Genomic DNA, 52,619 nt, shown 5'->3' with positions numbered 1-52,619 from the left:
CAACTGTACCTCCAGGTTTTTTTGAGACTTAAAAAGAAAACAAACAAAAAAACAAAACAATGACATTTATTCACTTGTTTAAAAAAAAGAAGGAAATAATGACAAAAAACAACATAAAAAAAAACAACAGAAGTTTTATAATAACCCAATCCAACCTTACCAGCTCTATTTGATACTCTGGGGTTGATTTGAAGAAAACACGAAGCTGCAAAAATACACTGACAGGACTCTTGAACATGGTGTAAAATCCTAGTCTTCTGTGTAGAATGTAGAACTCTAGTCGTTGAAATGTCACTGTGTACGACGAGATAACTGTGTATCTGTAAACATGTACAATAGAGTCACGCATAAATGCATCGTTTTCTGTCTCGCTCTCTAGAACACTTACCAGTCCGCACCTGCATTGTGAGAGACGGTGTGAGACGTTTAGAGTGTCACGGCTTCCCTTAAAAACTGACCTCTAAATGATTTTCTCTCTTTATTATTATTATTATTATTATTTTATTTTTTTTGTGCTGTACGTTTTAGAATTACCTCTCAGAATCCAAGGCTGACTTTAGTTACTAAAATTGATGTAGGGCAAAAGTATTAAATAAAATAAATGAATGATATAGTGAACGTTAGTGTTTGTCTTTGGAGTTCTTCTGTCCAGAGCTGATTTTATTTTGACTTTTTAGAGGGCAGACTTTTTTGTCGGATCATTGTTCCATCCCCAGTCAACGCAGACCAGCAGTAACTTGTGAAATCAAACATTCTAAGGTCTATAAAAACTCACACAATGCCTGAGGCCGTTTCAGCAGGTCCTCCCTCACCTCACAGCCAGTACAGTACCTCACACTGATGACCTTGACCTTGACCTTACCCACACAAATGCAGTACGGTGCCTCTACTCGACCGCGAGAAAAACGGCTTTTCACAGTAGCACTGGGGGGGGAAATAAAATTGTCGTTTGTCAGACACGGTTTGTTTTGACTGTCAGGAGGTGTGTTGTTGTTTTTCAGAGCAGTTTTGAAGTTGAGGCTCCTTTCTTTCATTCACCTCTGTCTCTCTTTGTGTTTTTGGCTCCGTAGAAGTGCAGGTTTTCCCTCTCGCTGGCTTTTGTTTCGCTGTGGTGGTGCTGTGACGCAAAAGCATCCCGACCTTTGAGTCGTAAACTTTTCTTTCTGAATAAATAAATAACACTTCCAAGGACAGTTGTTTGTAGGTTTTGTGGGGGTGTTGCTAGGCATTAATTTTAATTACCAGAAAAAAACCCACAATCACATCACTGTGCATGTTACAGTGTTGTTAGTCATATCACACTGTGGTTGGATAGTCTAGGCTTTTATTTTGTTTTCTGTTGATCTGGTTTTCTCGTCACATACACTGATTAAATAATGCATTATGTCTGGGGCAGTAGATGGGATTCTTTGCTTTAATATTCATTCCTGTTTGATCACTACCGATAATAGCTGTTAAATGTGGTTGAAGATTTTTTTTTCCTAGCTCTTGGTTTTTAACATGTTCTGGAATCAGAATGGCAAAAAAAAAATAAAAAAAAATAGATAATTTCAAGTAGAATACGACTGTTTGACAAGCGAATATCCAGGTTTTTTTTTAAAGGTTGATTTAACATGTTCTGCCTTTGGGACTGAACAGCAAAGAGGGCATTTAACAACCATCCAAAAAAAAACTATTACTATCTGAGGAGAGATCAAGTACAAGTCTGGTCAGATGTGTGCAGAACCAGAGCAGTGCGTTTTGTCCCTTCTTCTTGTTGAGAAATGAGACACAGAAAACACAAAAACACTGCTTTTTTTTTTTTACACTTCATAACCTAGATCTAGATCTAGATTCTTAACTGCATTTCACCATTTGGGAGATTGTTTTTGTTTCCTCAGTATGTCAAAAACCCTCAAGTCCTACATTTCCCACGGGCCAAAGGCCCCAAACACCTCAAGGTAATTGGTGACTGTGCGCTGGACGGACATTCGATCCTTATTTAATACATCTGGTGGATCCGTGCCTCTCTGGTAACAGCCATACTGTTGTTTTGAGTTGTGAGTGAACTGTATTGCTGAGCAACCTGGATCTGAGCAATAAAGACAATTTGAAAGAAAGCCTTTTTTTCTTCCCCGTTTTATTATTTCACTTTTTCACCCCTGAAATAACAGTGGCACATCATTTGCGATGCAAATATGATAACATGTCACAGCTACTGTGAACTGTATGTGCAATAAAACAAAAAATAAAAAACCTTGTGCCACAAGATTCAAAATAACACTTAGTGGTGTAGCAGGAGTGAAAAGACACAAGGAGGCAGCAGCAATTTTAAAGCCTCACGATGCGTGAAGCTACTGCACTGTCACTTAAAAATATAAATGTGGCTGTAGACACATGAAATTACAAAAATATATAAATATATATATAATTACATTTATTTCCCCCCCGGTCAAAATTACTTACAAAACTTTTTAAAAATGCCTAATTTACTTCATTGTTGTATTCAATTTGCTGCAATATCATCAGTATTTCAGATTAGAATAAAAAGGATTTACACAAACCCGACAAACCAATCAACTGATCCATGCAACCACTAAAAACATGGGTTTTACATTTGAACCTTTTCTACAGTGTATTCCATGTGTCTTTTGCTGGAGGTAGAAGTTTGAATCTATATCTGCACGACAGGCACTTTGGACACAAGCTGGCCTTACACGTACTCTAAACTACAGTGACCGATTCAAGCAAAATGTCCATAATAACCTTCCTTTTCTCCACATGAACATTATTGTACGTAATACTGTGTACGTTGTGCCTACAGAAGTTGTGGTGTAGATTCGGAACACAACTAGTTCCCAATCTGCTCATTGATTTAATAGCTACAATCCATTTCCCATATGCAGGCTTCTCCGAGGAAATAAACCAATCAAGATGAAAGGTGTGTTCTCTGAAGAGCTACTTCTTCTAAATATGTTCACCTTTGAGGGCAGAGCGCAAACCAGAACAAATCACTGGACTTTTTTATCTGCAATGAGCCCGTTCTGTGACTGCACGTCCAGCTTGAGATGTCTCTGACTGTAGCGGCGGATGAGGGCGCCGGGCAGCAGAGCCACGCAGGCGATGGCCAGCAGCTGCAGCAGCCGCTGCCAGGAGAACAAGTCGTCCAGCGAGGACACCTCAGACAGCATGACACCCGTCTGCACGCAGATGAAGTTGTACGGCAAAAGACCTGTGGAAGGAGGTTAAAAGCAAACTGCAGTGAGGCAGCACTGAGAGGAGCAATGTGGTCCAAACATTCATTCAAATTACAAGAAATTCTGGTGATTTCTGTTGTTAACATTGTTATTTTGATGTTATTCTGCTTCTGCAAGAATACCAAGCAAGCGTAAACTTCTGTACTCTAGAAACAGAGAGTCCTGTGGAGCTGATAGGCTTAATCAGCATTGTGTGAAGTTACTTTACAATGGTTTGAATGTAGCAGGCGTTTTGTGTACGTTTGGCCACTACAATTTGAAGCAAAGCAATATTTTTATTTATTTGGCGTTTGATATACTATATGTCGTGTGCTTACCGATGAAGACTGAGAAGAAGAAGAAGGTGATGGGGATGTTTACAATCGGGGCAGACATGTTCAGAAACCAGTTCGGCGTCATGGGAAAGAATCTCAGGAAGAGCAGAAAGAAGAACAGGCAGTCCTTGTTCTCTTCAACCTGACAAAAGACATTGGATAAATCATCTGTTTTGGTACAAGACACATCCTTGAGGGAGGTGATAAAAACCTGTGGTATAGCAATGGCAGGTTTGCACTTTGACATTTTTGCCTGGTTTATACTTTTTTATATACATTTTTTTCCCCATCCATTTCTGTCACAACACACATTAACAAGTGAATGAGTGTTAAAACAATTATATTACCAAAATTATATTACCAAATATAAATTTATACCAGATCAATTTAAATTTTCCAATGGGTATATAAATCATTTCCATGTGGGTGTTGTTTGCAGACCATATTACCTTATAAGAATTTAGATAAATATACAACCAATTTGGTAAAAAAGGGCCCCTGTTGCTGGTTGATTCAGACCCAACGGCAAGATTGAATAAACATAAGCTCTTTGAATGGTTTAAGTTTCAAATTAAGTTTCCATCAGTTGTTTACACAGTGTTGTTAATGTACCTTCTTCTGCAGCATGGAAACTTTATCAGGGAAGAAGTTCTCAATGTAGTGTTTTCCAAAGGCCTGCGACAGGAGGTAGCACATTGTTGAGCCCACAGTAGTTAGCACACAGGCTAGCACCAGTCCTTCATAAGGTCCAAATATAGCTCCTGCTAGAATATTCTGCACAAGGACAAGGAGAGATGAAAAACGGTTACTACACATCATCTGCAATTCTAATTATAGGTCCTAACACGCTGTGATCAGACACTAGGCGAGAAGCATGTTTATCTCATAGTCTGTTAGTTTTTCTGTGCTGCACTCTCAACGGTCAAAAGTCTCTATTATGGCTGCCACACACGCGCAAATCTGATGCTGAGCTATCCAGAGCCTCGTTCTGGTCTCAGACACAGAGGACTTGGGATTTTAAATCAAGACCACAACTTTGTAAGAATCATAATTGTGATTGATGGAAAACTTCCATCTTAAATACAACCAATAGTGGCTCAGAAGGTCATGAAGACACTTAAGCCCAAGCTGCTCCTGACAGCTGTGCCGGCAGAGTCTGTCACTTTAAAGTCGTTTCAGATAAAAGCATCTGCCAAATGACTAAAATGTCACCAAGTTGTGATAAAGTTTGCTTTTCTAAACCACAATTAGTTCACGTAAAGGAAAATGCGCAGCAAACACTACACGCCTTTGTACCAATCCCTCACCTGGGGGCGAGAGAGCTAGAGACGTAAGAGTGGAGAGTGGAAATTGTTTAATGCATCGCCTGTCAACTAGGCTGATTTGCCTGGGTATAACAAGATAAGACGTTACTTTATTAATGCTAATTTTGAGTGCAAATACACGCGACACTACCTTGTGCAATCCTACTGCCCTGTGTGCTTTTAGTGTTCAACTGGATAAACCCTTGCAACCAAAGCTTTTCCACCTACATACTTAGGTTTTCAGACGCATTATTGGCCTATCACAGATGTACATTACATGTAGTCTGATATCGGCTGATTGTAAAATGAAATAAATTTGAACAAACTGGAATATTTTTGTCATCCTGAATCCGCACAAACAAACAAACAAAAAAACATCATCTGAGATTATACAGAACATGTTTTACATTACCAGGAATGAGGATCCAGGAATGGCAAAAGACTGCTTGTACAGATAAGCACTACAGAAGAGGAGCAGGACATATCCGGTGTGCTCCGTCTTATAAAACTGCAGGAGCTCGGCGAGTTCCCTCAGCTCCTCCAAGTCTGAGGGGAACTTCAACCTGTGGGAACATGAACCCTGAAGTTAGTATCATCATCCATGTTTACACACAAATATATGAATATGTATATTTATTTATATACGTGTGTGTGTATACACATATATGGTATCGTTATCGGCCCAAGCACTCTGATATATCGGCATATCAGATATCGAACAAAAGTCCATTATAATGCATTTCTAATAGAAAGGCTAAATGGGCACATGCTAAAATTAGCTAGCAACACGGCAACGTTGCATTGGTGAATGAATGCTACATTTTATTCTGCCGCTATATATATACACCTATGTCTCTTTAAGCTAACGGCTAACGCCGGTTACCTGCTGGCTTCCTCGGTGCTATCTGGGGACTCTGCCGTGTCCACATGCTCTCTGTCGGCAGAGGGAGGCTGAGGCCGCCGGGGTGCAGCGGGCAGGTACAGGGACAGTGTGTACAGATACAGACTCGCTGCAACTACAACGGTGATAAGTCCGAGGAGTGAGCGCATGTTTGCGGTTACGTGAGCCAGAACACTGTCGGCTTCATGAACTCCTCTGACAGCGACATAGGCGGAAATAAACAACAGCCATCCGACAAGATCAAAGGTCGCGGTGACGTCACATCCCGTAGATGAATAGATAGAGCTAGGTATGAAAGTTCGTCATTTTATTCAACAAGACGTTAACTGTACACCTTCTTCTTGTCATACTGGTCTTCATATAGTGGAGACATTTGCTGGGGAAAGGTTTGGATTTACCACGTATTAAGTTATGTGTCACTAACATAGTTAAATGTTTATTGTACAAAACAAAGTGAAGCAACACTAAGCTAGCCTGCTCCTCACCTGTGGAACAAACTTCCTGATTACCTGAGGTCTGCTTTAAGTCATTATTCACTGCAGCGTTTTATTAAATTCTCAACTAATCATTTTAGTTATCAGTTCATTCTTGTCATTTACATGCACTTTTATGGGCAAATCACATTTTTTATCTCGTACGATTTCAATGTCTCTGTGATTTTCTCAGTGCTTTGTAAAAAGCACTTTGAGTTCCCTGTGTATAGTACAATACAAATAAACTTGCCTAAAATTGACAAATTATATTCCTGTAACCACAGTTTTACTCTACTCTGGAAATTGTTTTGTTGTTGTTTTTTAACTGAATATGTAAATGACCATAGTAAACAATTCTATTTGATAAACCTGCTGATCATTTTATCAAAATTCTTCATTCACAAATAAAAATGTTCCCACACTAAACCAAATTTCCCTGGCCTTTCAGGTTTAATCAAGCATAATGTTCTACAATTTCTGATTGTCCCAATAAATAAAAAAAGCTGCACACACTACTGTAAGCATTACATTTTTTCCCCTGTAATATTCTGTTCTTTCTGTATTAACTCTTTTACTCTAATAACCTACGTTCAAGTCATATTCTTTGACAGTCTGGAGTGAATTTTGGCTTTGGCCTTCAAGGACTAAAGGATTTCAAGGATTAAAATAGTCTTTTAGAGAACCATCAACATAGTTATCCAAAGCAAGATAAGTCCACAAACAATATCCCGCTGAGAAAGAATGTTCAAATAGAATAAATAATACTATTTATTTATAAAGTACTTTAAAAACATCAACAGCTGAAACAAAGTGTTGTACATTAGGACTAAAATATGTGTGTGTTTTAAACATGTACACGACGTTTCTTCAGTTGACGGGTGTGTGTTCGGCTCCAGGCCAGTGGGGGGCGGTAATGCTCAAATTTTTTAATTATTGGAAAGTGGCTAAGCTAAGAAGAAGAGGCGAGAAAGTGTGTTTGGTTGTTGTGGAGGGAGGCGTAATGAGGGCAAAAGTTATCAAACGCCACAAAACTTCAATAGTCACAAATACGCGTGCGTAATTCCGTGCGCGTTGCCCTTTACTCGCGTTATTCAAACGCCACCAGGCGGCAGTCTCGTTGATAGTTGTTATACGCTCGTTGACTCCGTCAGTACCAGTCAAGATCCAAAGTTCACTGTGAAGACAGCTTGAATAAGTGCGTCGAGTTGCAGTGTTTCATCGACACAATGGCTCAATTTACTCGTGTATCAAGTTCCGTTGGCTTAATTACTCTCCAAAACCCTCCTGTCAACGCGCTCAGGTGAGTTTAAGTATATATATGAAAATAAAGTGTTTGTGTTACTTCTTCGTGTGTGTCCCATAGACCACAACTTTAACTTTCGCTGAGTATTTGTTGTGCTACGTTGTACCCCTGTGCATTTCAGTTAAATATAAATATACAATAAATCAGGCTATGTCTGTTCACGATGTTGTCTCTTCCACATTGTCATTGGTAAATTCTGCATGATTCATTTTGTTGATAACAATCTTTGCAGTACAGATAAGATAAGTCGAGCTGAATAATACACACATGTACTGTATTTGTTGAAGTTGCTTAGTAGCACAGGCTGTAGATGACATTATAGGGGTAACTAGGGCTGCAACTAACAATTATTTTTTATAATCGATTCATCTGTAGATACTTTCTCGATTAAACGTGTATTTGCTTGGTCCATAAAAGTCACATTGAAAAATATTGATCAGCGTTTCTCCAACCTTTTGGTCCACAATGATTTGAATGATTTACTTGCCATATGGTCAAATAAACCTGAAAATACTAATCAGAAAGCTATTGAAAAAACAAAATGATGAATGAATTATCAAAATAGTTGAGTAACCCCAAATTGACCTGATTTATGTTGTACTATATCAAGGTCATCGTATGTCAAAATGCAATACAATATATTTTTTAAGGTTTTTAAAATCCTGCCTGCAAATAACTGCAGGAGAAACTTTTATTCCTTAATCCCTTAAGTCAATATTTCTATAAAAACCTTTGTAATAATTGAATGTATGTCTAAACTTTGAGATTGTTAACCCTCTTTTGTAAACAGCGCAGCGACGAGACAGGGCCTCGTTGACATGATGAAGAAAGCCATCGATGACCCTGAGGTGAAGTCGGTGGTTGTATGTGGCCAAAATGGAGTGTTCTGTGGGGGTATGGATGTATTTTTTTTCTGTTTCACATGCTTTCACAACTCTGTTGTTTAGATTTTTGACTAAAACTGTTTACAGTAATTCCTTAGCAATTAGATCACTACAATCTTTTGAAAAGGTTCTGCTCTAAAACAATAAATAACATTTTGTTGTAGTTTGGTTCAACAAACATGAAATGATTGCAAGTCACTGCATACTCATCATTTTAAATAATCTATACCAAACCGTATTAATTAAAATAGAAAAATAACTAAATTAAACAGGGAATCAACCTTAGTTTTGCATCGTACGCTTACTTGATTATATCTTCAGTTGATTAGTTTCCTAATTCCTCATTTTGCAGATATATTGATTTCTGCTACATGGTTAAAAGTCACATCTTCAAATGCTTAATATTTACATAGAAAAAAAAATATTATATAGTCATGTTTTTGTTTGTATAGTCATATGGGTTGTTTTAAATTAAATGTACGTAACTGTGCATAACAGGAGCTGACATCAAAGAGTTTAGGACAAAGATTTCTGGGCCTCCGCTCATACCGACGTTCCACGCCATCGAGGCTGCAAACAAACCTGTGGTGGCAGCCATAGAGGGGAGTGCTTTCGGTGGAGGCCTTGAGTTGGCACTGGGCTGTCATTATCGAATCGCACATTCTAAAGTTAGTTCACTCTTAATATCTCTCTCTCTATCTGTTGGGTTGTATCAGTTTCGGGCATGCAGTGTTAGAATTACTATTACTCCAGAAGTGTCAAGATGACGAGTCACTGAATTGTTATCATTTCCAAAAGGTAAATCTAATTCAATCGTTTCATCAGTTATGAGGAAACCAGTCATTCCACTCATCATTCATACTTGTTTTTGTGTGTCCTTTCAGGCCAAACTGGGGCTTCCAGAGGTGACTCTGGGTCTGCTGCCAGCTGCCGGGGGATCCCAGCGTCTGCCAAGGCTCATCGGAGTCCCAGCTGCCCTAGAGCTTATCACCACAGGTATCTGATTTAGGTTAACCTTTTAGGTTAGGCAGTATTTATATTGGCATTATTCAATAAAAAGAAACCACCATACACAATGGTAGATTTTTCTTGCACTGTTTTTCACCCATTTTCTTTGTGTGTATATATATCATGCATGATGTGTACAGTGTGAAAATCCAAATGATTTTGCTCTTGCAAGACTGACTTTGATAATCAATTACCAACATTGCATTGTCGGAGCCGTCGATGTATAGCTGCTGTGTGACCAGCAGATGTCAGTGTGTGTCCACGTCTCCCATTATCACTGCCAGTAAAACCCATTTTCCGTCACTCATTGTCCACCGCTTTATTCACCCTATGAGGCCCGCAGCCAGTCTGACATAGGGCGGCCCTGGACAGGTCGCCTGTCAATCACAGGTCCACCGTACCAAGACTACCCAGAACAACCATTGGGCAACATAGAGTGTTCAATTATGTTTTTGGACTGTGTGAGGAAATGGGAGAACTAAGAGAAAACCCACGTACATGAGCAGAACATGCAAACTCCATGTAGAAAGGCCCTTGTTTGGACCGGGTCAAAAAATGTTCATGATATTTTTACTGTCATTTCACCTTCATTTAATAAAGGCCAGAGTCAAAATAAGGATTTTATGTCCTACTTACAAGGCTGCTCTAATATTATTGCTTATCTATTAATTTCAAATGTCACTTGCCACCCATACACACCATTAATGTGTTTCATGTTTTCCACAGGACGCCATATCACTGCTGCGGAGGCATTGCAGCTCGGACTGGTAGATCATGTTATTCAGAGCAGCACTGTGGATGAAGCCGTTAAATTTGCCCAGAGTGTTGAAGGTGAGATGGAAAAATCTTCAGGGCAAAGGTACTCGCTGGTATAAAATCTAGCCAGTCTTCACTCAAGGTCCTCCTGGAACATTTATTTTGGGCATCAAGAAGCACACTGGAGGTTGTGGTAGTCAAAGGCAGCAGAGAAACACCACAGAAGTCATAAATGTTTCATGGCTCTGTCAGATGTGCTCTGATGTCTTCACTGCTTTTGCTGTATTATTCAAAAGGGTGAAAAGGGACAAACTTTCCTAGAATATTAATAATTTTCCATCCCCAGCTATTAGGAGAATCTCCTCATCGCTCTTGAATCAGACATATTTACTCACTGTGATCCACTTAATGGATTGGTAAAGTGTGCCAGGTCCTTTTAGTTCACTCAGAGTGATTTCACAGTCTGTGCAGAGGATCAGCCATTCAGATTTTCAACATGGTGATAATACTGACTGAACACATTAGTTGGCTCATCTTATAAAACGAATATGAACTAAAATTACATTTACATACTGATTTGTATTGTGCTAATAGTGGGGGGAAATGACCAGTTTAAAAGCAGACAGTTTTGTTAGCATCAGTTGTATTAGCTATAAATAGTATTTCTAAATCCTTTGGCCATATGTTTAATTGCTTCATTGCCTGGAGTTAGATGAGAAGAATGATTCCACTTTCATGGTCCCCTGTGCTTCCATTCATAATGCAAAGCTAAGCCAACATTTTTAGCTTCATAGTTCAATTTTCTCATGTATGTCTTTGGCAAGAAAAGCAACGTTTTGGAAGGTTTTATCGTCTTTGCTGTTGTGCATCGGTACACAAACCTTCCCTGTGGTTTTACATCTTCACATTGCACATGAGTACATAAGAGCAGGACTTGCTGTGTTTTGTTCAGCGTTGGAACAGCAGCACTATGGTTGTACAAGAGGCTTTGATGCTGAATGAAATGAATACGATTCTCCATTTCCAAGACATTAAAGCGATCCTGAAGCTTGTTAAGTTTGTGCCTTTTAGCAAATCTAAGCACAATGTCAACAGCCAGTGGAACTTTCACTTCACAATTCTAGTCTTTTGCATTTTCAAAATTCTCCTTTCCAACACTGCCAAGATGACTGAGTGGGCGAGAACACGAGCGTTGTTGGTAAGGCTGAGGCTTAGACTGAGTCAGCCTGCAGCACACAGAGGAGGGAGATTTGTGGAAATGGAACCGATCTCTGCAAAGATTTTGAGGGAAACCCTACCCTTGAATTGATTAGCAGGGTTTACAAGAAATATGTATTTACATTTTTACAAGCGCAGCTGCTGATTGAACACAGGGCATAATAAGTTCAGTCTTGTCACATGCATACAAGACCCCAGAGTGCTGTAGTGTTGGCACTGGTTCACACTGGATGACTCGCAGCTGTAGTTTTAATTTTGGCTCCCATGTTAACAAATGAGTGTTCACTAGGGCTGAACAATTAATCGAAATTTTATTGAAATCGCAATACAGCAATTTTCAAATCGCAGGATGCGATTTAAGGCACAATGTTTTTTAACGCCAAAATGTTTGTCAAATATATAACAGAGCTCCACAAATACCATACAATTATCATTTTAAATATGTTTTTCGAATTAAAATGAGAATGATGACGTCAAAATTGCCATTCCTTCTGATATAGCGAACCATACCACCATCCTAATTGCTGTCAAAATAATCACAATTAGATATTTAATCAAAACTGTTCAGCCCTAGTGTTCACACTGCACATGTGAGACACGCATCTCTTCTTGAGCTCAGGCATCTCACCGACTGTTTATATGCGACACTATTGATAATGATATTGACATTCTACCAGCTTGATTATAAAAACGGACACCTCTCACTGTAAATGTAGTGTCTAGGCTGAATCTGAATACATTAAAAACATACATTTTATCTTTTTAATCACAGATTCTCATCAGCCCATCTGAATAAACAAAAAACGTGACATTTTATGAGATTAAGTTTGAATCATATTGGCTGCGTGAGGAGATGCAGCACGAGCAGCCAGAACACACGCACCGAGCTACTGTAGATGTGAGCGATCATCCACTGTAAACCAGGCCTAGGTTACACTGATGTGAAAATGATCCATGTGGTTTTAAAGACCCACACAAACACATGTTGCACACATGCATACATTCAAGTCTTCCAAGTGACAAGATTAACTTTTTTTTTTTTTTTTACCCTGGCAATTGCAACATCTGCCCACCACATCTGCCAGGACGACTAGGCTTCCTACTCACTGCACAACAAATCCACAGCTCAACCATTTGCAGATTAACTCCTCCAATAATACTCTGCTAAAGTACACTGGATTCACATTGTACCAGCATACATCATCTCACTGACATTACACTATGGAAAGGGTATACATTTATCCGCCCTGATATGACCCTCCACATCTGTTCCTCATCTCTGATGTACTGATGCACTAGTATTAGTAGTAGTGGGAACCGTTTGTTATCAGTCAGAATGGGAAACTTCAAGCCAGGTGCAGCTGCTGTCTCTTTAAGCTTTGCCATGGTGACCCAGTTTCTGTCTCAGACCTACAGCAGAGTTTAATTCAGCGGAGCTGTGAAGGACTCTGACGGCCGTGTCGTGTAATCATGTCAGAGGAGACGGGAATGAGAATTAAGATGCTTTTAGCATTATTTAAGTGTCTCTCAATCTCTCCTTGTTTGCAGGCATAAATCACCACCGACACAAAGTAATGCGTGTTAAGTTTTTAGTGTTGTACCATTTCTCACAGATCAGATCAGAAAATGTTTATTTATTTCCCATTTGAAAAAACAATTTTGCCTAAAACCAAATCTTTACCTTTCATTTTAGGCCAGTCTTTGAAATTGAGTTTCTGGTTTGGCTCACTGGTTTTCAGTGTTTTTTAGTTGAGAGAATGAGTCTGTCTAAATCAGAGATTACACCAGACTTGAATGTGGTGCCAATATAAAACTTAAATGTAATAATGTTGCTTTACAATTTGGAACTGGTAGCAAATGTCATAAAACTACAAATGTGTCCATCTCTTTTTTTTCCCCCTGTGTTCAAGGATTCGTTTATTTGTCATTATACAGTACAGGTACCATACAACGAGATTTAATTTGAAACTGTGAGAGGGTGAGAAAAAAAAACTCTCACACCATGCCTATGTGTTGTTTTTCTTTAGGAAAATCACTGGATTCTCGTCGTATAAGCAACTATCCATGTCCACACCTGCCTGATTTGGACGCTGTGTTTGAGGGGGTGATGCAGAAGGTGCGACAAAAAGCCCATGGAGCCATAGCACCAATAGCTTGTGTCCAGGCAGTCCGGGCAGCAGCCACCCTGCCCTACTCAGAGGGCATGGAGAAGGAGAGCGAGCTGATGGCCACTCTCTTCATGTCAAGCCAGGCCCGTGCCCTGCAGTATGCTTTCTTTGCTCAGAGAGCTGTCAGCAGGTGGAGCATGCCCAGTGGAGCCCGCTGGGACACAAGCATGCCTAAACCTGTGCATAAAGCTGCAGTCATTGGTAAGAGCTCTGGGCTTTTAATTCCTTGTTGTCTGAGCTTTTCAATAAGCACAAGTACAATAACTTGTCAAGCTACCTAGATCTATCATCTTTCACGTTGCCTATGGAAACTAAGCCCTTATTTAGAGTTCAAATTAATGAATTCTTGGACGCATGACAAGGTAGACATGTGAAGCTCAGCAGCTTGTGCATTAGTGATTAAAAATATCAAGAAGTGCCCACAAAATGTCTCATAAGTGAATGCTAATGCTAAAAAAAAACCAGGTCATCAGCAGTTTCACAGGATAAACTCTTCTTGCCCGCTCCTGTCCCTGTGCTGATACCATATACACACAAACACTCACTCTGGTCTGATGGTATTGCTTTACAGAGCCCATTTTTAGATGAAGGTCACAGTATAAAAGTAACGTGACATTGTTTCTGTTCACAAAGACTAAAACGGAGGCATACTCCAAAAATCCCCAAAATAGACACACTCTAACTCTGAAGTCAAGCATTGTTGATTTTTTTTTTTGTAGTTACCATGTTAATTTGTCCTCTAAGGTCTTGGCACCATGGGGAGAGGCATAACCGTGGCCTTGGTCCAGGCGGGTTTGTCTGTGGTTGCTGTGGAGACCCAGGAGAAGCAGTTAAATGAGGCAAAGCACGTGGTGTCAGGCATTTTGGAGCGAGCGGCTCAGAGACGGGGCGTGGCCCCTACACCTGCTAAGATCACTTACAGCCGTGACATCCAGGCTGCAGCAGATGTTGACCTGGTCATTGAGGCAGTGTTTGAAGACAAGGCTCTGAAGGAGAAAGTCTTCCAACAGCTGTCTGCTGTTTGTAAACCAGGCACCTTCCTGTGCACTAACACCTCTTCACTAGACGTGGACCACCTGGCCTCTCTAACCCACAACCCAGAGCTGGTGGTTGGAATGCACTTCTTTGCCCCAGCCCATGTCATGAAGCTCTTGGAGGTGGTGTACGGATCCAAGACCTCACCTGAAGCCTTGGCCACTGTCATGCAACTCGGAAAGAAAATGGGCAAAGTCAGTGTGGCAGTTGGAAACTGCTGGGGCTTTGTGGGGAACCGCATGCTGAAGCCATACATGGACCAATCCTCTTTCCTGTTAGAAGAGGGAGCTACACCCGAGTTGGTTGATCAAGCACTGGTGGAGTTCGGGTTTCCCATGGGTGCATTCAGGATGTCTGACCTCTCAGGGCTCGATGTGAGCTGGAAGATCAGGAAGGAGGCATCAGAACAGGCAGCTAGAGTACAAAAAGGCCACCGGTACAGCCCACTGGGAGATCTGCTCTGTGAGCAGGGGCGGTTTGGTCAGAAGACTGGTCAGGGATGGTACCAGTACGACAAACCTGGCGGCAGGGTTGCAAGACCTGATCCTTGGGTTCACAAGTTTCTTGAAGAGTACCGGCTCCGCCATGGCCTGGTGGCACGTCGCATAGACCACACGGAGGTGCTTGAGCGCTGCCTTTATTCCCTGATCAATGAGGGGTTCCGCATCCTCGAGGAGGGAATCGCTGCAGGGCCTGAAGACATAGATATGATCTATGTGTTTGGCTACGGCTGGCCGAGGCACCGCGGAGGCCCCATGTTTTACGCCAGCATGGTGGGCCTGGCCAAGGTCTTGGAGAGGCTGGAGCATTACCACACAGTCCACCCTGACGTGCCCTTCGTGCAGCCCTGCAACCTCCTGAGGAAGCTGGTGACCAGTGGCAGCCCACCTGTCCACAAGTGGAAGGATGTCATCAAGAAAATCCACAGCCAGCTTTAAATGTCTAAACACCACAGCTTTAAAATTGTGGTTTGCATGGATAGTGATTATCATACACTATGAAAAGCCCAAATTAACAACAACTACGGTGTGTTTTTCCAACATAAATGTATCACTGATTGAGGCTGAACATTTTATAATAATAACATAATATAATATTTGGTCATGGTTCAGCTCAATATTCACTGTGAAAGACAATTCAAATGTGATCGCAACAGTACTAGATGAATGGCCAATGATTGTGATAGATCATCAGAGTGTTTTTTAAGTATTAAAACAAGTTCTTTTTGAAAGAAATCTTTCAAACTAAATAATTTTGATTTGTGGACAAAACAAGACATTTGAGAACATGTTAATTTGGTTGTGTTTGGAGAAACAAACCTTGACATTTCAAGGACCAAACAACAAATCAGTTGTGTGAAAAAAAATCAATTAGATTAATCATTTGACTCATTGGCTGCCAGCCAGTTTCAGCCCCAGACTGCCAAGCTTTCTACAGCATGAAGACTGATTTTCCAAGACCCAAAAACAGTGTTCTATGACTATGTAAACACAGAAACTACCAAAAGAAAGAGCAGATTCTCTTTTTTCATCAGACGTTATTGGCAGTGAACGGTTGTATTTGGAATTGACGTCTAAATTGTGTTTTTGATTTGAAAGCAATTCATTCATTAATTAGTTCAGCCCTACCGCTGATGGATTTTTGATACGGTATATTATGGGTAGTGTGGGTGATTATATGAGGTACTAATTTTCCAAATACCTCTAAGCTGTATTATCTAATGTACACATGTCATGTATCTAACTTCATCAAGATCTTGTGTTTGGGAGGGTTTTATTTTTGGCCGTTGCTGTTCTTCCAAGTTTCTCCACTTGCAATATATTGATGATATTGCTTCTAGTATTTTGTCTGCCACTTTTCACACTCATCTATTAATATATATATATATGTATATGTATATATATATATGTACATATGTATGTATATGTGTATGTATATATGTATATGCTCTCACACTTAATTGTCAGAAGAATTGAGCACACATGGAGTGAAAATGTATGACATATGGACCCATTGAAGCGATAATTCATTGATACGGATATGTGATTTGTTGTTTCGGTCTACAGGTGAAATTACATTCACAAGACATGCAAAATTGATGATCGTACAGATTTATCAATCATAAATGATGTTTTAATTCTATTACAGTTTGTGTGCAATATCTAAATCTGTCAAACTCGATGAGAAATGTAATGTTATTGTGTGACGCTAGTGCACAATGAAAAATAGTGTTGTGGTATTTTGCTTGTTAAATTTATTAAGGCTCTACCTCCAGATACAATAACTTGTGGAGGAGAGAGAGAGAGAGGGAGAGGTGAGGATGTTCTTCCTGTGGTGTCTGTTTTCTGCTGACTCAGCAGCTGCAGACACACAGGAGAGCTGAGACGCACGACTTTCAGCTGCCTTTTATAAAAATCAATGTTTCATTCCATGATGCTTCACGGGGAGCAGATGTCCGAGCTGCCACCTAGCGGCGAACAGCTGCAGCGGTGAACAGCTGGATTATGCTCCAGTACGGTGTATGCATAAATATAGCTTGCATCTATTACTGTTTGTTGTTTCACAACAATTGTGTGAATGTATTACCCACCAAGTACGATTTACGGATATATTTGACTGTAATTTATTACTTAAATTAATGTTTTTGCATACTAAATTAAAAAAAAAGGTGCATAAGGGAATATCTTTAGACTCCTCTGGTAATGTGTTTATTTCAGATGGTTCATGGTGAAGTTTTTAGGATGAAAGTATGTGTGCGCGCGCACAGCAGCTGGACTCCTCCCGGTATGTGTGATGAAGTTCAGTTGCGCGCCGCTGTTCCGTACGCGCGTCACCAGCGCGCAGAGGAGCTTCCCCCGACGCGAGCGAGCGAGCGGATGATGGAGAGATGTGTGGATCACGATCACGGGAGTCTGTGAATCTGAACAGCCGAATATGACACTACACTCCGCTTGTTTACGCTCCTCTTTGTGGCAGGAACGCTAAACCAACTGCTCTGGATCCGCGGATCCAGCTCCGTCTTTCGCGCCCCCGTCTTCCTCGCTGGATAAGCTTCGTGCACCGTAAAACCTCGCCTCTGTCCCTCGCGATTATGTTGTAGTTCCACTCGGGGAGAAGGGTTTGTGCGTTGTGTGCTTTGTGTTGATCCAGGAAATGTTGGCATGGCCGCTTCGAGAGCACAGAAGTGTCCGAAGAGTGAGAAGTTGGACGAGGCGCAGGCTTTGGCAAAGAGCTGCGCGGGGAGACCAGACTTCCTGCCTTGTGATGGACTCTCCATCTGCGCGACGCACAGCCATGGGAAGTGCTTCAAGCTGCACTGGTGCTGCCACTTGGGCTGGTGTCACTGTAAGTTTGGTTTACTTGCTCTAAGTGCTTCACAAACTGTTCTGACTGGTACTATAATTGGCACAAAAAAACCGCTGAATATTTGGTGCTCACCGCCATGTTAGGAACGCGGAGGCATCAGATTACTCATGGCAACACTCTAGTCTATATTTACTATTAAAAAATGTACTGTTGATTATAAAAGCCATCGTGAGACACATTAACAGAGGTTATGTGAAGACTCTCCATTAGATTTCCCAAAATCTTTTTAAAATTAATTGTGCACTCAATATGCTTTCAATATATATACGTATATGTATATATGTACATATAAATATGTATGCATATGTGTATGTATATATATATGTATGCATACTGTGTATATATTTATATATGTGTATGCATATGTTTATGTATATATATATATGTATGCATATGTGTATGTTTATATATGTGTCTATATATGTGTGTGTACATACACATACATTTCAGGTCATGGTTCATGTGTTTTTGACCCTATTCATCTGTTTACTTCTATATTTGACGACTGTGCTGTTGATGTCCAGCTGTGACTGTTACTGTTGTACAGCATCCTGTGAATTTACAAGGATAGGCCTTTAAATTACAGTCTCCAGTATTCACATCATGTGTAATACTGTAAATGCTCAAGGAAAAGATTATGTTTCTGTATACTCAGGAGTGAAAACTCAACAATAACACAACTGTCTTTGTACTTAACTCCAATAACAAAGGCACTCAGCCTTTCTTATTAGATCCTCTCCTATAATTAGCCGAGCTGAACAAGGAATCGTTTCCTTTTCAAAATTTAGAAACGGCACAATTAGCAAATCGCTATGGCTGCAATTTCAGTTATCCATTGTTTTAAGATCAATGTTCTGTGCCAATTTAAAAAAAGTGAAGGGAAAAAAAGAGACATGCTTATTGGAAACAATTAATCTTTTGTCGTCTTTGCATTATAATGTATAATAGTAGTTGATGTCATGTGACAATCCTCCATCTTGTTCCAAATCTATAACTGAAGCTCTTCTCTTAAAATGATATCACAAATCAAATCACAGTTGCAGATGTTCTGTTAGATATTGTACCTGCATTGTTCACAGATACACTGACTGAATCCTACACTGTGATAGGTTATCATGTGCGTCATGGTCGTATATCCATGTCACCTGAATCAGCAGTTTCATTTCTGCTTTTGAAAGTCTTGTGATGTTCCACATTTTTTCTGATTATCTGCAAATCCCAGGAAAAGATGATGACCGGATACAAACAAGTAAAGCACTGTCTGTGGAGCTCAAACCCTAATGTCGCTTTAATCTCCTGCGCCACAGTCACTGTTGTTCAGAATCTAAAAAAAACAAAACAAATCATACCTTCATAAGCACTCTACTTTATTTTCGGGTCAATGACATAGACGTGCTACTGGCTGCTCCCTAGGACACCGAATGTGTATTAATCCACAGCTGAAAATAGTCCCAAACTGTGCTTTATTTTATTCCTTTATGCCCGACAGTAATGCTACAAATAGCCTGAGTGCTATAGACGGTGGCATACTGTATTTATTGTTACGGTCTTTTGCAGTTGTAAATTGCAGTTTCTTGACAAATGTCAAAAAATGTCAACTCGATACTTTAAGTATACGACTATTAATTTTCCGTAAATCCGTAGTACCACAGTATCACGTCGACTGTTGAAATGACACAAATGGCACACGGCTGCCTGCAGTTCCACTTAAATATGGACTATTTTCTTTTCTTCTTCAGTATTATTTTTCGGGCCTCTCCCTTCCATTCGAACCCCCCCGTGACATTTGACGCCAACCTCGATTCCTTACAGCCGTGCTTGAACCTGACAAGATGTCCTTGTCTTTGTGTTTCCCCGTGTTTACCCCCCCGCACCATCACCGGCTGCTCTGAAAAAACCTTGGATCGCTGTTAAACACAATCACCGTCCACAGTCCGGAGCTTAGAGTGTGTGCAACTGCACGAGTCACATTGTAATCTTTGCCCATGTAATCATTGGATTTAGAGGCCGGGCGTCTGTGCAGAATGAGCCAAGTGATTCGAAATATCTGATGAACCAAAGGAAAAACGATGATGAATGCTGTCCGGTGTCTGTGATGAGCGTCTTCTCGGATTTTGTGAGCCGTGGCGCGGTGTGCTCTCAGTGTTGTGTGTTGTTTGCTCCTCGTTTCTGCTTTGAAATAATTCCTCACTGTGACTCGAAATGTGCTGCGCGATGAACACGGAGCCCTTTGTCGCCGTTATGTAATTCCAGCAAAGGAGTCAACAACCACATCACAATGGAAGCTTCTTATCACTTTGCACTGTAATTCACAGGTTCCCCCCTTTGTGTGCACCACTGTGGGAGTAAACCAGTTTAGACTGCTGAATCAGGCAGACCCAGGACACCCAGTGAGAAAAGAATTGCAGTGTGCTTCTGCATGCAATGCCCACCTGCTCTGCTCCACTCACACTCTTCTTTCTATAGAGATGTGTTATAATCCTGGGTTCACAATAGTGGCACAGGCATACCTCGTCCTTTTTCCGTTTTGAATGTTGCCTTGCAAGACTGCTTTTTTAATTACATTTTTAATAGGTTTCTGGGGGAAACAAATACAAAAGGTCACTTGGCTCAGCATTTAAATTTTCAAAACAGAAAATGATTTTTTTTCAGACCCCGTGACTCTCCCGTTTCCTGTATGCTTTTGCAAACACAGGACATTGTCAGAGTGCTGGTTTCTGCACTCGGGCGTCACACGTGAGCACCGCTGGCCCTCCGGTAATTTCAAGTTGTAGCTTTGTCGAAGCCTCTGGCAGTAAAAAAAAAAAAATGTGGAAAACTGGAACTGGATGGAGTCGGAAGCAGTTTTCCCAGCTGGTGACAGCATCAGTCCAAGCCCCTCATTAGTGGTAATTAACTATGTTTAGTGTCACCGCCAATATGTCATGTCTGATGAGGAGTTTTCACTCTGGAACCACCTGGTTTGCATGTTTTTTTTCTTCTGTCTCTTTATCCTCAACTAACTGATTACAATCACCAGGCAGAGCAATGAATCATTCATTAAGAGAATCTAACAAAGTCTAATGACTCCTGAACGCTCTCGTCAGCTCTAATTTTGTGTGCGTTGGAACTTGTACTTCTTCTCCAGTTGATACAAGAAAGTGGAATCTGTGTGTCAGACTTCCTCTGTGGTCTGGTTTGTCGCATCAAGCGGCCAAAGCTTGCGTATTTTCCTATAAAGACCTTAATTGATTCCAATTTACAGCTATGAATCTTAAAATGCTTTACCTGTAAATGACTTGAGGGGACTTTTTTCTCGATTTCTTCACGTGTAACAGCTAATTGTGATGGAAGCAAAGCAGCAAAGAAACTAAAGTTTATAAAGTTTTCTCACATTTAAAAGATTTTCTCCCTTAACCCTGTAACACGTAAGCCTCAAAATGTCCATCTGGACGCTTTGTGGCTTATTTTAATCATAAAATGTCCTATGAGTAAGTGCTTTTTCCCATTTTTACAGAATATCTTTCAATATCTGGCAGTTATTTACAATTTACTGCATGTTAAGACCATGTATTAACAATTTAAAATGAAGAAAAACAATTGAGTTATACTGTAGTGGTGCATGAACACCAGATTTTGCGTTAAATTTGAAATTTGAACGGTATAAAACATATTTAGAATAACATTTGTTTGAGGCTTTGTCTCAATGTCCAAAAACTCTACAACTCTCTCCTCTGTGGCGACAAAGACGCTGATTATGCCGGCTTCCCGCAACAGCGCGAGTAAAGTTACCGTAATTACCACACGTTAATTTTTGACGTGCAACTTCTCAGCTTTCAGAAACTTCAGCCGCCTGTGATCCGTTCGATGTTAACGGGTTAATAATGCCATACCATTATTCATGTTTGTCTAAATGGAGTCTAAAAGAAGAGGAATTTTTCTGTTAAAAAGCCTCTCGTTTGTGTGTTTTTAGTCAAGAACAAGGTCTCTTTCAGTCCAAATGGATGAATGAAAAGAGTTCAAACGGACTCTACGTAGCCTAGTTGTGGCAACAAAGACAATGAATCGCTGCAGATTTGTTGCTGTGGTAACACGCTTTACAGAGGTGGCAAACAGCCTCACCTTTCATCTGTTACTTACCCATTCATGGTGTTGATTCTACAGTATAGTGCTGCTGCCGCTCCGTTAATTACATATTCAGAGCAGCTCACTGTAGCCTCCTCCTCCATGCGTCGACAAAGAGAGCGGCAAATTTTTTACTGCAGACATTTTCTCAAGTGACTGTTGGAAAAGATCAAATAAATGGCGGCTGCTTCAGTGGAAGGGTCCGGGGATTGTTCTCGCTTGTTCACGCGTCATGACTCGCATGAATAGAACAGTGAATAAAACAATAGAGTTCCCAGCGACTCGCTGCTACAACTCAATACATCAATAAAGCATCAATACGTGACTTTGATGGCGCAATTTAAAAGCAACCTGTGTGCGGCACAGCATGTTGTGCTTACACGGTGAACTCTATAGGGGAATTTGATCATATTGTGTTATTTATGTGGTCAAACAATAGACTCAGGACTGTATGTTGTCACCATTCATTTTTTATAGCATTGTTTCCAAACGAAGTCACAGCATGCTTAAGAGTATGAAAACAATGTAAGGAAACAAGCATATACATTTAAATACATTTAAAAAAAGAGCAAGAATAATCTAAAATAGGAATGAAAAGGTTCTAGAAATTACACAGCTATGTGATGACTTAACTGATTAAAAACGAGTTAAAAAACACATTTATAAATAAACATGTTTTGTGAAGTGTGTGAAGTCCCTTCAGAGTCATAAATAATTAACTGATTAAAAAGTAAGGCACGGCAAATGTATTTCAACGAGTTATCCGAGTCAAAGAGCTTCACAGTAAATAAGTAAAGTGAAATACAGCAGCGGCTTTAAAGATATAAATAAAATCCACAATAAAACACAATAAAAACATTCAAATGGAGAGGTAAAATAAAGGGGAGTAAAATGAATTGAAATAAACTAAAAGTTGCAGCTGTGGGGATCATTTTATCTTTATTTAAATGCAGTGGCCAATAGGTTTTAATTCTAGATTTAAAAGAATGAATTGATTTTGCGGTTTTCTCTGAGTTTTATTTGGGGCATAAAAAGTGAAGGCGACTGCTCCATGTTTTGTCCTGGTCCTGAGGACACACTGCAAACCTGACTTAAACCATTCAGTGCTTTATAGACTAACAGCAATATTGTAAAGGTCCCATATTATGCAAAATCAACGTTTTAATCATTTGAATCCTTATATTTGGGACCCTGGTGGTCCGATCAGTCGGCAAAGTGTGAAAAAAAGATAACTCACTCATGTTTTTGTGGTTGTCCTTACTGCTATAATAATAATAATAACTAATCACAAGACTCAAGGTCACTGTTTTAAAGAAGAAAAACATGCATCCACATGCCACACAAAGTGCCCTTATTTTTCACTGAGCACCTGCCCCCCAAAATGTCTGTGCACACCACTGCTCCTCAGTCCAAGTACAGGCGATGAAACTCGCGATGTTGATTTCCACGCTCCTTTGGACGTCACAAGACGCTAAATTCATGGAATTGTTGTCTCGCGGAGCACTGCTTTGTCTGTAAAAGTTATATTCTTGGCTCCACAGTGCAGCACAGAGTTCTACACAAACTTCCAGCCTCAGAGGATTTATCTGTCCAGTGGATACATGTTATATATGACTGCAATGTGTCTGTTAGAGCCTGCAAATGATCACTTTTCCAAATGCTAACAGCTGTTAGCTCCCAGTAGCCTCTGTGGCTAATGTAGTTTCCTGTCCCTTAAGTTTCGTTTTTACTGGGTACAAGGACCTAAAGAGATACTACTAAACAGAGTGTTCTGAACAGGGCTGTTTTGTCAGGGTGATTGAACTGCTGTGGTGCTTCATTCTCATGGTATTTTGACCAAAGCATGTCACAGACATGTTCATTAGGACACCAGGGAACTAGGTTAACTTGGAGAAATAGGGTATAATATGGGACCTTTAAAATCAATCATTTGGTACAAAATACTGTCCTGGCCTCTAAGGCGGAGCCACATTAAACAGTGTTTGTTGTGGAAAAAACAACCCAGAGAGAGAAGAGAGTTGCATTTTTTCACAATGGCGACACACTAAACACTGGATTCCAAAACTGGCTGTAAGTCAGGAACAGCCTCTCCCTCACAGGAAAACAGGAAACAGGAAAGTAGTTCCACATGATGCTTCCGCATCGGAACCCGTCCCTCTTTTCTGTTGAAACCTGAAACTTGCTGTGTTGTTATTCCAGCTGCAGCCAAAGTGCAGTTATGAAGAATGAAAACAACGTTGAGATGATTCAGTTTGTCAACATGCTTCTTTGAACTGATGTGCTGCATTTTAAGCACCAGTATGGGGGAATACGATGAAGTATGGCACATGTGTGTGGATAGTGGGAGACAGCTGGTATTGTTCAGTAGGTGCCTGGTTGCAGGTGAACGTTTGCAAAACATCAACAAAAAAGAGATTTCAGATTCCTGCTGAGGTGACGTCACGACCGCAGTCACCTCATGAAAACAGCTGGTGACAGAAAAAGCAGAGGGCTTCGTTAATGACTCCAAAGGCAGTCATGCTCTGAGCGTGCTCCCCCCCCCCCCCCCCTCTCAGCTGCAGTCTGAGGAGGTTGAGTGGAGCTGGAATTTGGATGGAGTGATGTTGAAGCTCTGTGAACAAGAGTGAGACAGTGATGGGCTACATGATGCATTATTCAGAGACGCTATACGCTCTCCAGTATGAAAACAGGCTGCACAGTTGTCGGCCAACCTCGGGGGCCCGTGGAGAGAGGAGAGGGGGCCTCGCAAGCTGGAGAAGGGTGGAAAGCAGCAGAGTGTGGGAGTTCCTTATTCCTCCTCCACTGTACTTTGCTCCCCCAGAGAGCAATCTGTATCTTCACAGTGAGCGAGCTGCCTGTTCCACCGCTCTCTCATTAACCTCTTGCACCTTTCGGTTTTCACTATAAATCTCTTTAAAAAAAAAAAAAAAAAACGTATTACGGCTTCGCTATCTCCCGCGTTTCAACTTAAGTAATTAATCCCACATTTCCTCGACAACGTTCTCTGCAGCTTCCCAAATGAAGTTTGTTAACTGTGAAGCAGGAGGAGGGAGTCGGCTGCTGCAGAAATGATGAATTCATAATGACCTCTCTGCTGACGAGAATAGCTGTTGTTCCCTCCTGTTTTGCATTGCCGTTAGTTATCGATCTCCTACACTTCCTCGGTGAAAGTGTTTTATTTCATGTCGCCAGCGATGAAAGGCGAGCATTAATCCACGCACTCCATGTGCAACATTTATTTGACTGTGTGCTGTTGTGGTCTGTTGAGGCTGCAGTCACTGGAAAGCGTCGTCTGTCTGTCTCAGACTCATTATTTGATTTTGTAGCACTGACTCAAAATGCTGACATTTTTTCCACCGAGGCTTCATTTCATTTTTCATTCTGCCAATTATCGCAGCGTAAAATCAACTTGAAATATCTGGATGATGTCATGCTTTTCCGTTTTTTGGTCCAATTATTTCTAGGAACAAGAAAACACGCTGCCAGACAGAAATGGTAGACATGTTACGAGAGGGCTTAACGGCACAAATAACTTTCTTACTGCCTTCTATAGATGACTAGTCTAGTTTATATTGATACATTCCCATCCACACACTCACACATCCACACCGACCTTCTAGAGCTATAAATAATCAACCTCTTCCAAATGTGTTGACTAACATGAGTTTTGACATTTTATGCCGCTGGATAAACAGCTTTTTTTTTAAAAATCCGACTCCTTCTATCTCTCCATTTTCTATCCATTAACGTTGAATGTATTTCCTTCATCTTAAAAGAAATGTTCATTTATGTATTTTCAAACCCTGCCTCATTAACATTAGTCTTCACCCGCTAACTAGCAGTGCTTTTGTGTGTTACCACCTCCAGCTGTTGATCAGAGGAATCGTGTGAACCTGCTGGCAATAAATTAAATCTCCGTGCCTGCTTATGCATGAGCATGATGCAAAACAAGGCGGGGAGCTTCTTGTGGAAATATCGCTCCGTTTAGAGCAAGGAGTCAGAATATTGTGTCTAATCCATCTATGTGAAGTATCGAATTACTAGCAGATTAGTGCGCGAATGGAATAAATGGTATTTGTAACGCTGCATTTGCTATCGAGAGGCGGCAGCAGTGTGTATTAGAGATCATAAAGATGTGCTTTGCTTCACTTTTTTTTTTTCTCCCCAGACTAATAGAGATTAAAGTCACACATAATGCAGCCTCTGGGATTTGGAGAAACTAATATTTCAGACCAACTCATCCTGCATTCTGCAATCATCGTTTCAATCTACAGACAGTGCTGTGTTTCGTCTGTGAGGCCGACCAGGACAGCGAGTGTTCGCTCGGTGTTAGGCCCATATGTCTATTTTTCTCTTTCATTGTCTGCTAAGGCATCTGTCCGTCCCCTGACTATTGCTCGCTCGTCATATTTGAATCTCCAGATGGATGAATGCAATTAGACGTAATATGCTAAAATAAAAGAATAAACGTCAACACATTGTCCTCTAAAGCATTACTTGCTCATGTGTCTGCCTCTATCCTGTCTCGGCCTGAGTGCTTTTGTCTCCATCCCAAACACGGACCATTGAGTTTCTCTCATTAAAGTGAGGACGGCAACTATTTCTCCTTTTGTCACTATCCCATAATAACGTGGGTTTTCTCCCACAGTCCAAAAACATGCAATAAGGGGATTATGTAAATTGGACTCTCTAAATTGACCGTATGGGATTGGATGGTTGTTGTCTCGTCCTGTCAGCTGATATTGGATAAAGCGGTAGAAAATGGATGGATGGATGATAATAATAATGCATTTTATTTATAAGAGCCTTTTGAACACTCAAGGACACTTTACAGCAGGGGTGTCAAATTCATTTTCACTGAGGGCCACATCAGCATAATGGTTACCTTCAAAGGGCCAGATGTAACTGTCATACAGAATATTTGTAACCAAAGATAATTTAAAATAAAGGTAACTACTCTGTAACATATTGCTAAATAACTGTCTGTATCTATTACATATTCAATTTCACTCGTCGTATGATGCATATACCATGATACACTGTGATCTAGTGGCGGTGTCGTCACTTTGCGGGTAACCCGATCGCCATGCATTGTGGGAAATGTAGTTTATGGCAGCATAGACCTATTTTAACACAGATTTTTAAGACCAATTAATCACTCGCGGGCCACATAAAATGATGTGGCCCGCTGGGCCTTGAGTTTGACATGTGCTTTACAGAGACAAAACAGTAAAACAACAAGAGGACAGGACGACACAGTAGACAGGAAATGGAATAGTGAAATTACAGAGAGAAAGCTATTTTGCACAGGTGGGTTTTGAGATTTGAAGAGGGGGAGAGAGTCAGAGTTCCAGATGTCTGGTTTTGTGTTAACAATGTTTACAAAATGTACAAATTTGAGTTGGACAACACGTTTTTTTGTAGTAGCCCATGGCTGTTCAAAAATAATAAATATATATTTTTTTTACTTTTAATGCTGGGAAAAAAAAAATGTTGCATCAGTATTACATATTCAACATTTACATTGTAACCTTGGAAACCTGAGTCGGATTGAATGGTTTCTCCCAGCCAGTGGAAAAATAAGCCAGGGACGCCAGAGTGAGAGGAAGTGATGCGTAGGCCTGTCATCTTGTGTAGTTTCCCCTCTCTCTGGGGAGCCACTTAAACACACATCTGAACCTGACAGCAGTTTTTAGGGAAGGAGGCAAGCGGTGGGTTTCAAACTATGGTTTGGGAGCAGTCATTTACTCGCCACCAACGCACGCGTTAAAATCAAATCATTTAATTCCCACAGCCCACATTCATAGTTGCAGCAACAGCTTCTGTCCTTAGACCTTAGGTGAGGAGCAGGTTGTCAAAAGCTGGAAGGTTTGGCCATTTTTTCTGGGCATTTCTCTAGATCGATTGCATTTATTGGAGGCGACATCACAGAGATGGAAACATTGTTTTCTTACATTTTTGTTGCTAATGTTTGTTTGTTGTGGTGGTGCAGGGGAAATGTTCCATTTTGTTCCATTCCTGTTTGGCTGTAATTCATGTTTGAAATGAGTCCTGCAGCGTTTTTTTTTTAAAAGAGAAAACAAAAGATTGACGCACTGCACTGTGTGTCCTGATGTGATTGGTTATTACAAATATGTTCACAGCCCGCTAGGTTTGGCATCTTCAGACAGAAACTGTCCTTGGCTGAGATTATTATCCACTACCGATGCTACTTTCTGTTAACGCTGCTATCACCCAAGAGCCAAGCGGGGTTTTAATACGAAGGAGGTTCCTGTTATAAATGGTATCGCCCTGTTGTTTGTTGGAGCAGGTTGTCCACAGTGGCTTTTTTTTTTTTGCTGAAAAAGCTACTTGCTAAAGAAAATAAGCAGATGAGTTATGGACCAGAAAATCAAATCAATAAACTGAAAGATTCTCAAATGCTCTTGAGTACTGGAGGGAACTGCAGCGTCAGATGATATTTTTTATTGCTTCGAAAGCTTATATTACGAGAAGTAGCACTTTTCATATACAAGCAGGCATTTGATCCATTGTTAATACGAGAGAATTTAAAAGGAAGGGTTTATTGGCAGAAATGTTATATACTACTACTATAATAGTTTGGTAGCGTTTCAGGCCTTGATTTACGGAGGCCGCTATCTTGAGCCAACATATTTCTACAGCGAACTTCATAATTTGAAGTGGAAGCTTACTATAAACGTGGTGAATGGCTTCACCCACATGAACTCAACACATAAACCAAAGAGGAAGAGAGAGGAAACAGCAGAGATAAAGCTGCCAGTGTTTTAATCCTTTCTGGTTTGTTAGTCTACCATCATTTCGTATTTTGTTATTATTAATTTTTTTGTTGCACTTGTTAGAAGTCACTCATTCTTACACATTGGTCACTATAAGGTCATTTCAAATCAAATTTGTATTTATATAGCCCACAATCACAAAACACAGTTTGTCTCACGGGGCTCCACAGGGTTGGTAACATCCTCTGTCCTTAGACCCTCGACCAGGGTAAGGAAAAACTACCAGAAAAAACCCTTATAACAGGGCAAAAGAAAGAGGTAGAAACCACAAAGAGATGGACAGATGTGCAGTAGATGTTACCCAAAACATCCATCCATCCATCATCTACCGCTTTATCCTCCACCGGAAGGTCACGGGGGGTGCTGTGCCTATCTCAGCTGACATTGGGCGATAGGCGGGGTACACCCTGGACAGCGTGCTAACCACTATACCAACCGTGGGCCCTACCCAAAACATACAATACACAATCCAAAAAAATAGAGAGTAAAAAGTCATACTGTATGTGCGATTCTCTGCACTATTCATGACGTACAAAACATTAAAAAGGACTTTCTTTGTTTTCCTCGTAGGTAAATACGTGTACCAGCCCATGACGAACGTGTGCAAGCTCCCGAGCACCACTGTGCCACCTGCAGGCTCGGAGTACAATAACACCATCGACCTGTCCATCTCTCTGGCCGAGCGCTTCCTGAAGCTTGCCCCCTGCTTCCAGTCGCCGCCTCACTTGGAGTCGCCGAAATACTGTGTCATCGCTGACCTGTTTGTGGACGACTACATTGTCAAGCGCATCAGCGGCAAGATGTGCTACGTGCAGCGGCCCCCGCCTCCCTTACCAGAACCGCCTCGCGCTCCCACCCCGAGCCCACCTGCTCCGGCCACGTCTCGGAACCCCCATAATCCCCCTCAATCTTGGCAACCGGTCAAACCGGCGCTGCCAACCCGACACACAACTGCCCCTGCTCCTGTGCAGCCTGTCAAGCAAGTGCACAGTGAACACAAACACCCGTCCCCTGTGGATAAAATCAAAGGCCCCAAAATGGACCACTGCTTCTCTCCGTCCAGCTCAGAAGACTCTGGCATCAACGCGCTCGGTCTGCACTACTTAGAGTCCTGCGAGGAGGAGACTGAGGAGGAGGATGACGACGAGTTGAGCTCAGATGGAAACTCCAGCCCCAGCAGCCTCTGGGACCAAGATGAGTGCTCCGTGCTGTCTCCCTCCAAGTCCATGATAGAGATCATTGAAAAGATCGAAACAACTGTGTAACTGTCGTCATATCAACATGGTCACTTACTGTCCAGAGTTTTCATTTACACGGACCACGGTCTCTAATGTTTTTGGATTTGAATTCTGTTTTCCCGCAGGTGGTGGAGGACTGTTTACGTCTGCACTCTCACGCAGCCTCTGCTCTGTCCACATATCCTGCATGGAGTGAATATTTACAACTTATTACATTGAAGCAGGGCACATGGAGAGCACAAGCATATGAAGCACACATAGTGGCCCAAATTGACCTCACTCGCATGGTTGTTACACAGTGAAAAATCAGAAAATGCAAAAGAATCTATAATGAGTGTGAGCTAAGTTCAGAGGAAACGGCGTGAAGCGCTTCTGAAATTCCCCTTAAAGGCACTTATTGTGGAGCTAAATTATAGGCGAACAGAGGAATTAGGAGCAGGTTTCATGATGATAATCAGCAGTTATGTCACTTTTAGGCAACGTGGCAATCAGACTGTACTCTGATTCAACATTCAAGTGCACCATTTCTTGTTCTCTGGTGAGCGGCTCCACCCACACATTAGTAATTCTGACAGTTCAGTATAATCACCACAAGGACAGCTACCTCTCATCGGCCCAAAGCACATCAACCTTTTAACCTGTTAATTACTGAACTCCGAGCTGCTGTGAAGAGTCTGCATTTATCACGTTAATATGGAGGAAAAAAAAAAAAAAAAAGTAGTGTGCCTGCACTTTAGTGACACCAACACGAGGAGTAGTTAGTTAGGACAGTGTTTGACAATCAACGATTACACAGAAGCACATTCCTATATAATGTACCTGCCACTGAGGACCAGATCAACCATTATTGATCTGACTGAGTTCAACTGGACTGGAGTGCCGTTCAATGTTAAATGGAGCGTTAAGCAAAACATGACTTTTTATTGACCTCTATTAGCAGCCAGGAAACTAATTAACATGGACGCGTCTCCCTGGCGACAGCGACAGTAACAACATGAAGAGACGAGTAAAACACCCATAAAAGAGGGACTATATTGAATATTTACATATAAACTTTTTAAATGATATAACTGCGTTATTTGCTTTTTGGGGCTTGAGTGGTTAAACGATAGCGGCTTAAAGGGTTGTTCTGGGAAGTGTTTCGACTAGGTTAGACTTATGCTGTGTTTCCACGACATGGTCCTAGCTCGCCTCGCCTCAAATCACCTCTATACACGGTTTAGGTTGTGTTTCCATTCCAATATAGTACCTCGTCGACATGGGTGGAATCATCGCAGCACGGCTGCATGAAACTGCCATGGCTTCGTTTTACACACAAATTAGTGACAAGTGACATGGAAAGCAGTTGTTTTCCATGTACTGAATCACGAATCAGTTAATTAAAAAGATTTGTTCAGTACTTCCTGCGTGACCGGAGCACAGACTCCGTCTGACGAACACGCGATCTCAGGATTTCAGCAGTGCTGTCGCTAAATACACCAGACTCCACTGAGATTTTAGACATTTCCTTGCTAATTGTTGTAGATTAACCCACGTTTTTACGTCGTTTTAACCGATCTACAGTTCTGGCATTGTTTGCTTTGATTCTTGTGTCGGACATCTTGCTCATGCCTCGTCCTCTGAAGGCACTCTGACCAATCAGTGGCCGGCAGTCTGACGACATAGCGCATCGTACCAGGTACTATTGCTAATGGAAAAGCAAAATAACCGTGCCGTGCTGAGGCGAGGCGAGGCGGCACACGCTAGTGGAAAAGGGGCTTTAATGTCACAGTTATTGTGCTGGGAAATTCACACCTTTACAAGAAGATAACAGTAGGTATGGAATAGGATGTTCTAGGTGTTTTGATGTTGTGATGGACATAATGTTATACGCTCAAATATCAAAATTAGTGAGCCAGCCCACGATTAGTGAGTTAGTCAAATGAAGGTGGGCTGGCTCTTCTTTGTTTTTATTTTTTACTCCGTGTTTAATAAAGACTTATTTCCTGCAGAGATCATATCAGAGTCACTATGAAGTTCACAGACATGTATTGCTACAATGCTATAAGCACTAGATGTAACGAGAAAGATTTTTTTGCATGACTGCGTTCAGTCCCTCATTATATACGTATATATAAAAATCTGTTTGAACAAGTCTGTGTTCAAAGAGCACAAATCCTGTATCTGCTAAAAATCCACTCCAAATGTTTGACATTCAGGGACAGCACATGGCGTTACAATGAAAATCAGTCTCTCCTGATGCAGTTAAATATGTCTTATGTTCCTATTATTGTGATATTATTTTCATATGAATAAATCCTAATGAAACTCCGTTTTGAAATGTGTGGACGTTTTCTACAACTAACTCGTCTTCCCTCCGCTGATTCACAGATGACTAATACTCCACAGAGATTTGGTGAAGCAAAGTGAAATGACACTAAAAAACGAATCATTACAGCCGCTGTTGTTGCTTATGTCCTTTTATTTTCCATTCGTATGTGTCTTTAACAGCTGTGGCCAGAGGCGTTGTGTTTTTGGGTTGTCCGTTCATCCCAGAGCATGATTCCTCAGGAGTTTTTTTTTGTAGCCTCTTAAATATCAAAGCAATTTTTGTCAACAAACGTCATGTTATATGAGTCTGGAAAAAGAAAATAGACTGAGAAATGTCTGCAGGGAACTGTCACCTCCTTTGTAACCTTGACTCTGCTGCACAGGCTCAGAATAATCAGGTTTTTATCAGGAAAAAGTGGGAATGACGGAGCATTATAGGATGACCTATACTTTTATTTATTATTGCATACACACTTAAAGAAACAATAAATAAATTAAACATAGGTTGCAGTCACGCAGTCGCACCTTTGGCTCTGATTGACTTATTGATTCACACTGACGACAGGTAAACTTCCCTGAGTCTTCTCCGCTCCCCGGGACAGAGACTCCCTGGAGTCTTCAGGTTCTTCTCCCGCTCTTCTGTCTCGAGCAGCTAGTTTTCTTAAGAGATCAGACAAATGCCTTCCTCACCTTGACATGCAGCGCAGATTGATTTCCCCCCTCGCTGCTACTTTTCTCCTGCGTTGTGTCTATCGATTATTTGTGCCCCGACAGTGTGAAGAGAAAATCCAAGGAGGGGATGAAATGCCAATCAGTTTATATATAAACAGCTAATTCTGCTTGGTGATAAAGAGGCGAGAGGAGAGAAGAGAAGAAGAAGAAGAGATTTTCAAAAGTACGTTTAATATTCATATTTCAGAAATGTACAATATTCAGGTTTTGGGCAGGGTTTTATGTTCTGTGACGGGGAGGGAGGATATTTGTTAATTTCCAATTTTCTCCGTTTTTTTCTTTCTTTTCAGAAGAGAAGAGGAAGTGTGCTGGAGGTTGTGCAGACACGGGCACACGGAAGGAAGCTCAATTAAAAGAATGATGATGCAAGCACATGTAAAATCTTTGGATGGACTCTGTGTGTGTGTGTATGTGTGTGTCTGTGTGTGTGGATGTGTGTGTGGGTGTGTGTGTGTGTGTGTGCGTGTGCACAGCTGCAAGTATTTCATTTTTTAATAATCTTTTTTTTTTCGATGCTACAGACAGATTTCATGAAAAGATAGTGTGACTGTTAATACCTTGCATGGTCGTTTAGTTGGCAGTCACCTTGAGCAGTGTAGATCTCTCTCTCTCACACACACACACACACACACACACACACACACACACACACACACACACACACACACACACACACACACACACACACACACACACACACACACACACACACACACACACACACACACACACACACACACACACACACACACACACATTCAAACGAAGCATTAATCCTAACCTTATCCTTAACCACAATTCAAATCTTAGCCATAAACTTAACCCGTTCCTTCCAAATCCGTGTGTCGGACATCACTGAGGACTACTGGTCCTGACAAGGTCAGTGTTTATGCCAGAAAATGTCCTAACGCGGTAACAAATACAATTGCGGAAACTCACTCCAAATCCAAAATGATTATACGACAGCCTCACAAGCACAGCACAAGTCACACAGGCTGCGGAGAAAGAGATGTTTTCATCTTCATTTGTGTTTCTTTTAACGTGTGCACATACACATTTACCTTCTGAGGACGTCTTCCTTTTAATTCCACACAAATGTATTTCCTCTCCAGAGGCAAATTATTAGACGAGTAAAGCCGCAGGAGTTTTTAGGAGACAAAAATAAAAACACAAATTCACGAGAAGCAGCAGGAGAAATTGCATCATTCACAGACTTGTCTCTCAAATATTAAGTGTTCTCCATCTTCAGGCTCCAGTGCAAATGTTCTGCCTTTTTTGCTCTGTAAATGATTTGTTTGTTTGTTTTTAAACAACAAGACTTTTGACAATCCTCTTCAGGTTTTTAGAGAGCATGGGCTACGCTGAAGTATTTTTTATAGTTTCGTATCCATGTGGTCGTGTTTTCCCATTTTGCCTCATTAGGCTCCACAGTGCACACAGTGATACTGCAAATAACACAAGCCAGTGATAGTGATTCATGACTAACATGAGTAATTGTGTCGTGTGGGTACTTGCCATTTATCAGGCCGTTTTTATCAGCACTTATATACACTTAAATATAATGGCCTGTGTTAAAATGGCAAAACAGACTAAAACACTATAATTCCTTTTTGAAATCCTCTTCACATCCCAAAATGCATGTGACCTCTGTACCAATCAATTCATTCATGTCTGACCCGTCTGTGCTCCTGCAGCAGCAGCTTCAGAAGTGTAGCTTGTTATTGTCGGCTTTTTCCAGACTTACAAACCCTATAGTTTCAAATCCATAGAACCTGATTTAAATCTCTTTGTCGTGTGGCACTGGATGCATCAATTAAGCCATAAGAGACATGGCACCTCATCATAATTTATGTCGTAAAAAAGGTAGAATAAGATGTTAATACGTGCTTAATGATTACTAATAAAGGGCTAGTATGCTACTGGCATTGTTACACATGTTCTGCTGTTTAGCCACAGGCAAAATATGTTGTTCAGTCACGAGTAAAATCATTCAATGTGCAGTGGTTTTTCCACTTTCGATGCTTATAATATATTATATATAATACATTGAATGCATTTGTGGAACAAGCTGATGAGTATCTTCTTCAAATAGTGTACGATACCTTTAGGCCAGGTTGAATAAGATAGAGTTTCTATTTTAACTTCAAAATTGTGGGAGACCTGAATTCTCAGGCGTTAATGTATTCATAATGCCAATGTTCACATCAAAGAAATCCATATCTGCTCCCTGCAGGGAATCAGCGCTGTATCGCGGCTATAGCTTCCTCGTATAGCCGCTCTCCAATCCGAATCACTCTGAGACGAACTTCAGCAGCAGCAATGCCTTTCGATGGAGCATATAAATATCCACTTTACAGCATACTATGCGTTTGATTGGCCTGATGCAGGTGATGCGCGCGGTAAAAAGGGGGAACTGGCAGGTTTCGCGGCTAAACAATCAGACACATGGCTCCTCGCTGGCTTCCCTCGATGGGTGATAGGTTTCTGATAAACTGTAAAAATGCAAGTGTGTCACCTGGAGTGCACCTCCGCACTCAGCGCCTGTAAAATATTCATTACTTTTTCTCTGTCACTGTCTGCCCTCGTGTTTGAGATGAATTTGGAGCACTTTTTCCTTTTAGACACAGAGTGAGCACGACTTCCTGCCAGCACACTCCACTCAATTTTAAGTCTTGATAGCACTGCACTGTGCTGCGTGTTTATCCCACGGAAATAACTCAGATTGGTATACCTTAATGTGATTAGCTGGCTTTCTTGCGTTGGATTAGTCTGTATTAGCTGAAGGATTCTTTAGTTGCAGGAAAATACCAGTAAAGAAAGGATCACATAAAACCGCACATAACCTTTTCAACACCCCCTGAATGTTTAAAACACCAGATTTTCCACTTCTCACTTATGCATGGGCTCGATGGAAAGGATCACTCACAATGAGCCTGAATGAAATTAGATATTATTTTCACACTGTTTCTCAGTTGATCTATTGTCTTTTCCTCTGTGCACTCTGTGCACCCTTGTGAAAGTCTGGATCCATCTTCATCACATATAAGAGTCAGAGGATGTCAGGGATGCTCAGCTTGCTCCAAGTGTCTGCTTTTATGTTTGTAAACCTCTCTCCTTAAAAATATGATTTCTGTCTCTTTTCATTTTTAAAAGCAGGACAAATGGAACATCAACGTCCGGGCAGATGCGTTTGTTTTCTACGGTTTGTACAAAAACAAGTTTAGTCTTGTTTGCTAAATACTGAATCTTTGCTTCCAGGACTCCTGTGTTGCTACTTAACCATCCAACACATGTGTACTGCTTATCCTGTGAGAGTCACATGTGTAGACTGAGCCAGGCTTAGCTGACACAGGATAAACCCAACCTGTCATACATACAGAGAAGGTACACTACCGTTCAAAAGTTTGGGGTCACCTATGCAATTTTTTTTGGTGTCACACTTTTATTCCTCAAAAGAGTTGCAAAATGAATAGAAAATATAGTCAAGACATTGACAAGATTAGAAATAATGATTTTTATTCACAATAATAATTTTGCCCTTTTGTCAAAGAACCAGCAAAACTGTTCTCAGCTGTGCTAACATCATTGCACAAGGGTTTCCAAGGGTTTTCTAATCATCCAATAGCCTTCTAACGTGATTAGCAAACACAATGTACCATTAGAACACTGGAAATGGGCCTCTATACACCTATGTACATATTCCATTAAAAACCAGACATTTGCAGCTAGAATAGTCGTTTACCACATTAACAATGTATAGAGTGTGGTTCTGATTCATTTAATGTTACATTCATTGAAAAAAGTGCATTTCCTTCAAAAATAAGGGCATTTCTAGGTGACCCCAAACTTTTGAACGGTAGTGTCCAGTGGGGATTTACAATGACTTGACCTAATAAAGTACAAGTTACAATTCTAAATCATGCCATGCACTCACACCAAGAACCTAAATCAGACTACGATAGCACTGCAGAAAAAAAAAAATACAGATGTGTCATTAAGCATTAAGAGGCTGCCACATCATTAAACTCCACATTCACAAGATGTAACATGCCTCTGCTCTCTCATATCACTTTGGACAGATGTGACTGTCATCTGCCAGAGTATTTCATAATGCTGCCTGCCTCTCAAAAAATTGGATTGTTCTCCTCTGTTTAATACTTTACAAAGGGTTGCCCAAAAATAGAGGTAGAGAACTGGGACAGCACTGGACCCAGATTGCTTGGAGCAGATATGAGTGAAAGTATATGGGACATGCACTCTCTCGGTGTAAATGCCTGCTGTCTATCAAGCATGGATAAATATTGGTTTGGGGGCAAATGTTGCATTAAGAAGTTTTAGCCATTATGCTACACTGAGTCAAGCTCCATTAATGGTGTTGCAAAGATCTTGAAGAGAAATGTCCTCAAAAACACAGCATGGTCCAAGGCAATGAAGGACTTTAGACTCTTTGTATTTTCCTGATACGGAGTTTCTAAAATATCACTGTGTTTAGAGTTCCACCTAACAGCACACGGTAATTGCTTGTTTCACAGGTGATTGCTGTTGTTATTTCAATCACGGCTCTATCAGGCTATTCTTGGGCCTTCTGTTTATTTTCATTTTGGACGGCTAAAGTGACAGCACACCCACGGCAGACTCTGAATAGCATATAAATGGAGGAAATTGCCCCCCTGCAACACTGCAACACGCAGAGACAGTGTGGAAGAGGAATGAAGGTTGTTTTGCTCTCAATAGCAAAAGAATAGAATTTGCTACGATCATTAAAAAGCATTTGTTAAAAAAAATAAATACATGGATCATTTAAAACAAAGCAAACACAAGCGAGTCGGGAACATTCACCCTGTGTAACCACATGCACCACAACACAATGTGTTCATGAGCACATTATTTACAAAAAAAATATGCCACACAATATCCACAGTTTCCACTCACAACACATACACATGTCCACATATAGCTGCAGCTCTGCCGAACGCTCCAAACAACAAGACAGTTAAGGGAGAGCGATAGGAAAGAATCTGCACAACAACAACAACAGCAACAGCGACTCTGCTCTGTGAAATCAGACAGACTCATTTGTGTGTGTGTGTGGCAGAGAGGAAAGAGTGGGTGAGGAATGTCCCACAGACACATCTGATGAAGCAGTGTGTGTAAATGGACCTGCTTGCTGGACCAGATGAGGACCAGCAGATGGTTTTTCCACCACCTAAATGTTGTGTTTTGCTGTAATACAACCCCTTCCCTGCAAAAAGAACTCTGCCTGTAACATCACATAACCCCCCTGCTATGGCCCCATTTTCATCGCCTCCACTAACGCTATTACCATGTAAATGACAGCTGCGCCCTTTCGCCCATGGGTGCCAATATTGGCTGCAGCAGGCCACCATTTCCTCGGCGCATTGATGCCATTTCCATTGTTGTGGGAATGTGTGGGGGTGGCTGTCGCATGTTGTGAGGTCAGCTTGACTTGAGTTGAGTTATGGTTTGAATATCAGAGATTCAAAAACCTTGTTTGACCGATGCAGAGGCGGCGGCAGAAAACTGAGGAGCTGCTTCCTCAAGGACACAGTTTTTGTGTCAGGTGAACAGGAATAAAGATTGTCTTCTTGCGATGTTTAATGTAAAGTGGGACTAAATAGAAACATTCAACCAAGTCTGGAGGACGATGTTTCTATAGTGCAGACAATTCCATTTGCTTTTCAAGCAATTTCTTTAGCACAAACACTATGCAGTATTTCAGCCAGGTTGAAGAGCAGCTTAACGGCTGTGGAGCCTCCAGTCATACGTACATATTCAACATACAATCATTCTGCATGCAGTCATTTTTGATTTCACCACGTTTAACACTAACTGCTAATTTGTCTTCACTTCCCACTTCACTTCCTGATTCTCTTGCTCTTATGGTAACATCATTTCTGTGCAGCACGTTTGAGGGCTTGTGGAGCAGTTACAATAAATGATATTGATTGCTGAGTATTAGGCTTAGTTTAGTCAAATGCTGCAAATGCTCTGTGAACCAAAGCAAACAGGCATTCATGCAGTACCAAAGAGTGATGATCTGCTTTTGTCAGCCAGTACTTAAACACATTAACACGAGGGCTGAAAAGAAGCCACAATATACATTTACTCTTTCTAATATGAAAGCCAAAATTACATTTTATTCTCATTCTCTTGCGTCATGATTTATTTGACCAAACTGCTCTGGTGGCTCTCATCCTGACACACCCTGCCTGCCTGTCTTCACTTAAATGTCCTGCATGTGCATCATACAGTTTGTAATTGCCACTTTTGTACAAGTCAGGTAATAAACACACAGCATGCAGTATGTGTTGTATTTGCTGGTGGCCATAGCACACTGTACTGTACTCACCTGCAAGAACCTTCACCGTACTTCTGCTATTATTTGTTAGGTTTGCAGCTTACAAAGAGGTTTCCTTGGCTCAGCGCTCTTTCACAACACTCACATACTTCTTCCTTGCAACTATGTAGAGGGACATTGAGTCGAGCGGTTTAGGTAACTGGGAGATATACAATACCATACGTTTTGCTCAGCAAGTGCCTCAGTCCTTCACTGCTCTGAGATTTATGTGTCTTCCCTAAATTATTTAAGAGACAGCCGTCAACTGCGAGGAAACCCATCAGACTCTCTTCTGTGTCCCATGAGCCCAAGAAGAGGCAAGGCAAGAAGGCAGAAGGGTAGCTGGGGCAGAACTGCCGGAAATAGCATGGCAGAGAAAATCTGGCCGCAGAGTGGCTTTGTTTACACGGCTGGTATCTGGTTCAGACATCTGTGCTTCAAATGGAGCCGGTGATGGCGGAATAGTAGAGACAAGGTCTCCGAGCAGATGTGCTAATATAGAAACAAAGGTTTCTCTCGCTCTCTCCCTCTCTCAGATGGCTCAGGAGCACAGAGGACAGATGTGCGGCCAAAGAACATTTCAGAGAGGTGAGCACAGCAGGGGCCATTGTTTCAAACTCTGTCACCTCTGTGGCTGCACGGTGCTCACACACTCACACTTTCTCTGTGTAAAGTGCCAGTTCATCATTTTTCTCACCCTCAGGCATGACCAATCAACCCAGAGAGGAATGATTGATGATCATGAAGTCTGGTCTCTCCTGCTCCCAGCACCTTAACCGTTGTAATCCATCTGTTATACTGCAAATCCATGTGTACAGAACTTTATAGTCTATCTTTTTCTCTTTAGAACCCATAGGAAATAGCACAGCACATGGAGTATATCTGAACTTTAAAGGGGCTCTATCTATCTATCTATCTATCTATCTATCTATCTATCTATCTATCTATCTATCTATCTATCTATCTATCTATCTATCTATCTATCTATCTATCTATCTATCTATCTATCTATCTATCTATCTATCTATCTATCTATCTATCTATCTATCTATCTATCTATCTATGCAACAGAGATCATAGAAATGACATAATGTCGTGCTAAGATTCAGAAAGCATAATTGAAGACATTGCACAAAACACACAAGACCATGTGATCATAGCATGGTAATATATGTGTGAGTGACAGGCACAGTGGGTGGTTCACATCCAGTCTGCTGCAGAGTCTCGATTTGGTTTGGTTCTTTTGGAGTAGCCTTCCTTTCTATGAGTTTTTCTGCAGTTCAGTTCAGTGCAGCCCAAGGCCGGGATCCAGTCCTCAGCCTGGGGGTTTGGGAAACCCTGGATCAGGCTCAGCTGTCACCAATCCTCCTCTCTTTCCTCAGGCAAAGCTCTCGATGCTGCTTGCTCGCCCTCTCCAAACCTTTTTCCTCCCTTGGCTCCTCCAGTCTCTCTGACTGCGCACACTGTGTGAAATTCATCACTTAGTGTGTTTACATGGATGTTAAAAGTCAAATTTTAGTCGGACTAAGACAATAAGTCGGTTTCATGTGAACACACGTTAGTCTGACTAAAATCGACTAACATACCTGGACAATGCGATTCAAAGATCGATTACTCCAGAGACTGGAGTTGGACTTCTGTGCATGCACCAACATTTCCTCCCCAGTCTTTGACAACGTGCAATGGTATTGCATGATACATTTCTACGGAAATCATGTTTCAACTGTCTATGCACCTATTGAAACTGCACTAAAGCAGGTGTCACATTTATTCAAGCTAATGATAACTAAATGTCAACAACAGGATTTGTGCTATTATGCCCCTTGATCAATTCACCCAAGCAGAGAGACGGGGGAAGGAACCAACAATGGAGTTCCTTGTTTCTTATGGCACCATCTTGTGAATGCTCTTGATTAGTGCATGAATTAGACAGTTGACCTTTTCTGTTTTACACATTGGCCCTTTAACCCTGTAAAGCCCAAACCATTAAATAGTTGACCGAAAAATCCAATTCTTTGAAACTGGAGCCTTTATTGGTCCTTCTGAACAAAAAAAAACAAAAAAAAATTTCAAATATCAATTTCCATATAGGCATTTTAATTTGTATCATATTTGATACAGTGGGTCACAATGCTCAAAGATTCTTTTGAGCAATTTTCACATGGACAAAGTGGCCTACGCTGTGTTTGCATCGCTGTTGGGTTTCCCATAATTTTATACATATCGGGTTTGTCAGGGAAAAAAATAAAAATTGTCACATTGCTCATGCGGAGGGCTCAAAAACTCATGTATCACATAGGATACGTTTGCCATTATAGGGTTAAACTGCTCAACACCTGCCCACGCACATAAGTAGACAATTGACTACATTTCAGCTTGGTCTCTTTTTTTATCATGCTACTCACAAACTGCAGGTTCCAGCTACAGCAGTGCTGTAAGGCATCATATACATGCACTTTAATTGACTTTTTACACTAATAATAAGTGTAAAAACGTGACCATCATTGTAAGTTATGCTCCTCTTTACCCTAAACTGCCAAGCTGGGAAGCTGAAAATCCAGATTCTAACTTCAGCTTTGTGATTAATGACGGTACTTGATTTGAAGTGTCTGTGGGTTGCCATCACTGCGTCTTCTATGCTCCCTTTGAATGTGTCGAGTTGAGTGTGTAGCACTGATCCACCTCTGTCCTCCTCGGGATCTTTGGTGATCCGCTCAAATTATCTCCAATTATCTTTTCCATCTTCCTCTTCTCATCTGCGTTCCCACCACTCTCCTCATAACAGGGGCTGTGTGAGAGTGCATATTGCTAAGGCTGCTGTAATGTGAAGCAGCAAATTCTGACTCTTGAGTGACCTTTGGCTGAAAATGTACACGCTTAATGATGACCAAAGTGTTTCAGTCTGTGCTGGAATGCAGAAAACATTTTCTCAGCCCTCTCTGCTGACTCACATGGCTCACAACGAAGCTGCACTGAGAGAGAAATCTGTAAGACAGGAGGAGACACCTTCCCCTCATTTGTCTGTCTCTCTAATGTGTCTCCTTTAATTAAAACCACAGTATGTAATTCTGTACATGTTGGCATGTGATCTAATTTCTTTAATAAGTCATGGAGATTTGCTCCGGATGATAAGTTTCACAAATTGCAGCGAGGCTATTTTTCCTGCTGAAATGTCAGACTCATTTTGTTATGTGGTTGACATCTTGCATTGCCTGTGCTCATTGCAGAGAACAGACACATGGGACCATTGTTAGCGCTGTCTCAATTTGTCTCTCACATCATTATAGGCAGACTGGAGCTGCAAAAGTACAGCGAAATAAAAACAGCCAGGACTGGGAAGCCACATAAAAGGGTTTAGTGTATAAATCCTGGAAATCTTTACACCTCGTCGAAGTAGGTGCAGAAAACATCTTATGTGAAAATAAATATGAATCTCCTCACACTCCATTAACCAATTTAATTTGCCATTGTCTTAGGCTGCAAGTCTCTTAGATTTATTCTCTCATTCTGCACCATCATGCATCATTACAGATGTTGTAATAAACCTCCCAGCATCTCTCTGCCTTTCATTTACTTTCTCATCCATGGCTTGAAAAAAATAAAATAAAATGGTGTTTTTATGTTGCTGCAGACATTATGGACAACACCAGGCCTATTACTTTGATACAAAAAGAGGGCTGACTCCAGCTGTTTTCTTTTTGCCTTCCTCTGCCACCCACGACAGTTTTAGATGCTCACTAATGAAGAACAAATAACAAGAGCCAGGAAGTCAGTAAATGAGAAATGATATTCAAAGAAATTCGTTTTTGTCAAATTTTGGACGACATACTATAGTATGACTTTTTGGCCATATTTTGGACGACACACTATACTACGACATTTTTGACCATTTTAGGACGACATACAATGCTATAATACAATACTATGACATTTTGTAAGTCATCCAAAATTTGATAAAAAAAGCATCCTATAATATTACGTGCAAGATTTGACAATATTTTTGAAAAAAGAATGTGGTCCAAGATTTGACAAAAACGTCATACTATACTATGTCGTCCCAAAAGTGGACAATTTTTTTGAAAAAGTATTTTGGTCCAAAATTTGACAAAAACGTTATACGTCTTCAAGAATTTGACAGAAACGCCATACTACAGTATTTTGTGCAAGATTGGACAACTTTTGAGTAAAAAAAAGTTTGGTCCAAAATTTGAAAAAAACGTCATACTATACTATGTCGTCCAAAATTTGACAATTTTTTTGAAAAACATTTTTTGGTCTAAAAAAGCGTCATACGTCATCTGAAATTTGACTAAAACGTAATACTATACTATCTTACTACTTACTATCACCATTTTTTTGGAAAACTTTTTTTGGTCTAAATGGTAGGGTAGCGGTGGCTCAGTTGGTAGAGCACCTGTCCTATATGCTGAGGTTGAAGTTGCTGCAGGTGACCCCGGTTCAAACCCCGCATCAAGTGGTTTTTCCTGCGTGCTATCCCCATCTCTCTGCCTCCCATTTCCTGTCTCTCTCCACTATACTATCATTAAAGGCAAAAAAACCTAAAAAAATATATTAAAAATAGAGTGTCATACGTCATCCGAAATTTGACTAAAACGTAATACTGTACTATGTTGTCCAACTTTGACAACTTTTGAGAAAAAAAAAGTTTTGGTCAGAATTTGGAAAAAACGTCATACTATACAATGTCGTCCAAAATTGTCAATTTTTTTTGACAAATATTTTTTGTTCTAAAAAAGCATCATATATTGACGAAATTTGACTAAAACGTAATACTATACTATGTTGTCCAATTTTGACAACTTTTGAGTAAAAAAATGTGGTCCAAAATTTGAAAAAAACATCATACTATACTATGTCTTCCATAATGTGACCATTTAAAAAAAAAAAAAAATTGGTCCAAAATTTGACAAAAACGACAAACTATACTATGTCGTCCAAAATCTGACAAACTTTTTGAAAAACGTTTTTTTGGTCCAAAGCTTGACAAAAACGTCATACTATACTATGTAGTACATCCTACTATACTGTCGTCCATAATGTGACCATTTAAAAAAAAAAAAGATCGGACCAAAATTTGACAAAAACGACATACTATACTATGTCGTCCAAAATCTGAAAAATTTTTTGAAAAACGTTTTTTTGGTCCAAAACTTGACAAAAACATAATACTCTACTATGTAGTACGTCCTACTATACTATGTCGTCCATAATGTGACCATTTTTTGGAATAAAAGATGGGTCCAAAATTTGACAAAAACGACATACTATACTATGTCGTCCAAAATCTGACAAATTTTTTGAAAAACGTTTTTTTGGTCCAAAACTTGACAAAAACGTCATACTATACTATGTAGTACGTCCTACTATACTATGTCGTCCAAAATCTGACACATTTTTTGAAAAACGTTTTTTTGGTCCAAATCTTGACAAAAACGTCATACTATACTATGTAGTACGTCCTACTATACTATGTCGTCCATAATGTGACCATTTTTTGAAAAAAAAGATGGGTCCAAAATTGAACAAAAACGACATACTATACTATGTCGTCCAAAATCTGACCATTTTTTTGAAAAACGTTTTTTTGGTCCAAAACTTGACAAAAACGTCATACTATACTATGTAGTACATCCTACTATACTGTCGTCCATAATGTGACCATTTAAAAAAAAAAAAGATGGGTCCAAAATTTGACAAAAACGACATACTATACTGTGTCGTCCAAAATCTGAAATTTTTTTTGAAAAACTTTTTTTGGTCCAAAACTTGAAAAAAAACGTCATACTATACTATGTAGTACGTCCTACTATACTATGTCTTCCATAATGTGACCATTTTTTGAAAAAAAAATTGGTCCAAAATTTGACAAAAACGACATACTATACTATGTCGTCCAAAATCTGACAAATTTTTTGAAAAACATTTTTTTGGTCCAAAACTTGACAAAAACGTCATACTCTACTATGTAGTACGTCCTACTATACTATGTCGTCCATAATGTGACCATTTTTTGAAAAAAACTATTGGTCCAAAATTTGACAAAAACGACATACGACACTATGTCGTCCAAAGTCTGACTAATTTTTTGAAAAACGTTTTTTTGGTCCAAAACTTGACACAAACGTCATACTATACTATGTAGTACGTCCTACTATACTATGTCTTCCATAATGTGACCATTTTTTGAAAAAAAAGATGGGTCCAAAGTTTGACAAAAACGACATACTATACTATGTCGTCCAAAGTCTGACAAATTTTTTGAAAAACGTTTTTTTGGTCCAAAACTTGACAAAAACGTCATACTATACTATGTAGTACGTCCTACTATACTATGTCTTCCATAATGTGACCATTTTTTGGAAAAAAAAAATTGGTCCAAAATTTGACAAAAACGACATACTATACTATGTCGTCCAAAGTCTGACAAATTTTTTGAAAAACATTTTTTTGGTCCAAAACTTGACAAAAACGTCATACTCTACTATGTAGTACGTCCTACTATACTATGTCGTCCATAATGTGACCATTTTTTGAAAAAAACTATTGGTCCAAAATTTGACAAAAACGACATACGACACTATGTCGTCCAAAGTCTGACTCATTTTTTGAAAAACGTTTTTTTGGTCCAGAACTTGACACAAACGTCATACTATACTATGTAGTACGTCCTACTATACTATGTCTTCCATAATGTGACCATTTTTTGAAAAAAAAGATGGGTCCAAAGTTTGACAAAAACGACATACTATACTATGTCGTCCAAAGTCTGACAAATTTTTTGAAAAACGTTTTTTTGGTCCAAAACTTGACAAAAACGTCATACTATACTATGTAGTACGTCCTACTATACTATGTCTTCCATAATGTGACCATTTTTTGGAAAAAAAAAATTGGTCCAAAATTTGACAAAAACGACATACTATACTATGTCGTCCAAAGTCTGACAAATTTTTTGAAAAACATTTTTTTGGTCCAAAACTTGACAAAAACGTCATACTCTACTATGTAGTACGTCCTACTATACTATGTCGTCCATAATGTGACCATTTTTTGAAAAAAACTATTGGTCCAAAATTTGACAAAAACCACATACGACACTATGTCGTCCAAAGTCTGACTCATTTTTTGAAAAACGTTTTTTTGGTCCAAAACTTGACACAAACGTCATACTATACTATGTAGTACGTCCTACTATACTATGTCTTCCATAATGTGACCATTTATTGGAAAAAAAAAATTGGTCCAAAATTTGACAAAAACGACATACTATACAATGTCGTCCAAAATCTGACTAATTTTTTGAAAAACGTTTTTTTGGTCCAAAACTTAACGAAAACTTAATACTCTACTATGTAGTACGTCCTACTATAATATGTCTTCCATAATGTGACCATTTTTTGAAAAACAAAATTGGTCCAAAATTTGACAAAAACGACATACTATATACTATGTCGTCCAAAATCTGACTAATTTTTTGAAAAACTTTTTTTGGTCCAAAACTTGACAAAAACGTCATACTATACTATGTAGTACGTCCTACTATACTATGTCGTCCATAATGTGACCACTTTTTGAAAAAGAAGATGGGTCCAAAATTTGACAAAAACGACATACTATACTATGTCGTCCAAAATCTGACCATTTTTTTGAAAAACCTTTTTTTGGTCCAAAACTTGACAAAAACGTCATACTATACTATGTAGTATGTCCTACTATACTATGTCGTCCATAATGTGACCATTTATTGAAAAAAAAAATTGGTCCAAAATTTGACAAAAACGACATACTATATACTATGTCGTCCAAAATCTGACCTTTTTTTTGAAAAACGTTTTTTTGGTCCAAAACTTGACAAAAACGTCATACTATACTATGTAGTACGTCCTACTATACTATGTCTTCCATAATGTGACCATATTTGGAAAAAAAAAAATTGGTCCAAAATTTGACAAAAACGACATACTATACTATGTCGTCCAAAATCTGACAAATTTTTTGAAAAACGTTTTTTTGGTCCAAAACTTGACAAAAACGTCATACTATACTATGTAGTACGTCCTACTATACTATGTCGTCCATAATGTGACCATTTTTTGAAAAAAAGAAATGGGTCCAAAATTGAACAAAAACGACATACTATACTATGTCGTCCAAAATCTGACAATTTTTTTGAAAAACGTTTTTTTGGTCCAAAACTTGACAAAAACGTCATACTATACTATGTAGTACATCCTACTATACTGTCGTACATAATGTGACCATTTAAAAAAAAAAAAGATGGGTCCAAAATTTGACAAAAACGACATACTATACTATGTCGTCCAAAATCTGACATTTTTTTTGAAAAACTTTTTTTGGTCCAAAACTTGACAAAAACGTCATACTATACTATGTAGTACGTACTACTTTACTATGTCTTCCATAATGTGACCATCCTTGAAAAAAAAAATTGGTCCAAAATTTGACAAAAACGACATACTATACTATGTCGTCCAAAATCTGACAAATTTTTTGAAAAACATTTTTTTGGTCCAAAACTTGACAAAAACGTCATACTATACTATGTAGTACGTCCTACTATACTATGTCTTCCATAATGTGACCACTTTTTGAAAAAAAAAATTGGTCCAAAATTTGACAAAAACGACATACTATACTATGTCGTCCTAAATCTGACAATTTTTTGAAAAACGTTTTTTTGGTCCAAAACTTGACAAAAACGTAATACTCTACTATGTAGTACGTCCTACTATACTATGTCGTCCATAATGTGACAATTTTTTGAAAAAAAAGATGGGTCCAAAATTTGACAAAAACGACATACTATACTATGTCGTCCAAAATCTGACCATTTTTTTGAAAAACGTTTTTTTGGTCCAAAACTTGACAAAAACGTCATACTATACAATGTAGTACGTCCTACTATACTATGTCTTCCATAATGTGACCATTTTTGGAAAAAAAAAATTGGTCCAAAATTTGACAAAAACGACATACTATACTATGTCGTCCAAAATCTGACAAATTTTTTGAAAAACGTTTTTTTGGTCCAAAACTTGACAAAAACATAATACTCTACTATGTAGTACGTCCTACTATACTATGTCGTCCATAATGTGACCATTTTTTGAAAAAAAAGATGGGTCCAAAATTTGACAAAAACGACATACTATACTATGTCGTCCAAAATCTGACATATTTTTTGAAAAACGTTTTTTTGGTCCAAATCTTGACAAAAACGTCATACTATACTATGTAGTACGTCCTACTATACTATGGTGTCCATAATGTGACCATTTTTTGAAAAAACTATTGGTCCAAAATTTGACAAAAACGACATACTATACTATGTCGTCCAAAGTCTGACTCATTTTTTGAAAAACGTTTTTTTGGTCCAAAACTTGACACAAACGTCATACTATACTATGTAGTACGTCCTACTATACTATGTCGTCCATTATGTGACCATTTTTTGAAAAAAAGAATTGGTCCAAAATTTGACAAAAACGACATACTATACTATGTCGTCCAAAGTCTGACAAATTTTTTGAAAAACGTTTTTTTGGTCCAAAACTTGACAAAAACGTCATACTATACTATGTAGTACGTCCTACTATACTATGTCGTCCATAATGTGACCATTTTTGGAAAAAAAGAAATGGGTCCAAAATTGAACAAAAACGACATACTATACTATGTCGTCCAAAATCTGACAATTTTTTTGAAAAACGTTTTTTTGGTCCAAAACTTGACAAAAACGTCATACTATACTATGTAGTACATCCTACTATACTGTCGTACATAATGTGACCATTTAAAAAAAAAAAAGATGGGTCCAAAATTTGACAAAAACGACATACTATACTATGTCGTCCAAAATCTGACATTTTTTTTGAAAAACTTTTTTTGGTCCAAAACTTGACAAAAACGTCATACTATACTATGTAGTACGTCCTACTATACTATGTCTTCCATAATGTGACCATTTTTTTGAAAAAAAAAATTGGTCCAAAATTTGACAAAAACGACATACTATACTATGTCGTCCAAAATCTGACAATTTTTTTGAAAAACGTTTTTTTGGTCCAAAACTTGACAAAAACGTCATACTATACTATGTAGTACATCCTACTATACTGTCGTCCATAATGTGACCATTTAAAAAAAAAAAAAGATGGGTCCAAAATTTGACAAAAACGACATACTATACTATGTCGTCCAAAATCTGACATTTTTTTTGAAAAACTTTTTTTGGTCCAAAACTTGACAAAAACGTCATACTATACTATGTAGTACGTCCTACTTTACTATGTCTTCCATAATGTGACCATCCTTGAAAAAAAAAATTGGTCCAAAATTTGACAAAAACGACATACTATACTATGTCGTCCAAAATCTGACAAATTTTTTGAAAAACATTTTTTTGGTCCAAAACTTGACAAAAACGTCATACTATACTATGTAGTACGTCCTACTATACTATGTCTTCCATAATGTGACCACTTTTTGAAAAAAAAAATTGGTCCAAAATTTGACAAAAACGACATACTATACTATGTCGTCCTAAATCTGACAATTTTTTGAAAAACGTTTTTTTGGTCCAAAACTTGACAAAAACGTAATACTCTACTATGTAGTACGTCCTACTATACTATGTCTTCCATAATGTGACAATTTTTTGAAAAAAAAGATGGGTCCAAAATTTGACAAAAACGACATACTATACTATGTCGTCCAAAATCTGACCATTTTTTTGAAAAACGTTTTTTTGGTCCAAAACTTGACAAAAACGTCATACTATACAATGTAGTACGTCCTACTATACTATGTCTTCCATAATGTGACCATTTTTGGAAAAAAAAAATTGGTCCAAAATTTGACAAAAACGACATACTATACTATGTCGTCCAAAATCTGACAAATTTTTTGAAAAACGTTTTTTTGGTCCAAAACTTGACAAAAACATAATACTCTACTATGTAGTACGTCCTACTATACTATGTCGTCCATAATGTGACCATTTTTTGAAAAAAAGAGATGGGTCCAAAATTTGACAAAAACGACATACTATACTATGTCGTCCAAAATCTGACATATTTTTTGAAAAACGTTTTTTTGGTCCAAATCTTGACAAAATCGTCATACTATACTATGTAGTACGTCCTACTATACTATGGTGTCCATAATGTGACCATTTTTTGAAAAAACTATTGGTCCAAAATTTGACAAAAACGACATACTATACTATGTCGTCCAAAGTCTGACTCATTTTTTGAAAAACGTTTTTTTGGTCCAAAACTTGACACAAACGTCATACTATACTATGTAGTACGTCCTACTATACTATGTCGTCCATTATGTGACCATTTTTTGAAAAAAAGAATTGGTCCAAAATTTGACAAAAACGACATACTATACTATGTCGTCCAAAGTCTGACAAATTTTTTGAAAAACGTTTTTTTGGTCCAAAACTTGACAAAAACGTCATACTATACTATGTAGTACGTCCTACTATACTATGTCTTCCATAATGTGACCATTTTTTGAAAAAGAAATTGGTCCAAAATTTGACAAAAACGACATACTATACTATGTCGTCCAAAATCTGACTAATTTTTTGAAAAACTTTTTTTGGTCCAAAACTTGACAAAAACGTCATACTATACTATGTAGTACGTCCTACTATACTATGTCGTCCATAATGTGACCATTTTTGGAAAAAAAGAAATGGGTCCAAAATTGAACAAAAACGACATACTATACTATGTCGTCCAAAATCTGACAATTTTTTTGAAAAACGTTTTTTTGGTCCAAAACTTGACAAAAACGTCATACTATACTATGTAGTACATCCTACTATACTGTCGTACATAATGTGACCATTAAAAAAAAAAAAGAGATGGGTCCAAAATTTGACAAAAACGACATACTATACTATGTCGTCCAAAATCTGACATTTTTTTTGAAAAACTTTTTTTGGTCCAAAACTTGACAAAAACGTCATACTATACTATGTAGTACGTCCTACTATACTATGTCTTCCATAATGTGACCATTTTTTTGAAAAAAAAAATTGGTCCAAAATTTGACAAAAACGACATACTATACTATGTCGTCCAAAATCTGACAATTTTTTTGAAAAACGTTTTTTTGGTCCAAAACTTGACAAAAACGTCATACTATACTATGTAGTACATCCTACTATACTGTCGTCCATAATGTGACCATTTAAAAAAAAAAAAAGATGGGTCCAAAATTTGACAAAAACAACATACTATACTATGTCGTCCAAAATCTGACATTTTTTTTGAAAAACTTTTTTTGGTCCAAAACTTGACAAAAACGTCATACTATACTATGTAGTACGTCCTACTTTACTATGTCTTCCATAATGTGACCATCCTTGAAAAAAAAAATTGGTCCAAAATTTGACAAAAACGACATACTATACTATGTCGTCCAAAATCTGACAAATTTTTTGAAAAACATTTTTTTGGTCCAAAACTTGACAAAAACGTCATACTATACTATGTAGTACGTCCTACTATACTATGTCTTCCATAATGTGACCACTTTTTGAAAAAAAAAATTGGTCCAAAATTTGACAAAAACGACATACTATACTATGTCGTCCTAAATCTGACAATTTTTTGAAAAACGTTTTTTTGGTCCAAAACTTGACAAAAACGTAATACTCTACTATGTAGTACGTCCTACTATACTATGTCTTCCATAATGTGACAATTTTTTGAAAAAAAAGATGGGTCCAAAATTTGACAAAAACGACATACTATACTATGTCGTCCAAAATCTGACCATTTTTTTGAAAAACGTTTTTTTGGTCCAAAACTTGACAAAAACGTCATACTATACAATGTAGTACGTCCTACTATACTATGTCTTCCATAATGTGACCATTTTTGGAAAAAAAAAATTGGTCCAAAATTTGACAAAAACGACATACTATACTATGTCGTCCAAAATCTGACAAATTTTTTGAAAAACGTTTTTTTGGTCCAAAACTTGACAAAAACATAATACTCTACTATGTAGTACGTCCTCTTATACTATGTCGTCCATAATGTGACCATTT

The 52,619-nt window shown here is 39.2% G+C and overlaps 3 protein-coding genes across 3 annotated transcripts; 2 read left to right on the top strand and 1 right to left on the bottom strand.

The window, feature by feature from the left end:
* Positions 1-2,279: 2,279 nt before the first annotated feature.
* tmem41aa (transmembrane protein 41aa) lies at positions 2,280-5,904 on the bottom strand (the record flags this gene model as incomplete). Its single annotated transcript, XM_083908259.1, has 5 exons — positions 2,280-3,211; positions 3,554-3,692; positions 4,163-4,324; positions 5,267-5,417; positions 5,738-5,904. The coding sequence occupies 5 exons, from the start codon at positions 5,902-5,904 to the stop codon at positions 2,991-2,993; spliced, it is 840 nt and encodes a 279-aa protein (XP_083764385.1). The 3' UTR covers positions 2,280-2,990.
* Positions 5,905-7,284: 1,380 nt separating this feature from the next.
* ehhadh (enoyl-CoA, hydratase/3-hydroxyacyl CoA dehydrogenase) lies at positions 7,285-15,570 on the top strand. Its single transcript, XM_083908262.1, has 7 exons — positions 7,285-7,528; positions 8,322-8,425; positions 8,914-9,083; positions 9,300-9,411; positions 10,150-10,254; positions 13,425-13,766; positions 14,310-15,570. Exons 1-7 carry the CDS (start codon positions 7,455-7,457, stop codon positions 15,536-15,538), a joined length of 2,136 nt encoding a protein of 711 aa, XP_083764388.1. The 5' UTR covers positions 7,285-7,454; the 3' UTR covers positions 15,539-15,570.
* Positions 15,571-17,473: 1,903 nt separating this feature from the next.
* LOC310943077 (UPF0524 protein C3orf70 homolog B-like) lies at positions 17,474-32,311 on the top strand. The gene is made up of 2 exons (XM_083908580.1): positions 17,474-17,945; positions 29,438-32,311. Exons 1-2 carry the CDS (start codon positions 17,762-17,764, stop codon positions 30,130-30,132), a joined length of 879 nt encoding a protein of 292 aa, XP_083764706.1. The 5' UTR covers positions 17,474-17,761; the 3' UTR covers positions 30,133-32,311.
* The last annotated feature ends 20,308 nt before the right edge of the window (positions 32,312-52,619 follow it).

The sequence above is a fragment of the Microchirus variegatus genome (genome assembly GCF_963457635.1).
Source record: "Microchirus variegatus genome assembly, chromosome: 22".
Taxonomy (NCBI): Eukaryota; Metazoa; Chordata; class Actinopteri; order Pleuronectiformes; family Soleidae; genus Microchirus; species Microchirus variegatus.
The sequence above is the reverse complement of the archived record's forward strand: the minus strand, read 5'-3'. Positions and strand labels throughout refer to the sequence as shown.

Excerpts from the sequence above, each read along its gene's own strand:
- ehhadh (XM_083908262.1), top strand. The coding sequence starts at position 7,455 with ATGGCTCAATTTACTCGTGTATCAAGTTCCGTTGGCTTAATTACTCTC. Across the intron at positions 7,529-8,321 it reads CCTCCTGTCAACGCGCTCAG|CGCAGCGACGAGACAGGGCC; the intron begins GTGAGTTTAAGT and ends TTTTGTAAACAG. Across the intron at positions 9,084-9,299 it reads ATCGAATCGCACATTCTAAA|GCCAAACTGGGGCTTCCAGA; the intron begins GTTAGTTCACTC and ends GTGTCCTTTCAG.
- LOC310943077 (XM_083908580.1), top strand. The coding sequence starts at position 17,762 with ATGGCCGCTTCGAGAGCACAGAAGTGTCCGAAGAGTGAGAAGTTGGAC. Across the intron at positions 17,946-29,437 it reads CCACTTGGGCTGGTGTCACT|GTAAATACGTGTACCAGCCC; the intron begins GTAAGTTTGGTT and ends TTTTCCTCGTAG.